A 72,089-nucleotide genomic window follows, 5' to 3' on the forward strand; every position below is an offset into this window, starting at 1 on the left:
TTGTAAGTAAGCATTTCACTGTAACGTCTAAACGTGTTGTATTCGGCACATGTGACCAGTGGCGATTTCAGCATGTAAATATTGGTGGGGCAAACAACCATTTTTTTTAGATGCATGGCAGAAAAGCCACAACACAACACTAAACAATACATTAATTGCACTATAACGGTGACAAACAGTGCCCACAAGCTGTTAGGGCCTACATAAAGCTGTTGACAGCGGAGCTGAACTGTTAGGGCCTACATACTGTAAAGCTGTCCAGACAGCAGAGCTTTCCTTTCAGCACCATGGAGTGAATCCTTACCACCGCTACACCTGGCTATCAGCAGAGCCTCATCTGGCGGTGAAACAGTTCATTCAGCCTCATTTACTGCCTTTTAAAAACCCATAGCTGGTATGGCTGACTTGTTTAAATAAATATGGTTTCTACTGACAAGAACTCGATAAGAACTGACTTCACCTTCAATAATTAGCTGTACACACTATGAGCTGTACACACTATGTACATTTGAGCTTTACACACTATGGCATAAGGGAACGATAAGAGGAAAGCCATAACTTCGATAAAGATGTTAATTAGCGAGCTAAAGCAGATGTAGTCAATATGCCTATTTGTTCAGGACTTTTTAAATGGCCAGCGACAGAATTCACAACATGAGCCATTTTTACAGTATTCTCCCTGTATACCAAGTCAGAACCGTATGATAGATAATGGGGGCATATAAGCAGACAATGAAAGCTCTTACAATATTCAATGATGACATTTCTCTAAAACAGGCTATAGGCTACATGTGCACCACCAAGTCAGAACAGTAGGCTAAGTTCTAAGGGAGAGAGGGACAAAATTCTTAGGGTGAGACACATACTAACAGCTACACAACATAGACTTAGTATTACATTCCGATACATTTTATCTATCATTTCTCTTCATATGACAAGAATTGAAAAGGATTTTCCAGTAGATTGTTGACATGATTCATGATGATGACTGCTTGTCTAGCTAGCTAGCTTGCTTGCTAAGATTTAGAAAGTATGTCCAATTTAAAACTACGGTAGATTTAACGTGATTTGACGTAACTTTATCTGTGGCCAATGACCTTGAGCCTACTTGGATGGGCACTTTAATATTAATCTATGGCAGTACCCAAAGGGGCTTTAACTGCGTAGCTCTCCCTGTAGACTCTGTGGTGACGTAATGACCCCATGAGTGACAGAACACTTAGCCAATCATGGCGCAACTAGAGAAGATTACCAATGTCTACACTCTGTGCTTTCGCTGGCTGTACCTCCACCACAGAAAGCACTGAGCTAGGCTAAAACACCTGCATTTTGGAGCTGGCTTACTCAAGAAAGAAACCATGTTTGTATGCGGCTTTATTAACTCAAGGATTATTATTTTTTACATTGTTTGCAAACTGATATGTAACATGAAATAATGCCAAAATAACATGCAAAACAGGCCAATTTTTTAAAATTATTATATAATTTGGTTTGTATTATTTTTTAGCTAAACAGGTGGGTCTCAAAACATGAATGAAAGGTCGCCACTGCCTGTGACAAATACAATTACATTTGATTTGTATGTGTGTTTATATGTGTCCTCAGAGCATAGTGTTATTGTATGAGACACACTATTGTGACCCTATGGAGATCATTCCACTTTTCTATCTTCTCTTCCTCTAGTCAGCCTTGACTACCACCCATGGACCACTTCAAACCTCCATATCTCCAACTACAGAAAATATATGCATAACTGGGCCCAAAATCCACCTTTCCAGAAACAAGTCTCACCGTTGCCGCTTGTTATATAGACCCCCTTCAGCCCCCAGCTGTGCCCTGGACACCATATGTGAATTGATTGCCCCCCATCTATCTTCAGAGTTCGTACTGTTAGGTGACCTAAACTGGGACATGCTTAACACCCTGGACGTCCTACAATCTAAGCTAGATGCCCTCAATCTCACACAAAATTATCAAGGAACCTACCAGGTACAACCCCAAATCCGTAACCATGGGCACCCTTATAGATTTCATCCTGACCAACTTGCCCTCTAAATACACCTCTGCTGTCTTCAACCAGAATCTCAGCGATCACTGCTTCATTGCCTGCGTGCATAATGGGTCCGTGGTCAAACGACCGCCCCTCATCACTGTCAAACGCTCCCTAAAACACTTCAGTGAGCAGGCCTTTCTAATCGACCTGGCCCGGGTATCCTGAAAGGATATTGACCTCATCCCGTCAGTAGAGGATGCCTGGTTGCTCTTTAAAAGTGCCTTCCTCATAAGCATGCCCCATTCGAAAAATGTATAACTAAGAACAGATATAGCCCTTGGTCTGCCCTTGACCAGCATAAAAACATCTAGTGGCGTTCTGCATTAGCATCGAATAGCCTCCGCGATATGCAACTTTTCAGGGAAGTCAGGAACCAATATACTCAGTCAGTTAGGAAAGCTAGAAATTTCAAACAGAAATGTGCATCCTGTAGCACTAATTCCAAATAGTTTTGGGACACTGTAAAGTCCATGGAGAATAAGAGCACCTCGTCCCAGCTGCCCACTGCACTGAGGCTAGGTAACACTGTCACCACTGATAAATCTACGATAATCGATAATTTCAATAAGCATTTTTCTACGGCTGGCCATGCTTTCCACCTGGCTATCACTACCCCGGCGGCAACTTGCCCAAGCCCCCCCCCCCCCCTTCTCCTTCACCCAAATCCAGACAGCTGATGTTCTTAAAGAGCGGCAAAATCTGGATCCCTACAAATCAGCTGGGCTAGACAATCTGGACCCTCTCTTTCTAAAATTATCCACCGAAATTGTTGCAACCCCTATTACTAGCCTTTACAACCTCTCTTTCGTATCGTCTGAGATCCCCAAAGATTGGAAATCTGCCACAGTCATCCCCCTCTTCAAAGGGGGAGACACTCTAGACCCAAACTGTTATAGACCTATATCCATCCTGCTCTGCCTTTCTACAATCTTCAAAAGCCAAGTTAACAGATCACCGACCATTTCAAATTCCACCGTACTTTCTCCACTATGCAATCTGGTTTCCGAGCTGGTCATGGGTGCACCTCAGGCACGCTCAAGGTCCTAAATGATATCATAACCACCATCGATAAAAGACAGAACTGCGCAGCCGTCTTCATCGACCTGGCCAAGGCTTTTGACTCTGTCAATCACCGCATTCTTATTGGTAGACTCAATGGCCTTGGTGAACCAGGTGAGGCAGTAATTTGAGAAGTTAACTACTTCTCAGATAGAGTTCAGTGTGTCAAATCGGAGGGCCTGTTGTCCGGACCTCTGGCAGTCTCAATGGGGGTGCCACAGGGTTCAATTTTTGGGCCGACTCTTTTCTCTGTATATATCAATGATGTTGCTCTTGCTGCTGGTGATTCTCTGATCCACCTCTACGCAGATGACACCATTCTGTATACATCTGGCCCTTCTTTGGGCACTGTGTTAAAACCTCCAACCTCAAAACCTCCATACAACACTCCTTCCGTGGCCTACAACTGCTTTTAAATGCTAGTAAAACTAAATGCATGCTCTTCAACCGATCGCTGCCCGCACCCGCCCGCCCAATTAGCATCACTACTCTGGACGGTTCTGACTTAGAATTATGTGGACAATTACAAATACCCAGGTGTCTGGTTAGACTGTAAACTCTCCTTCCAGACTCACATTAAGCATCTCCAATCCAAAATTAAATCTGGAATCGGCTTCCTATTTCGCAACAAAGCCTCCTTCAGTCAAACTTACCCTCGTAAAACTGACTATCCTACCGATCCTTGACTTCGGCGATGTCCTTTACAAAATAGCCTCCAACACTCTACTCAGAAAACTGGATGTAGTCTATCAGAGTGCCATCTGTTTTGTCACCAAAGCCCCATATACTACCCACCACTGCGACCTGTATGCTCTCCTTGGCTGGCCCTCACTACATATTCGTTGCCAAACCCACTGGCTCCAGGTCATCTATAAGTCTTTGCTAGGTAAAGCTCCACCTTATCTCAGCTCACTGGTCACCACAGCAGCATCCACCCGTAGCACGCGCTCCAGCAGGTATATTTTACTGGTCTTCCCCAAAGCCAACACTTCCTTTGGCCATCTTTCCTTCCAGTTCTCTGCTGCCAATGACTGGAAATAATTGCAAAAATCACTGAAGCTGGAGTCTTATATCTCCCTCTCTAACTTTAAGCTTCAGCGTTCAGAGCAGCGTCCCGATCACTGTACCTGTACACATCCAATCTGTAAATAGCACACCCTACTACCTCATCCCCATATTATTTATCCTCATGCTCTTTTGCACCCCAGTATCTCTACTTGCACATCATCATCTGCACATCTATCACTCCAGTGTTAATGCTAAATTGTAATTATTTTGCCCGTATGGCCTATTTATTGCCTTACCTCCCTACTCTTCTACATTTGCACACACTGTACATAGATTTTTCTATTCTGTTATTGACTGTAAGTTTGTTTATGTGTAACTCTGTTTTGTTGTTTTTGTCGCACTACTTTGCTTTATCTTGGCCAGGTCGCCATTCTTTCGCTCACCAAGCGAAAGGTTTTTTGTATGGAGGTCAATGAGAGTGTCGAATTTGGTTAACAAAATATATAATGACTCATTTGCTACGTGTAGCTTATTTTCTCGAATATACATGTGTACTGATATTAGTAGGACACGTGTCATGCCGGCAACTTTTATTAAAAACACTATAGCGGAGTTGTGCCTGGTCGTCTATAGTTACCACAGCCACAAAGTTATAAACCCCATATTAGGAAAACTATTTATTTTCCTAACATGTTATTTTAAATCTAACCTTAACCACACTGCTAACTTTATGCCTACCCCTAACCTTAAGTTCAAAAAGCTCATTTTAATTTTCGTAAGCAATTTCGAATTTATGGCTGCGGTAACTAGTGAAAACTGTTGTGCCTGTTTACACACGTATCTGCCCGCATTGGCTAGAATGATCCCGCCTGATGTTGCCTCCTCCAGACTGCCTTCCATTTTTTAAGACATGTATTTTCATTGTTAGAGCCGCTATTAATGGCTAATCTGTGTTGACACTCCTCGACCACTTATCCGTTTCCGGGTCACGCGTGAGGTGGATTGCAGTGAGAGCTCGTGTTTTTGTGACTTTCAGCGCCAGCAACTTCGTGTTTGAAATGGCCCTGTTCTGTAGAACCGCAGCACTGCTATTGAAGCCAGGAGCTCTCTCCTCCACTCTCTCTGTCGCTCGTCAGTACAGTGCAGGTAAGAGGTTGGTGCTAATTTCATTTTAGAAAAGCAGTGCCTTTTTTTGTAATGGATGTCATAGACAATGTCATGGAGCTAGTTAACGTTACGTCATTACATGTGCGACGCTTGATGTTTTGCAGATGGATCCTAGAGACGTCCCTGGTTGAGGTTAAAGGGATATTTCAGGATATACTTCCCCGAGTCATATGAACTCGTGGATACCTGGTTTATGCCTCTGCGTGCAATTTGAAGGATGTTGCTATTTAGTGCAAGCACTATTGCTAAATAGCGTTAGCGCAATGACTACGCAAATGGTAGTTAGCATTGGCTCGCAAAACGACCTTAAACTTCCTTCATACTGGACACAGAGAAATACAAATGGCATCCATGGGTTCTTCTGCCTTTGGGGAAGTAGATAAAGGGCATCCTTGCCAAAATCCCGATGTATACCTTTTTAAGGTTACGGTTAGGGTAGGGACTCCCTTTGCATATTGACAGACGAAGAAGCAAAACCAGAGGATTTTACCCCGCCCTAAAATCTGTCCGCGTGAGATAAAAGGATGTATAGGCGTCTATGAGAGAGTGTCGAATTAGGTGATGTTCATTTGATCAATAGAAGTTTCGTGATGTACTGATATAAGTGGATGCACTTGGCTTTCCTGTGTCAGATCTGACTGCCTACCAAATCTGACTGACAGACAGTCTTGCTGATAGATGCACACGGCAAGGCGTGGTTTCATGTAACCACACCCCCAAGTAGGGTACTCCAGTTAGTCCCATGTTTTTTTAAAGTAGTTTTTTTTTACCATTATTTAACTAGGCAAGTCAGTTAAGAACAAATTCTTATTTTCAATGACGGCCTAGGAACAGTAGGTTAACTGCCTTGTTCAGGGGCAGAACGCCAGATTTGTACCTTGTCAGCTCGGGGATTTGAACTTGCAACCTTTCAGTTACAGTAAATGGTAAACCGAATCGTTTATAGTCATCTCTCCTCCTTCTAGGCTTTTTCTTCTCTTGACTTTATATTGCGATTGGCAACTTTCATAAATTAGGTGCATTACCGCCACTGACCTCGTTCGTCTTTCAGTCACCCACGTGGGTATAACCAATGAGGAGATTGCATATGGGTACCTGCTTCTATAAACCAATGAGGAGATGGGAGGGGTAGAACTTGCAGCATGATCTTCTATTTTAGCCCTTGGCAACGCACACGCTCGTTGGCGTGCGCAATTAATGTGGGTGCAATAATTGAATAATATAGATTTCGAAATGTGTTTTGCAACTCTCACACACAGTACGCGAGTGGTGTAGTCAGCCTTTTAGTGTGCACAACACTAAGTTGGCAAGTCAAAAAACTACAGGAAAGATGGTCGTTTAATGTGAGAGGCTCAGCAATGTTAGGATTTTGAAAGTTGTGTAGTGTACACCAGGCATTACCGGTGATGAAGTGCTTCGGGGACACAAATGTATCGAGTAACCGGAGCACACATCTTTCCATCATCATCGTGGTGTAATAGCCTGAAACCATGAGGTTCATCTAACCTAGTCCTCTCCCATAACTCTGCCCCATAGTTAATGTTGCTACGATGAATCTGTGCATGCGAGAAGGTCGGACAGAATAGGGTATTTTCTCATTTGGGCAAGTACTCTCTCATTCGTGACCCGGAAACCGATAAGTGGTTGAGGAGTGTGCCAAATCGATAGTAGGCAAATGGAAGTGTTCTCCCCTCCTCGATAGCCACCTTTCATCGAGGATACTCATGTGTATCTTAGCGCGGAAGAGTTTTGAATTCTGCCACACCCACTTTGAATCATTTTTTGTTTTGAAAATCATACTACTTATTGTTTTATGTATAAAATGTCTTACACAACTAACAATTTTGGGGGGGATCACTTTACACATTTATTTTGGGATCCACCCCTGTAAATGTAATTTGCCTAATGGCACACATGTGGAGAAGGACCGTCTCATTTCAAGCAAACGCAGTTCCATCCACCTTCACTCTCCTCGACAACTCTCATTGTTTAACTTCGACCTTTTAAAAAAAGTAGACGAGAGAGGACGGCGGAAAGTGGAGGTTAGCAAATCTAACTGATAACAGGCAGGGAGTCAGATCGGGCGAGGTGCTGCAAGTTAGCTAGCAGCTAATATGATGGCTTGTACCTGTAGCTAGCTAGGTTAGATAGCTAGCTTGCTATGGTGAGAGGCAACAGTGAGCTCTGTTAACTGGCTAGCAACCCGTTTTTACTGTATACATTTGCTTGATTTGGTTTGTATTTTACTTTTCCATTTTGAATAAAGTCTCAGTGGCTACTGGCTAGCTAGCCCACTGGCACTAGCTACATTAAAAACAAGAAAGACATCCAACGAACACTCCTAGGTAAGTGTCTTTTTTTTATTTTGTAATTTCACATTTGGAAAGTGCATTGAAACAATTAGCTAACTAACTAGATAGCATGGTAAAATATTTTCTATCACACCCAGCTAGTAAGTTATGATGCACTGAAGTTACTTGAGGGGATTACTATGGTATGTTGGCCCACCATCTAACAGGTGAGGATGCTCTCCCATAGGAAGCAAGGGCTGGAGAGGCACCAAAATATCTTGAAAATGCTAACCTTTGCATAATTTGTGGTCATTTTTCACGTTCTGTCTCCATAGCTGAGAGAAACCGAGGAGAAATATCTCTTTGTCCCCAATACTACTACTAATGTTTCTAACTACTGATGAGGAAGAAGAGGGTGGATTTATCCATTGTTGCTAAACTGTGTTCAGTGAAATTTACAGTGCTACTTTGTTACCAGAAACTAGTCACATGTTCAGTAAGGTATTCTGCAAATAGAATTACAATACAAAAATGTTCTTGCTCCTCAGTGAAGTTCTGCCAATCATATGTTGGAAACCATTATCAAGGAAACCTAGTTGAACCGCTTGTGTAAATGTAACATATTTCTTGAACACCAGTGATTTTAAGGACAAGAATAATTGTTACCTGTAGGACAATATCTCGATCACAGGTCACTAATAAAATACTGTAATTGTGCCGAGTGATTTCTATGGCATGGGCATAACAAATCAATGAATTAATTAAACACTGTTATCGGCTATTATGCCTCTCAATTTCCAGTTGTCATTGGCAAGGAAAAAGTCGATATGCAGTTTTTACACAGATGGCTTGCTGCTTTGACAGTATGGAGTCAAGCAACAGCATTACTGTTTCAAAATGTTTTGTGTCACAGTGCTTGAGGGGCAGAGCAGGAAGGTGGGCTTCCTATCTCCTGATACCGTGATGATGCACACTGGCAGAGATGACAACTAGTGTTTGTAAAGACTGTCTCACCAAGGACGATCTGAGACTGTAAAGATGGTCCAAAGGGGTCCTTCACACACACACTGTGCCAAAAAAAAGTATTTTAATGTGTTTGATCAGAATGATTGCAGTAGGTTATGTCCATCTACTCATCCCTTAAAATGTTGACAAATACATACAACTTGATAATTGCCTTACATGTATATCCATTGAGGAGAAGGTTGTAAATAGCTGCAGTGCAACAACCAAGGACATCTAGCTAAATGACCACACAACTTGCTAGCTATATTATATTGACAGGTCGTGGCAAGAGTAACTATGGGGCGGAGTTATGGGAGAGAAGCAGCAAATCGGCTTCCAAAATCTTTGTGACGCAGATCACTCGGCTATCTTGTCAATATAATAAATAATCTTTAAAGATGGGTAAATGGTTAGCTCACTGTCAAGAAAACTGACCACACAACTGTTATTATGGATCAAAATGCAACAGCAAAAGTAACACATTGGTGTTTAGTTATACCACTGTAGTTAGATCCTTTGATCACTGTCTGTATAATGTTAGCTACTAGATAAACGATAACCATAGACCAATATCTAACATTAGCTAGCTAGCTAGTAGCCGGTTTAAAACTCAACTCCACGATTTACGATGTAGTTGAGCAGCGACTAGTGTGGGTGGACTGGAGCTCAGGCATCACATAAAATTAAGTTGTTATAAGAAACTACTGATTTTCAGCACCCAAAGAATAGCCTGCATTTACACACATTATGCCTGGATACAGTCTTTAGCTGTGGTATATTGATCGTATACCACAAACCCCGAAGTGCGTTATTGCTACTATAAACTGGTTACCAACGTAATTAGAACAGTAAAAATAAATGCTTTGTCATACCCATGGTATGCTGTCTGATATACCACTGGTTTCAGCCAATCAGCATTCGAGGCTAAAACCAGTCAGTTTATAATATGCAAACATAACACACCCACATCAAACCACCCCTCCAAGACGACTCTCGTTTTGGCTTCAGTCATGGCCATTAGCATTTCTTAATGAGCAATCGTCAAAACAAGGCCAAATTAGGAAGTGCAGTCGCCCTTTAAAATATGTAACTATTTTGTCATATTTTAATAATTTTATATTACACCAATTTCCCCAATGTGGACTTTTTTTTATAGATCTGTATATACACTACCGTTCAAAAGTTTTGGGTCACTTAGAAATGTCCTTGTTTTTGAAAGAAAAGCACATTTATTGTTCATTAAAATCATCAAATCTAAATCAAAATTGATCAGAAATACAGTGTAGACATTGTTAATGTTGTAAATTACTATAGTAGCTGGAAACGGCAGATTTAATAAAAAAAAAAAAAAATGTTTAATGGAATATCTACATAAGCGTACAGAGGCCCATTATCAGCAACCATCACTCCTGTGTTCCAATGGCACGTTGTTAGCTAATCCAAGTTTATAATTTAAAAAGGCTAATTGATCATTAGAAAACCCTTCTTTTGCAATTATGGTAGCACAGCGAGAAAACTGTTGATTTAAAGAAGTAATCTTTAGACTAGTTGAGTATCTGGAGCATCAGCATTTGTGGGTTCGATTACAGACTCAAAATGGCCAGAAACAACTTTCTTCTGAAACTCATCAGTCTATTCTTGTTCTAAGAAATGAAGGCTATTCCATGCAAGAAATTGCCAAGAAACTGAAGATCTCGTACAACGCTGTGTACCACTCCCTTCACAGAACAGTGCAAACTGGCTCTAACCAGAATAAAAAGAGGAGTGGGGAGGCCCGGTGCACAACTGAGCAAGAGGACACAATAGTCATTTACAACATTAACAATGTCTACACTGTATTTCTGATCAACTTGATGTTATTTTAATGGACAAAAAAAAAAGCTTTTCTTTCAAATACAAGGACATTTCTAAGTGACCCCAAACTTTTGAACAGGTGTGTGTGTGTATGTATGTATGTATGTATGTATGTTCTATTGTTTCCAGTATGTGTCTTTTATATTATCTCTAATGTATCGTTCATGTAAAAAACCTGACTGATTTGGATGAATAAAATCGGACAATACCTTTTTAATTGTATGCTCTATACATTTTGCAAGGATTTTGGCTTCACAACACTGAAGTGTAAGGGGTCTCCAATTTTTTTTAGGTGGACTTGATCTTTATATTTAACATCTGAGTCCTGTTTCAGTAATAGTGAAATCAGACCTTGCTTAGTATCTGAGTATCTGATCATTTTTATAGGAGTGGTTAAAACATGTTAATAACTGACCTTTGAGTACATCGAAAACAATATGATATACCTCAACTGGCATGCCATCCAGCCCTGGAGTTTTCCCAGTCCTTGAAGGTTTTAATTAATTGCATATAGATGTTCCTCCTCTGTAATTAGGCCTTCACATGAGTCTTTCTGTATAGCTGTTAATTTTACACTAGTAATAGAAAAAAATCCTTACAATTAACTTCAGTTAATGGAAATGGAGGAGACTGAAATGAAAACATATGCTTAAAGTGCTTTCTCTTTCAAAATATTGTTTGGTGAATCATGGATGAATCTGTCATTTGTAACAAGTTAATGTAAAAAAAAATTGGTAGCATTTTTGTTGAAGACAAAAAAAATATATAATTTGGTGCAATTTCCCCATATTCCATCCAGTTCGCTTTATTTTTATAATATATTACACTTTATCTTTCTTGAATGAGTTCCTCCATTTATTTTAGTTTTTCCTCTAACTTATTCTGTGCCTGTTAGTAATATAAACTCTGTACTGTTAGTTCCTCTATTTTATTTTTAAGATTAACTCAATTTTTTTATTTAAAAAAATGTTTGCCCCCTTTTTCTCCCCAATTTCGTGGTATCCAATTGGTAGTTACAGTCTTGTCTTATTGCTGCAACTCCCATACGGACTCGGGAGAGGCGGTCGAGAGCCATGCGTCCTCCGAAACACAATCCAGCCAAGCCGCACTACTTCTTGACACAATGCCCACTTAACCCGGAAGCCAGCCGCACCAATGTGTCAGAGGAAACACCGTACACCTGGCGACAGTGTCAGCGTGCAATGCGCCCAGCCCGCCACAGGAGTCGCTAGTGCACGATGGGACAAGGACATCCCTGCCGGCCAAACCCTCCCCTAACCCGGACGACGCTAGGCCAATTGTGTCTCTCGGTCGCGGCCGGCTGCGACAGTGCCTAGATTCGAAGCCAGACTCTAGTGGTACAGCTAGCACTGCGATGCAGTGCCTTAGACCACTACGCCACTTGGGAGGCCAAGATAAACTCTTTTGACCTAAATTGTTTTTGTTTTAAAGATTAATATTGATTTGCATGGCCTCTAAAGGCACATTTAAACATGTCCCATACAATAAGGGGATTGGCTGTACTTATGTAGAGAGAAGTCAGTTATAAATTCTTCTGTCTTGGTTAAAAACAATTTGTTATCCAGTAGGTTAAATTTCCAATATCCTTGCCCTCGTGGAAATTCTGTAAAAGTGATGTGTATACCAATTATTTGATGGTACGACCGCATTCTGTCCCCTATCAACACTCTTAACTTTTGGTGCCAGCAAAAATGACATAAGAAAGTAGTAAAGACGACTAGCTTGATTGAGGCTCACTAGGTCAGGATATTTTAAGCCTCCATATATCCACTTGTTCCAATATATCCATAATAATCGTAATTTCCTTAAGTGCATGAGGGTGATTTCCTTTACGGTCCATTGAGGTACTTAAAACCGTATTTTAGTCTCCCACCATAATAATTGAGTCATGTATTGCCTGTAAGCTCAATAAATTATTATACAGTACTATTCAAAAGTTTGGACACACCTACTCATTCCAGGGTTTTTCTTCATTTTTACTATTTTCCACATTGTAGAATAATAGTGAAGACATCAAAACTATGAAATAACACATGGAATCATGTAGTAACCAAAAACGTGTTAAACAAATCAATCTATTTTATATTTGTGATTCTTCAAAGTAGCCACCCTTTGCCTTGATGACAGCTTTGCACACTTTTGACTGGTGTTTGGCGATTTAGGCCTGGCTCGCAATCGCCGTTCCAATTCATCCCAAAGGTGTTCGATGGGGTTGAGGTCAGGGCTCTCTGTGCAGGCCAGTGTGGCTGAAATCGCAGAATCCAATAACTTGAAGAGGTGTCCACATACTTTTGTAGATATAGTGTATGTTTGTGAACTTACCAATTTAAGAAGTACCATGATAATTGAGTGTCCATAAAGCTGTACCATGATATTTGCACTGGTAAGCTTACTGTAGCTGGACTAAGTAAACCTCTAATTGTCCTCCAATTTTCCACTCGCTAAAACCTCCCCCCCATCTCCAGTTGGGTTATCGTTCCAGTGACTGGCTGACCATTCCAGAACACATGGATCCTAGGGTCTTTTAAGAGATAGGGGCCCGTCCTTTAAAAATAGTACATGGTGCCACCTACAGTACAGAACCAGATCTGCAGCCAACATCATTTTGAATGCCTTCGCCTCGGTTGTATTGAATCTAGTTGTTTAAAAATATGTTTTGTGGCAGCCCCTGGGAGTCAGAGGTGAAACTCACAAATTAAGACAGCGGGAGACCGTTTTGCGGGGCTCAAACAAAAGTTGTTCTATATTAAAGGTAGGGGGTAACAGGGAGGGTAGAAATACAACTGAAAGGCCTTTGAGGTAACGGGTGGGTCATTCGGTGTCCGGCGTGGCGGCTCACTTGCGCCAGGTGGTGTGCTGCCCAGGAATGGGTCCTCTTCCTTTGTGGGCAAAGAAAGGGAAGAGAAAGAGAGAGGTGAGTCAAACATTGCCTGGTATCATTTTTGGCATCTGATCAAAGTGCTTATTTATCATACTCACTCCAGTTTTTCTAAGGTCTACAGTCGCTGCCAAAAGTTTTAAGAATGACACAAATATTAATTTCCACAAAGTTTGCTGCTTCAGTGTCTTTAGATATTTTTGTCAGATGTTACTATGGAATACTGAAGTATAATTACAAGCATTTCAGAAGTGTCAAAGGCTTTTATTGACAATTACATGAAGTTGATGCAAAGAGTCAATATTTGCAGTGTTGACCCTTTTTTTTCAAGACCTCTGCAATCTGCCCTGGCGTGCTGTCAATTAACTTCTGGGCCACATCCTGACTGATGGCAGCCCATTCTTGCATAATCAATGCTTGGAGTTTGTCAGAATTTGTGGGTTTTTGTTTGTCCACCCACCTCTTGAGGATTGACCACAAGTTCTCAATGGGATTACGGTCTGGGGAGTTTCCTGGCCATGGACCCAAAATATCGATGTTTTGTTCCCCTAGCCACTTAGTTATCACTTTTGCCTTATGGCAAGGTGCTCCATCATGCTGGAAAAGGCATTGTTCGTCACCAAACTGTTTCTGGATGGTTGGGAGAAGTTGCTCTCGGAGGATGTGTTCTTAGGCAAAATTGTGAGTGAGCCCACTCCCTTGGCTGAGAAGCAACCCCACACATGAATGGTCTCAAGATGCTTTACTGTTGGCATGACACAAGACTGATGGTAGCACTCACCTTGTCTTCTTTTCCGGAGAAGCTTTTTTTCCGGATGCCCCAAACAATCGGGAAGGGGATTCATCAGAGAAAATGACTTTACCCCAGTCATCAGCAGTCCAATCCCTGTACCTTTTGCAGAATATCAGTCTGTCCCTGATGTTTTACCTGGCGAGAAGTGGCTTCTTTGCTGCCCTTCTTGACACCAGGCCATCCTACAAACGTCTTCGTCTCACTGTGCATGCAGATGCACTCACACCATCCTGCTGCCATTCCTGAGCAAGCTCTGTACTGGTGGTGCCCCGTCCCGCAGCTGAATCAACTTTAGGAGATGGTCCTGGCACTTGCTGGACTTTCTTGGGCGCCCTGAAGCCTTCTTCACAACAATTGAACCGCTCTCTTTGAGGTTCTTGATGATCCGATAAATGGTTGATTTAGGTGCAATCTTACTGGCAGCAATATCCTTGCCTGTGAAGCCCATTTTGTGCAAAGCAATGATGACGGCACGTGTTTCCTTGCAGGTAAACATGGTTGACAGAGGAAGAACAATGATTCCAAGCACCACCCTCCTTTTGAAGCTTCCAGTCTGTTATTCAAACTCAATCAGCATGACAGAGTGATCTCCAGCCTTGTCAACACTCACACCTGTGTTAACGAGAGAATCACTGACATGATGTCAGCTGGTCCTTTTGTAGCAGGGCTGAAATGCAGTGGAAATGTTTTTTGGGGATTCAGTTCATTTGCATGGCAAAGAGGGACTTTGCAATTAATTGCAATTCATCTGATCACTCTTCATAACATGCTGGAGTATATGCAAATTGCCATCATACGAACTAAGGCAGCAGACTTTGTGAAAATGAATATTTGTGTCATTCTCAAAACTTTTGGCCACGACTGTAGGCATACCTTCGGCCTGTCTGCCCAAGTGCCCGAGTGACTGCACCTCTACTTATACTAATTTGGGGTAACGAGGGACAGGTGGGACCAATTCCAGGTGCCATTTGGTTGCAGCACCTGGACTGGGTACTATTAGTGTTGGATCACCAGCCCTAGTTGGTGCCTGTAGAGGTGTCCATGGTGCTGACTCACCTTGGCCTATCTAGCCCTCTGGAGCTAACCATGGTCCTGCTCCTTTCTTTGTAGCTCCCAGCTGTCCCCTGGGTTGCCACAGTTTATATGCAATATTTTTTTTAATCTTAATTTATTCCCACAATTGACGAGTAATATGCGTAATAATATAAGCACTTCTACGCAGGATTGTTACCCATAACGGCCGGTAGTAGGAATTTTACGTTTTTGTCAACCGACGTGAGATGCATACACTCACTTAACCCACCACTCCCAAACAAACACTTCTGCAACTCTCTCCCCTTCTTCCCATAGATTGACACACACACACACACACACACAAGCTCTAATGTTCAACAGTTGTTCCATCCCTGAGCTCAACTCAAGAGAAGACTTGATGTGTGAATGCATATAGTTTGGCTGTTTAAGAAGGCATGTCCGATTGCCAAATTGAGCAGAAATGGGAACATTTTCACCACATAAAATTTTGTGTAATTACACATCCTTTTTGTTTCAGATTGGTGATGTTAAAACAAAAGTTTAGTCATCAAATAAATTTATGCTTTAAACAGGTTAATATATTTGGTTGGGTCCCGTTGATGTTGTTTTACTTGCCTGTCCGTTGCAGGACCTAGAACGCCATTATACTTTTTAAGCTCAAATGGCACATCATTTGTGGCACTTTCTGTATAAAAGTCGAAGGCCAAAAACAAAAACTCGGATTTGACAGTCAAGCTATCACTAAAATAAAAGTCAACCCCTTTCCCTATGTAGAACTACCTGAGAGGTGATGATTCGTTGAAGTTAAATAACAAAGCAACTGATTTGTTTATGCCCTGTTTCGGCAGTCTCCCAGAATCCCTGTCTGACATTCTCGAATTTAGATAACTGTCTTCAACAAATTCTCTTCTATAACCAGTGATGTAAAAAATGATCCGATTATGTGTAGCCTTTGAATGGGGTTAGTTTAAACAGAGCATACATCCCAAACATTTGTCTCCCGTTCTATTGATTTCAACGTGATATCGATGGAAGTGATAAAAAAATTTTTACGCTTACCATGTTGGCGACCTATTTGAATCAAAATTCAACACTTCAAAATGTAGCTCGGTGTCTTCTGCAAATTGTCCTGTAACCAGTGGTGTACAGATTATTCTCAGATTCCTGTGGTTTTTGAGCTGTGTTAGTTTTAACAGGAAGCTTTTAACCTAATCTCCCCCATCTCGCTCTATTGATTTCAACGTGATAATCGATAGGAGTGATTGACAAGTGTTGTGTTTCTCTTTCTGTTCTGGTGACCTCCGTATCAAAATGCAACATTCCAGACTGCAGCGGACTGTTTTTCTGCAGGTTGTCCTCTAACCAGTGATGTTAAAATCTCTAGTTTCAATGTGGTTTTTGAGTTGTGGTAGTTTCAACAGCGCATATAACCTGATTTCAGCCTAATCGATATGAGCGATTTATTGCCACTTGTCTAAACGACAGGGTTTTCAGTGCATGTGCAGTTTATAAGGTGCTTGTTTAAAAAAAAAAAAAAAAAAGTAATATGATTACTATTGTTGCACATGTATATGGTACATGTCAACTTTAGGTTTTCAATATATACTTTCTGCATATTGGTTATTGATTTGGGCTATTTATGAAAATGTCTATTAATAGCAACCTGTGTTGGTCAGTCCGCTCACTCTCAAAAATATCAGGATATCAGCTTGCTGAGCCATCCCACCTGCATTAGTTGGAGCGAAAACTTATGCTGCGTAACAGGCCAACTACATTGCAGTAGCCTGTCGGTTCTCACAATGGCTGCGTAGTTGTTTAACATATCAGCTTATCACATCATATGATGGGAATCATAACCTATTCAATCTGGTGCCCGACTGCACCATCGATGCCATGCAACAATTGCTCGTTGCTGCACACAGCATGGCTGCAATGTAGTCAGCCTGGAACGCCACCTTGGTCACATTGAATTAATAATCCTCTAATTTATTGTGCAACTCTGTGTGTCTGTGTGTGTGTGTGTGTGTGTGTGTGTGTGTGTGTGTGTGTGTGTTTAGGTGGTCAGTATGAGTACATCCTGGTGGAGAAGCGTGGAGAGAATCAGGATGTGGGCTACATCCAGTTGAACCGCCCCAAGGCTCTGAACGCTCTGTGTGACGGGCTGATGCTGGAGTTGGGAAAAGCGCTGGATGCATTCGAGGCTGACGGAACAGTGGGCGCCATCGTCCTTACTGGCAGCGACAGGGCTTTCGCAGGTGAGGTGTGTGTGAACGAGAGGGAGAGAGATGAGTGTGTGCACACGCATCTTGTGTCTTACACCTGAAAACTGTGTGTCTCAGCTGGGGCTGACATTAAGGAGATGCAGAATCGTACCTTCCAGGAGTGTTATGCCGGGAACTTCCTAGCCCACTGGAACAGAGTCTCTACCATTAGGAAACCAGTCATCGCTGCTGTCAACGGGTTCGCTGTGAGTACACACACCTCAGTCAACAGGTAGTCTGTTATAACAGTATACACTAGAGGACTTCACGGGTCCAGAAATCTGGAATGGACCGGTTGACTTTGCCACCCGGATCCGATATGCATTAATTTGAAGTGGAGTCCCGTTCAGAATGGACTAGAGGGCATTCATACCCATTGCAAAAAGTCCAGTGGAAAAACGGACCCAACGGACCCACGTTCGGATCCAAGAGACCCGTTCAGATCCGAGAGATGAAAGTGAGAAAGAAACCTCTGACCTGGCACCATCAACAAATGAGTGATATTGACCAAATTAGCCACAGTAAGGCCTACGTGTCCTTAAAAACAGCCTATAACAAATAAAAACACATATATTCCTTGTTTCGATGTGTGGCATATTCAAAACGTTATAGACTATTGTTTTATTGGTTTTTACAATCCTTAACAGTGATTGTCCACTTCCAGGTTCAGCTGTCAGAGATTTGAGAGCTGAATGAATAAGGGTGTGCATGCATAGGCCTATATGCGTCCACTGTATAATTGGCCTATTTAAAAAAAAAATATATATATATATATATATATATATATATATATATATATATATATATATATATATGGAAGAGAAGCGAGAGAGGGATTCCGGCGGCATGTTCCCCAATACCGTCATGCATTTCTTTATCCTTGCCAGATAGGCTACTACTGCTGTATAGATATACTGTAGGCTTACAGGAGGCTAATTTGTACATTTTCGATCAGAATATTTTTTTTATAAAGATAAACATATTGTTAGATTATAGAAGTACTGGTAGGCCTAAAACATGCTTCCTCACCTCATGTTCAACTGTCGGGAGTCCGAGGGAGACGCACTGCCTTTTCCACACCACACCAAACCTTCATAAAAGTTTCTAAACTAACCTAGCGGTTAGATCATTGGGCTTTTAACCGAATGGTCACTAATTCGAATACCTGAGCCGACAAGGCGAAAAATCTGTCTGTGCTCTTACTGCTATGGCTGACCCTGTAAAACTAAACATTTCACTGCACCTATTCGGTGAATGTGACAAAACATATTCTTCTAATATCAAAAGTAAGTAAAGCCATTGTTTTAAGGAAAATATTAAAAGACTATATATTATATTGTGGCAAACACATTACAGTTGGAACTTAAAGGGGAATTTCACCTTGGGGGAATCTGGGCTTGTTTTCATCATGTCCAAAGCATTTCTAAGACTGAGATGTTACACACATAATTGCCCAGGAGGAAGGCAGGTCTGGGCTTCGTGCGCTGAATGATACAGCCTATGACTGCTTCCAGTGTATTGATGGGGGTGAGATCTAAAATATACATGTAGTCCTGCTTTGTGGCATTTCTCGAAGGCTCCATGTTATACTGATCACACTATACGTGTTTGTGCATGTAGATATGGTTCTCCTTGTTCGATAGAGCGTCTTTCTGCAATGTTCCTATTGGTGGATTCATTGTTAAATAAATAAAAATTCCAGTGCAATGTGCAACGCCACGCATCGGCTGGAGTGGTGTAAAGCTCGCCGCCATTGGACTGGAGCTGTGGAAACGCGTTCTCTGGAGTGATGAATCACGTTTCACCAACTGGCAGTCCGACGGACGAAGCTGGGTTTGGCGGATGCCGGGAGAATGCTACCTGCCCAATTCATAGTGCCAACTGTAAAGTTTGGTGGAGGAGGAATAATGGTCTGGGGCTATTTTTCATAGTTCAAGCTAGGCCCCTTAGATCCAGTGAAGGGAAATCTTAACGCTACGGCATACAATGACATTATTGACAATTCTGTGCTTCCAACTTTGTGGCAACTGTTTGGGGAAGGCCCTTTCCTGTTTCAGCATGACAATGCCCCCTTGCACAAAGCGAGAACCATACAGAAATTGTTTGTCGAGATCAGTTTGGAAGAACTTGACTGGCCTGCACAGAGCCCTGACCTTAACCCCATCGAACACTTTTGGGATGAATTGGAAAGCCTACTGCGAACCAGGCCTAATCGCTCAACATCAGTTCCCGTCCTCACTAATGCTATTGTGGCTGAATGGAAGCAAGTCTCTGCAGCAATGTTCCAACTTTCTAGTTGAAAGCCTTCCCAAAAGAGTGGAGGCTGTTATACCAGCAAAGGGGGGAGAAACTCCATATTAATGCCCATGATTTTGGAATGAGATATTCGACAAGCAGGTGTCCACATACTTTTTGTCATGTAGTGTAATTGATGAGGATTGACATTGGTTATGATTAGCAATGACCATGGATGCATTTCAATCTCACATAATTATAGGCATGACAAGATAGGATTCCAAACAGATGTTATTAACAAGCATTTTATATCCAGCAAGCTATCTCAGATTACAAGCAAACAGTGAGGAGAAACAATAATACAACAATTTACTGTTGTAAATCTCTAAAACTGAAGTTGGTTTTACAATTTTTAAAAAATGATTTCCCCAAGCATGCCTGATAGACATGGCTGTAGGTAGATACATTACTACGGTCTGGTCACTGTGCAAAGGTTGAGAGTTGTGCCACATTTCTTTCTATTATGCTAGAAATTGTTGTAAATGTAATCTATGTGCCTGTGCACATGTATGCATGTTCAACTACACTGCGTGCACAATTATTAGGCAAATTGTATTCCTCTGGATTAATTTTAGTGTTGAACAAACACAATGCTCTCAGTCAATCCAAAATGTTATTCACTATTAGTGTGCACAATTATTAGGCAACTAAATTACAAAAATAATTTCTCAACTTATTCTCAATTTTTAGAGTAAGTGTAACAGATAAGTAACACAAAATGACAATTATATAACATTTTTGGCCTTTCAAAAATATTCAGTGACCAATATAGCCACCCTTATTTTCAATAACTGCCATGAGCCTTCCATCCATGGAGTCTGTCAGTTTCTTGATCTGTTCACAATCAATTTTCGCTGAAGCAGCAACCACAGCCTCCCAAATGCTGTTCAAAAAGGTGTATTGTCTTCCATCACTGTAAATCTCACGTTTGAGAAGGGCCCACAAGTTCTCAATAGGATTTAAGTCAGGTGATGAAGGGGGCCAGGTCATTATTCAGGCATCTTTGAGGCCCTTGCTGGCTAGCCAAGCAGTGGAGTACTTGGATGCATGTGATGGAGCATTGTCCTGCATAAAGATCATAGCCTTCTAGAATGCTGAGGACTTCTTCCTGTACCTGGAATCTTCCAGAAACTGGCAGTAGGTTTGGGAGTTGAGTTTCAGTCCATCTTCAACTCGAAAAGGTCCAACTACCTCATCCTCAATGATAGCAGCCCATACCAGTACCCCTCCTTCACCTTGCTGGCACCTGACTCAAAGTGGTGCCCTGTGTCCATTACTGATCCAGCCACGGGCCCATCCATTTGGTCCATCAAGAGTCACTTTCATTTCATCTGTCCATAAAACCTTTGAAAAATCTGTCTTCAGGTATTTCTTTGCCCAATCTTGACGCTTCAACTTGTGAATCTTATTCAGTGGTGGTCTTGTTTCAGTCTTCTTGACCTTGGCCATGTCTCTGAGCACTTGACACCTTGTACTTCTGAACACTCCAGGTATCAAATCAAATTTATTTATATAGCCCTTCGTATATCAGCTGAAATCTCAAAGTGCTGTACAGAAACCCAGCCTAAAACCCCAAACAGCAAGCAATGCATGTGAAAGAAGCACGGTGGCTAGGAAAAACTCCCTAGGAAAAACTCCCTAGAAAGGCCAAAAACCTAGGAAGAAACCTAGAGAGGAACCAGGCTATGAGGGGTGGCCAGTCCTTTTCTGGCTGTGCCGGGTGGATATTATAACAGAACATGGTCAAGATGTTAAAATGTTCATAAATGACCAGCATGGTCAAATAATAATAATAATCATAGTAGTTGTCGAGGGTGCAGCAAGCACGTCCGGTGAACAGGTCAGGGTTCCGTAGCCGCAGGCAGAACAGTTGAAACTGGAGCAGCAGCATGGCCAGGTGGACTGGGGACAGCAAGGAGTCATCATGCCAGGTAGTCCCGAGGCATGGTCCTTGGGCTCAGGTCCTCCGAGAGAAAGAAAGAAAGAGAGAATTAGAGAGAGCATATTTAAATTCACACAGGACACCGGATAAGACAAGAGAATACTCCAGATGTAACAGACTGACCCTAGCCCCCCGACACAAACTACTGCAGCATAAATACTGGAGGCTGAGACAGGAGGGATCAGAAGACACTGTGGCCCCATCAGAAGACACTGTGGCCCCATCCGATGATACCCCCGGACAGGGCCAAACAGGCAGGATATAACCCCACCCACTTTGCCAAAGCACAGCCCCCACACCACTGTGTGGGGGCTGTGTGCAGTGTGTGCAGTTCTGAAATACGGTGGCACTGGAGGATAATGGGTTCCTGGTAGTTTGACGTTTAATTCTTCTCAAGTCTTTTGCAGTTAATTTGCACCTTTTCTTCCCCATGCGGTTTTTGCGCCCCAGTTGACTATTCGCAACAAAACGTTTGAATGTCCGGTGGTCACACCTCAATAGTTTAGCTTTTTAAAGAGTGTCGCATCTGTCTGAAAGGCATTTTACATTTTTGGCTTTTCAGTGTCAGTTAAACATTTTTTTGGGCCCATTTTACCTGAGGTAATGAGGCTGCCTAATAATTATGCACAGCTTGATATATGGGGTTATTCACTTTCGCCACACCCTCCCTTATTACACAAATACATATCACCTGAAAATGATTAAATCCAATAAGCATTCAAGTTTATATGTTTTGGAGTTCGAAAATGTGAATAGAAACAATGATAAGATCAGAACACTCAATTGCCTAATAATTGTGCACGCAGTGTAGTCTACCCTAATGTTGATGTTATGCTGGCACAGTTCAACTGTCATTCAAACTGTACAATAGATTATTATGTATTTATTTTAGTCTTACAGACAATACCGTGTGGTGCCTGGCCTTCTTCCTGGAGTGGATTCTAGATACTGAAACAGAATCCCTTTGCCTGCCTGTGTCATTATAGCAGAACTGTATGCCGTGAACTGTATCCCTCGAGGGATTAGACATTACGCTGGATTTCAAGCAGTATTCCCTGAACTTTAGTACGCTTATCATACTGTATGTTTCTTTGTGAATGGCAATTTCATCTTGACTAGTATAGATTTTTACACCAGATAATGTGGTTTATCCATTACTGGGAGTTATGGAGCACAGCGAATTTTCGACCAACCATAGCGATGCCGTCTTGGTCCTCGATTCAGGGAAACAAGAGTCTCATAAAATGTCTGTGTCCAGTTGCAAGGAGTCAGTTTGAATTTAGAAAAAGCTCTGTTATTAAAATACATGTTTTGCTCCATGAAGCAATCCAACAATGTGTACGCTGCCATCTTGTCTATTTCAAGTCTTCTCAATGATCGAGACAGCCCTTACCGCAAAAATAGGCTCATTTTTTCATATGCAAATTCGTTTTTCTGGCAAACTGTTGTGGTAAATTTGAAGCAGTTTATGAACTTCTGACAAACAATTTTGGGAATCTTGTGGCGAACATTCTGTTTGCTGCAAACTCAGTATGAATATGCACATTAGATCAGGTTTTTGATTACTGTGTGTTAAACAACTTTGAAATGTATCTACAGCAACCAAATCGCATAACTTTTTAAATGAAGTCACTTCACAGAGAAAAAAAATGTATACTAAACAACATGTATTCAATGTCTTTAACAGACAAAAATAAATCCAATACAACTTGAAATCATCACCATGGTAATGAAGAAAAATAGCAAAGACTGGATATTTATCAAATCATTTTTTTTTGTGGCTACAACATTTAATTGTGAGAAATGTGAACACTGTGTGGATGTTGACCTTAGGATGTTTAAAGGGACAACTACAGAATTATTTACATGAGCCAAGTGATAACTGAGCAATATATTAACCAAGGGAAGTTTATAAGATAATGAACACAATTTTAAAAATTAAAACAAAAAAAATCAAACCCAGTTCAGAACTATTGACTTTTTGAGTGAACTTTGGCAATGGTTGGCCCTGTGAATTTTCTTCGTCCAATGCTTGTTGAATGCATGGACTGAAACAATCATAAAACAAAACAAAATTAGGATACTAAAAACAATTACTGAAAACAATTTATTTTGGCATCTTAAAATGTAGAAATTGAGTTATGCATAGTATGGCAATTCATTTTATTTTTCCCAAATGAATTAATGTTACAAAAAAAATGCTGTGTTTAAAACTAACCCAATTTTGTAATTCCAACAACAGGGAAAGCATGCGGTTTATTAGGCTACAGATTAAATAAATTATGAACTTCATAGGACGGTGAATGTGCAAGGTGATGAGCTTATTCTGGTGACATGGTGATCAATGCTTGGCTGCCGTTTGACACATAGAAATAATATTGCTCTTATCCATAATAATCTCAATGTTGGCTAGAGCATGTGCCAAGACCAGAGTGGGCACATTTACTTTCTGAATACACTGTATATAGGTTTCAGACCCGTTGATTTTTTTTTTTTACACACAGTAATGACAAGGTGACGACAGGTAATTTTTTGGGGCCAATTTATTACGAATATATATATATGTGTGTGTGTATATATATGTATGTGTGTGTGTGTGTGTGTGTGTGTGTGTATATATATATATATATGTATATGTATATTTATTTATTTATTTTTACAGACATTTTTAGACCCTTTACTATGAGACTCGAAATTAAGCTCAGGTGCATTACATTTCCATTGCTCATCCTTGAGATGTTTCTACAACTTGATTGGAGTCCACCTGTGGTCAATTAAATTGATTGTACATGATTGGGAAAGTCACACACCTGTTTATATAAGGTCCTACAGTTGACAGACAGTGCATGTCAGAGCAAAAACCAAGCCATGAGGTCAAAGGAATTGTTTGTAGAGCTCTGAGACAGGATTGGGTCGAGGATCTGGGGAAGGGTACCAAAACATTTCTACAGAACTGAAGGTCCCCAAGAACACAGTGGCCTCCATCATTCTTAAATGGAAGTTTGGAACCGCCAAGACTCTTCCTAGAGCTGGCTGCCCAGCCAAACTGAGCAATCGGGGGAGAAGGGCCTTGGTCCGGGAGGTGACCAAGAACCAAATGTTCACTCTGACAGAGCTGCAGAGTTCCTCTATGGATATGTGAGAACCTTCCAGAAGGACAACCATCTCTGTAGCACTCCACCAATCAGGCCTTTATGGTAGTGGCCAGACGGAAGCAATTACTCAGTAAAAGGCACATGGCAGCTCACTTGGAGTTTGCCAAAAGGCACTTAAAGGACTCTCAGACCACGAGAAACAAGATTCTCTGGTCTGATCAAGCCAAAATTGAAGTCTTTGACCTGAATGCCAAGCATCACGTCTGGAGGAAACCTGACAGCGTCCCTACGATGAAGCATGGTGGTGGCAGCATCATGCTGTGGGATTGTTTTTCAGCGGCGGGGACTGGGAAACTAGTCAGGATCGAGGCAAAGATGAACGGAGCAAAGTACAGTGAGATCCTTGATGAAAACCTGCTCCGGAGCGCTCAGGACACTATGCACACAGCCAAGACAATGCAGGAGTGTCTCAGGGACAACTCTCTGAATGTCCTTGAGTGGCCCAGCCAGAGCCCCGGCTTGAACCCGATCAAACATCTCTGGAGAGACCTGAAAATAGCTGTGCAGCGACACTCCCAATCCAACCTGACAGAGCTTGAGAGGATCTGCAGAGAAGAATGGGAAGAACTCCCCAAATACAGGTGTGCCAAGCTTGTAGCATCATACCCAAGAAGACTCAAGGCTGTAATTGCTGTCAAAAGTGCTTCAACAAAGTACTGAGTAAAGGCTCTGAATACTTATGTAAATAACAATCTGTAGAGTTAAATGCGATGGAAACCCATTTAACGTGTATTTTGTTTTTATTTGTACATGGGAATATAACGTCAAGTATTCACATGAATATTCACATGAAAATCTGTCGCAAATTGGATGGAAACCTACCTAATGTCTTGGAGTGTGCAGTTATGCGTAACAGATTTTGGAAGGCTGTTCCTTTCATTCAAGGTTTACAAGATGTCATCTAATTTCGCCATCAATCTGCCTATGCCTATCCACTATTTAAACTTACAGGCTGCAAGTAAATTAAGGACTTTCTGGTCTCATTGAAGCTGGGTCGAAATGTCTTCCTACCTATCTTGTAGACTGGTGTTGGGAGGACCACTGGCAGAAGTTTTAAAGCGATGTCATCTTGTGTATCTGGAGAGAATGTTTAGTGAATAACTTTGTTTCATCTGAGGCACCACCAGCAGGGTCATTTCAAACTATACCTGCACTTCAAAGAGAAGACCTTGGACCTGCTTCTCTCTGGACTGGTGAAGCAAAGTTTTTTGTCCTTGTAGACTGCGATCCAGTTATCAGTGTGTCAGTGAGCAGTCCGGGTTTAAAATGTAGAATTCCTGATTAATCTAGTAAAACAGACAATTACTTTTTACACATTTTTACAAACAAAAACTTAAATTGACAAAAACAATAGACAACTTAACATTTACATAGTGTACAAAATTTGTCATCACACTTTCTCAGATCCACATGTTCTCACCGTATTTACACCCAATGCTGTTTCTAATGCTTGTGAGACCCCCCTTATGACTTCAAATTGTGTTATGTTGTAGCCAAACAATTACTTTTCCATTGAAATGAATCACTAGTCTGGGTAACCCCTAACTCTTGAAGTCCTCCTGACTTCAGAGTCTGGAATGACTCTGATGTTGTCGGCACAATGCGTCAACAATACAATTATGTGCTTTTACTGGTTGGCTCTCCTGTGTCTTTCTCACTCAAACACCCACATCCACACACAGTCCCTGAGCACTGCCCCCTTCTATTACAATGGTATGATTTTCAAATCCAAACAATGAGAGGTCTCAACCCCGAGAGGAAAAAAACGAACATTTGAGAAAACCAATCAAACCCTATCGCACATTTTTATTGGCGAATATTGCATTAATAGACCAGTGGGGTCACAGCTCTCCCTGCGCTGTGAGTCACATGGGTCGCGTCAGCCAGGCTACTTAATCGCAACAGAATAAAATTAAAGTCTTACGTTTAATGCCTGGAGGATCCAGCAGACGCGGATTCTCTCAGACCATCTCAACTGTCTTGACCCCATTCTGTCTGGTCCACTGAGTCCTCTGGATCGCGGTCTCCTTCATGTTCTCCGCAACCTGGTTTGATGGCCAGATGTTGTTCGGCCACTTGGTCATCTAGGCTGACCTCTCACATTTGACTCTGTTGTGAGCACAAAGTATTCAATGTATTATAAATGTATTTTAACAATCAGTTTTCAAAATACACAACAAATCTTTCAACATGTACCTGGTCACAGTCCTATGTATTTGTGTGTGTGTTCCGAGGACCTCCCCTCGTGTATAAAAAAAAATAGGTGGCGTTTACAGAATACTGTAAACTTTGCTGGCTCAGGGATTCGAACCAGCAGCCTATTGTTTACTGGCCCAACGCTCTTAACCGTTAGGCTTAACCACTAGGGGGGGGATTTTAAGGGATAGTTTCTAAATTAAATATTTTGAGGGAAGGGTTGGTAAGCCAGGTCAAATGGTTGAACAAAGGCAAGGAGTGAGGAAAGAAAAAAATGTATAGGGGCAGCAGTACCTTCGGGGTTAGAAAGGCAGGCTGATATTCAAACCCCCGAGCTGCCTGCGAGGAAATCTGCATGGAGTGATCCGCAGCCAGAGGCTTACCAGCTACAATGTCTTTGTATACTACCTACTGCTGTTGTGCTCTTGAGCAAGGCACTTTACCCCTAAAGTGCCCATGAGCGGCTCTCAGCCTGTGATGTGTGTGTTGTGTGTCAGGTCGGTCACTGTGACAGAATATCTGTGCAAATGACCAGTAAAGCAAGTATGGATAAATGAAGACTATCTATGGTACAATAGCTGTGCATTTAATGTATCTAGTCCCAAAATGGCTGCATGGTTCTAAGAGGCTCTGGTGAAGTTAAGTCTTTCAAGTTGCCACTGGTATCTTATTTAGCCCACTAACTTAGCTAACGAGTGAAACCGTGTCCAAGACAGTCTAGAAGAAGTGTCAGACTTAGCTAGCTACCGTTACACTGACATAGCTAGATAGACAAATGTCGACCAAAACCGTACATTTAGTTACACTACCGTTCAAAAGTTTCGGGTCACTCTAGAAATGTCCTTCTTTTTGAAAGAAAAGCTTCTTTTTTTAATTTTTTTTAAATAATGTCAAGTTGATCAGAAATACAGTGTAGACATTGTTAATGTTGTAAATGACTATTGTAGCTGGAAACGGCTGATTAAAAAAAAATTATAATAATAATTAAAATGAGTATCTACATAGGCGTATAGAGGCCCATTATCAGCAAACATCACTCCTGTGTTCCAATGGCATGTTGTGTTAGCTAATCCAAGTTGTTCATTTTAAAAGGCTAATTGATCATTTAGGAAACCCTTTTGCAATTATGTTAGCACAGCTGAAAACTGTTGTCCTGATTTTAAAGAAGCAATAAAACTGGCCCTTTTAGATTAGTTGAGCATCAGCATTTGGGTTCGATTACAGGCTCTGAAACTCGTCAGTCTATTCTTTTTCTGAGAAATGAAGGCTATTACATGTGAGAAATTGCCAAGAAACTGAAGATCTGGTACAACGCTGTGTACTACTCCCTTCACAGAACAGTGCAAACTGGCTCTAACCAGAATAGAAAGAGGAGTGGGAGGCCCCGGTGCACAACTGAGCAAGAGGAAGTACATTAGTGTCTAGTTAGAGAAACAGACGCCGAACAAGTCCTCAACTGGCAGCTTCATTAAATAGTACCCGCAAAACACGAGTCTCAATGGCAACAGTGAAGAGGTGACTCCGGGATGCTGGCCTTCTTGTAAACTGTTTGCCACTAATGGCAAATGTTGCTGCCGCAGGTTTGCCACAGATTCAAATAGAAGAATCTTGAGAGAATTGTCTGCCAGAAAAAAACCTCTGGCGAACTGTTATTTTTGCCAATGATACACCACTAGTGGCAAACATTTAAAAACATATGGAAACATTTTGTGGCACACTATTTAGTTTGCAGCAAATTTGCCACAAACAGCAACAAATTCATTTTTGTAAGGGAGGTCTCTGTCATCATGAAGCACTTTGGGGTGGACAACCACCTGTCTCGATCAATGAGAAGACTTGAAATAGACAAGATGTCGGCAAAAATATTTGGGTAAATCACATTATATGGTGTAATAATCTGTAACTACAGTTCTGTGCACTTGTGTGTCTCTACACCAGAGACACACTCGGAAACACTGAACTTGTACTACATTGTTCATACAATTTTTTTTGTTTGTTGGTATGTTACTTTTACCATATAAAATTCTTGTTGAATACCCAGTTCTCTTGAGTTAACATTAAATAATGTACACTCCCCTGCATTTTTTTGGATATCTGAATGTCTAGCATCTATTTGACGCAGAGCCCTGTACAGCTTATAGAAATATTATGTGAACCCATAAAGGCAGACATATTTCGAAGACTGATAGAAAATCCATATTATCCATCTTTACAGTTGAAGTCGGAAGTTTACATACACTTAGGTTGGAGTCATTAAAACTCGTTTTTCAACCACTCCACAAATTTCTTGTTAACAAACTATAGTTTTGGCAAGTCGGTTAGGACATCTACTTTGTGCATGACACAAGTAATTTTTCCAACAATTGTTTAGACAGATTATTTGACTTATAATTCACCGTATCACAATTCCAGTGAGTCAGAAGTTTACATACACTAAGTTGACTGTGCCTTTAAAGAGCTTGGAAAATTATGTAATGGCTTTAGACACTTCTGTTAGGCTAATTGACATCATTTGAGTCAATTGGAGGTGACCTGTGGATGTATTTCAAGGCCTACCTTCAAACTCAGTGCCTCTTTGTTTGACATCATGGGAAAATTAAAAGAAATCAGCCAGGACCTCAGAAAAAGGTACCACGTTGATCTGTACAAACAGTAGTTCAAACACCATGGAACCACGCAACCATCATACCGCTCAGGAAGGAGACGCGTTCTGTCTCCTAGAGATGAATGTACTTTGGTGTGAAATGTGCAAATCAATCCCAGAACAACAGCAAAGGACCTTGTGAAGTTGCTGGAGGAAACAGGTACAAAAGTATCTATATCCACAGTAAAACGAGACCTATATCGACATAACCTGAAAGGCTACTCAGCAAGGAAGAAGCCACTACTCCAAAACCACCATTAAAAAAAGCCAGACTACAGTTTGCTACTGCACATGGGTACAAAGATCGTACTTTTTGTAGAAATGTCCTCTGGTCTGATGAAACAAAAATAGAACTGTTTGGACATAATGACCATCATTATGTTTGGAGGAAAAAGGGGGACGCTTGCAAGCTGAAGAACACCATCCCAACCGTGAAGCACGGGGGTGGCAGCATCATGTTGTGGGGTGCTTTGCTGCATTGGGGACTGGTGCTCTTCACAAAATAGATGGCATCATGAGGAATGAAAATCGTGGATATATTGAAGCAACATCTCAAGACATCAGTCAGGAAGTTAAAGCTTGGTCGCAAATGGGTCTTCCAAATGGATAATGACCCCAAGCATACTTCCAAAGTTGTGGCAAAATGGCTCAAGGACAACAAAGTCAAGGTATTGGAGTGGCCACAAAGCCCTGACTTAAATCCTATAGAATATTTGTGGGCAGAACTGAAAAAGCATGTTTGAGCAAGGAGGCCTACATACCTGACTCAGTTACACCAGATCTGTCAGGAGGAATGGGCCAAAATTCACCCAACTTATTGTGGGAAGCTTGTGGAATGCTACCCAAAACGTTTGACCCAAGTTAAACAATGTAAAGGCAATGCTACCAAATACTAATTGAGTGTATGTAAACTTCTGACCCACTGGGAATGTGATGAAAGAAATAAAAGCTGAAATAATTATCTCTACTATTATTCTGGCATTTCACATTCTTAAAATAAAGTGGTGATCCGAACTGACCTAAGACAGGGAAGTTTTACTAAGATTAATTGTCGGAATTGTGAAAAACTGAGTTTAAATGTATTTGGCTAGGGTGTATGTAAACTTCTGACTTCAACTGTATATTATGATGCTTTTACATCAAGGTTCTCCTCTCCAACCCTCTTCCTTGAGAGCTACTGTCCTGTATCTCAGTGTTTCTCAAACTCTATCCTGGGGCCCCCCCTGGGTAAACATTTTGGGTTATGCCCTAGTACTACACAGCTGATTTAAATAATCCATGCTTATGATGAGTTGGTTATTTGAATCAGCTGTGTAGTGCCAGGGCAAAAACAAAAATGGGTGTGCAGGACTAAGTTCGGGAAACCCTGCTGTAGGTTTTCACTCCAACCCTAATTTAGCACACCGGATTCTAATAATTAGCTGGTTGACAAACTGAAACAGGTTAGTTACAACCTACAGGAGGGTAGCTATCCAGGAACAGGGTTGGAGACCCCTGTTCTACATGCTTATGCTGAGCCACACTGGCTGCTTTAACACAGACAGCCCAATTCTGATCTTTTTTACACTAATTGGTCTTAATCTGGGGTTGGCGCCGACAGATAGGGCAGCCGTGCTTATAGCTCCTAAGCAACTTTGCACTATTTTGTTTTTTATGTGTTATTTCTTACATTATCAGCCCAGAATCTTTTGTGTGTTATTACATACAGCAGGGAAGAACATTTGGGTATCAGAGCAGCGGTAACTCACCAGCATTACGACCAGAAATTAGACTTTCCGGAATCGATCCTTTGTTCGTACCCCCCAGGGCAATTGAACGGCTTCCCTGTAGCTCAGTTGGTAGAGCATGGTGTTTGCAACGCCAGGGTTGTGGGTTCGATTCCCATGGAGGGCCAGTACAAAAAAATTACAAATAAATGTATGAAATGTATGCACTCACTACTGTAAGTCGCTCTGGATAAGAGCGTCTGCTAAATGACTAAAATGTAAATGTAATTCCACAGGCTGATCCAAAACACGGCCGGCAGAGAGGAGGTATTCGGAGTATACTTCTTGTCTGAATCAGGAAGCGGGCACACCACCCACCGCTTCTAAGTATATTGCTCGCCTATGTTCAGTCTCTGGATAATGAAGTTGACGAGCTTAGAGCAAGGATCTCCTTCCAGAGACACATCAGGGATTGTAACATACTCTGTTTCCCGGAAACATAGCTCTCTCGGGATATACTATCTTCGTCCATATAGCCAGCTTGGTTCTCAGTTCATCGCGCAGACAGGAATAAATATCTTCCTGGGAAGAAGGGTGGGGGTGTATGTTTCATGATTAACTACTCATGGTGTGATTGTGTTAACATACTGAAACTCAAGTCCTTTTGTTCAGCCCACCTAGAATACCTCACAATCAAATGCCGACCGTATTACCTCCCAATATAATTCGCTTTGGTTATAGTCACAGCCGTGTATATTCCCCCTCAAGCCGATACCACGACAGCCCTCAAAGAACTTCACTGGACATTATGCAAACTGGAAACCACATATCCTGAGGCTGCATTTATTGTAGCTGGGGATTTTAACAGAGCACGTTTGTGGAAAACGCTACCGAATTTCTATCAACACATTGACTGTAATACTCACGCTGCTAAAACACTCGACCACTGCTACTGTCCGATTTCAAAAATGCTTTACGGCGAAAGCATAACATTAAGATTATGTTAGGACAGCGCCTAGACAAGAAAAACCACACAGCCATTTTCCAAGCAAGGAGAGGCGTCACAAAAAACAGAAATATAGCTCAAATTAATCACTAACCTTTGATGATCTTCATCAGATGGCACTCATAGGACTTCATGTTACACAATACATGTATGTTTTGCTCGATAAAGTTCATATTTATATCCATAAACCCCATTTTACATTGGCGTGTAATGTTCAGAAATGTTTTGCCTCCCAAAACTTCTGGTGAATGAGCACATCAATTTACAGAAATACTCATCATAAACGTTGATAAAATATACAACTGTTATTCAAAGATTTATAGATAGACTTCTCCTTAATGCAACCGCTGTGTCAGATTTCAAAAAAGCTTTACGGCGAAAGCAAACTTTGCAATAATCTGAGTACGCTCTGACACCAAAAGAAGCCATACAGATACCCGCCATTTTGGAGTCAACAGAAGTCACAAATAACATTATAAATATTCACTTACCTTTGATGATCTTCATCGGAATGCACTCCCAGGAATCCCAGTTCTATAATAAATGTTCGTTTTGTTCGATAAAGTTCATCTTTATGTCCAAATACCTCCATTTTGTTTGTGTGTTCAGTAGAGTGATCCAAATGCACTGTGCTCGCGCAGTTAGTTCAGACGAAAAGTCAAAGTTATATTACAATTCGTAGAAACATGTCAAACGATGTATAGAATCAATCTTTAGGATGTTTATATCATAAATCTTCCATAATATTCCAACCGGACGATTCCTTTGTCTTCATAAATGAAAATTAACACACCCAACTCTCACGGGAGCGCGCGAGATTGAGCTCATGTCATTTTCTCAGTCATCTGACTCCATATGCTCTTATTCTCTACCAATTCACAGTAGAAGCATGAAACAACGTTCTAAAGACTGTTGACATCTAGTGGAAGCCGTAGGAAGTGCAAAATGACCCCATTGACACTGTGTATTAGATAGGCAATCACTTGAAAAACTACAAACCTCAGATTTCCACACTTCCTGGTTGGATTTCTTCTCAGATTGTTGCCTGCCGTATGAGTTCTGTTATACTCACAGACATCATTCAAACGGTTTTAGAAACTTCAGAGTGTTTTCTATCCAAATCTACTAATAATATGCATATCCTACCTTCTGGGCCTGAGTAGCAGGCAGTTTACTACAGGCACGCGTTTCATCCGGACGTCAAAATACTGCCCCCTACCCCAATGAAGTTAAGAGATCTTAAAACACACCTTTTTAGGTTTGCTTAACATTAGGGTGATTTTTAGTTGTTCAGTTTGTATCATTCTTTAGTTTATTTTATGTTTGTGTAGTAAATATTTAACATTTTATTTTCATTTTTTTTTTTTTGTTCCTGCATTGCATTGCATTGCATGTCTGAAATGTGCTATAAATACAGCTTGATTTGATCCAGTGTGTTTTGTGTGGGAAACAGCAGCGGCAGCAGAGATCACAACCAACTCAGAGGCGCATCCTCGCAAGACTTCCGGGAACACTAGCAAAACAGACCCATCAGACCACGCTGGGGTTAGTGAAGTCAATGCGAGAAGGGAAAAACTCTTCCTTAATTGTACATTTTCTCTAAATTGAAAGGCACAACCTTACACTACATGGCCAAAAGTATGTGGACACCTGCTCGTCGAACATTTCATTCCAAAGTCATCGGCATTAATATGGAGTTGGTCCCCCTTTGCTGTTATAACAGCCTCCACTCTTCTGGGAAGGATTTTCACGAGATCTTGGAACATTGCTGCAGGGACTTAGCCACGAGCATTAGTGAAGTCGGGCACTGATGTTGGGCGATTAGGCTTGGCTCGCAGTCGGCGTTCCAATTCATCCCATAAGTGTTTGATGGGGTGGAGGTCAGAGCTCTGTGCAGGCCAGTCAAGTTCTTCCACACCAATCTCAACAAACTATTTCTGTATAGACTGCGTTGTGCACGGGGGGCATTGTCATGCTGAAACAGCAAAGGGTCTTCTCCGAACTTTGAAGCACAAAATCATCTAAAATGTCATTGTATGCTGTAGCGTTAAGATTTCTCTTCACTGGAACTAAGGGGCCTAGCCCGAACCATGGAAAACAGCCCCAGACCATTATTCCTCCTCCACCAAACTTTACAGTTGGTACTATGCATTGGGGCAGGTAGCGTTCTACTAACATCTGCCAAATCCAGATTTGTCCGTCGAACTGCCAGATGGTGAAGCATAATTCATCACTCCAGAGAACGCATTCCACTGCTCGAGTCGAAGGGCAAGCTTTAAACCACTCCAGCTGACGCTTGGCATTGCGCATGGTGATCTTAGGCTTGTGTGTGCGGCTGCTCACCCATGAAAACCCATTTCATGAAGCTCCCGACTAACAGTTATTGTGCTGATGTTGCTTCCAGAGGCAGTTTGGAACTCGTTAGTGAGTGTTGCAAATTAGGACATACATTTTTATGCGCTTCAGCACTCGACGATCCCGTTCTGTGTGCTAGTGTGGCCTACCACTTCGCGGCTGAGACGTTGTTGAAATTTGACAAACTGATGTGTTGGAAAGGTGGCATCCTATGACGGTGCCATGTTGAAAGTCATTGAGCTCTTCAGTATGGCCATTCTACTGCCAATGTTTGTCTATGGATATTGCCTGGCTGTGTGCTGGATTTGATACACCTGTCAACAAAGGTGTGAGACAAGCATGAGCTTTGCTAGCTAATGTTGCGATGACATCACCTACAAGTGTAAATAAGGGATTTCTATTGGAGAAGCAGTTTTAGCCTGTTTATTTTTATTATATATATATTTTTAGGGAGCATATCAGCTTTAATATTGCAGATACATTGTGGCTTCTATCAATGTAATTGTCTGCATCATTTCCCCAAAAAATGTGTAAAAGTGTTTTTAAAAAAGTATAATTCTAACATATTTTCCTTCTTTATAATTTTCTCCTAACCCTACCACCCCTTCCCTAATTGGAGTAAACTAATTGACAACAAACAATACTTCCATTTCCAGCTTTAACATACTACATACATTTCACGAACAGTATATTTTACATGAATTATCTTCTGTTTGTTTTTAGTCCCAGCCTTCAGCTACCCTGTCTTTTGCTTTTACTGTCAGTAGCACAACAGTCTCAGAAATCCCAGACCGAGGGCAACACCACTTCTAATGTCGATATTTTTTGGGGGGGGTGGTTGCTCTTCAGACAGAGAACTCCGAAACAATCACGATTTTAGGTAGGAGGGGGTTAAAAATAATCCCCTCGGAAACATTACGGAGGTAGACACAAGCTTGATACGCAAACGTCAATGGTGCAAACAAACGACTTACTTTGCGAAATACACTAATTGAAAATATCCTCTGCGAGCTCCATCTAGCTACAGTAGCTACCGGAAATATTTACGGCAGGACGTCAATGGATAGAGCTCTGGACGAGTTTTCGGCGCACGTCCCAACTCTGCCCTTTCCTCTTTGCCAAACTTACTTTGTACAGACAGACGTGTATGCTGAAACATTGGCACATTGTGGGAGGTAGTCTGTATAGCGAGACTAGTACCACAGCTTGGTTTTGTGTGTGTGTGTGTGTGTGTGTGTGTGTTAACGGTGTGTGGGTTAACATTATTTCTGTGTGTGCCTCTCTCTCGCTCTATGTATTTTTCTCTAGTTGGGGGGAGGCTGTGAGCTTGCTATGATGTGTGACATCATCTTTGCTGGAGAGAAGGCTCAGTTTGGACAGCCTGAGATCCTTTTGGGAACAATCCCAGGTACCACTAATCCCTGATCTATGTGGATTGAAAATAGTTCAGTCTGTCTGTAGATTAACTGTACTGTGCGTAGGTGCTGGTGGTACTCAGAGACTGACAAGGGCAGTGGGGAAATCTCTCGCCATGGAGATGGTACTGACTGGAGACAGGATCACAGCACAGGAGGCTAAGCAGTCAGGTATCACACACACAAACCTCACATTATACATGCAAAGGAGGGTAAACAGTCAGGTAACTCACAGACACATACACAGAAGGTTAAACAGTCAGGTAACTTGCACGTAAGCACACACACACAGGAGGCTAAGTAGTCAGATAACACGCACAAACCTCACATTATACACACACTTACCATGCTCTCTCTCTTAGGTCTGGTGAGTAAGATCTGTCCAGTTGACCAATTGGTGTCAGAAGCTATTAAATGTGGGGAGAAGATTGCTGCCAACTCCAAGATCGTGTCTGCCATGGCTAAAGAGGCCGTCAACGCAGGTTAGAGAGCTGATCTGATTTTTACATATTTAATAAACCCTTGCTCTGACCCTACAATGATATGTGAGATGTTTAGCTATTTCATGTTTTGTGAACTTGATTAAAAAAATATATATATATAAATGTATGAATTATCTCAGTATTTTATTGCTTTAGTTGTATTGATTAATGCAAGATTTAACATGTGTGTTGGTGTGTAGCCTACGAGCTAACGCTGGCTGAAGGGAATCGTCTGGAAAAGAGGTTATTTCACTCTACCTTCGCCACGGTCAGTCAATCTACTGATGTTCTCTTATTCAGATCAACTGTTTTCTTAGGAAGCTCCTTTTGGCATAACCTGGTCGTACATGCCACCGTTTCTCAGGTGTGTTCTGTGTGTACTCACTGACATTGTGTTTCCTACAACAGGAGGATCGTAAGGAGGGCATGACCGCGTTTGTGGAAAAGAGAAAGGCCAATTTCAAGGACCAGTAGAGGAGCGAACACAAAACCCAACAGACCAGGATGTGAATCTCCAATCCAAGGGTTCCTGAAGGCTGTATCCTTACTTGATATCTTGACTCATGACTCTGATGTTGGCTTAGATGAGATTTAAGTAATCTGAATTGGAGATTATTGTGAAGATCAGACTTTTACATGTAGACCTTAAGTTAGGAATTAGCCCTGAATGACACCCGGACAGACAATTTAACAGACGCTCTTATCCAGAGCGATTTACTTGCCTTATCACGGTTTTATACCCTGTATGCAGACTGTGTTGTATGCTGTATGTGTGCAGTACAGTATAGTGTGTTTGTATGAAATATGTTTTAGGTCATCGTCCATCATAGAAAAACAAATATCTTGTTGGGAGTAAATGGTAGAGGCCAAGCGATATCAGTCACAACCGCCAACACACACTAACACAGCCTTTTCACTGTCCAACTGAATCTCACATTTTCTAGAAAATAAATTTTTCCTGTGTACATTGTGCAAATAAAGCCGTAACAATGTATGTATCTGTCCATTTGAGTTATTCAATCAGTCATATTGTAGGCATTAAGAAGAATAAAGCTAAAATTCCTGTGTAAGATGCATTTTCAGTGGAGATCCATTTAGCATGCTTTTTAGTCCAGCAGTAGGTCTAATCTAGGTCCAGGAAACCAGCTCACAATGATCAGGTTTAATGTAACAATACCTTAATCTGTGTTTGGTGATAGACAGCTGTTAGTTTGATGAAATGTATATTGGGAAATTACCACTAAATTTAATAGATGGAAGCGATGATATGATCTGTTTTGTTTCGTTGAGTTGTTTCTTTCTCATGCAGTAACTGGAGGCAGCACATCCTATGCCCATCATATAAAATCATTAACATGTACTATTGATTCTTACACAATAATTCAACACTAGATGGTGTTATTACACTACTATTCATCTGGGCAGTATTGATGCTTCACATATTGTTTTATATAGGCTCCTGTTGATTGCAATACAAGGGGGGTAATCTCTACCATGTTCTCATCTAATTTAAACAGCTACAGAAAGTCTGAGGTGGAACTGGCATAGCTTGTAGGCCCATAGCGTAGCATGTCCCTCCCTCAGACATTTTAAGAGAGCATTGTCTAGCCAAGGACACGACAACATTGTGTCTTAAACAAAGGATTTGATAGGCCTATGAATTCTACCATGTATTCTGATCCCATCGCAGTAAGTTGATTGGTCAAGGTGAAAGGCAATAGGGAAGCATATGTTTTAGACCTAGTGCTTATTTGACTCATTATGTACCTGGCCTTGTTTGACAGCATTATTTGAAAGGATTTATGGTTAGTTTAAGAGTTGGGGAAAACAGGGCAGCAGGCATCACTCATGAGATATGCAGTTGAAGATTTTACACAGGGCCCATCGGGTATAAGTGCAGCAGTGCAGTTGACAGGATAACTTGGATACAATGTTGCATAAATTAATATTACTATTGTGATCCATAATTGCCATGGAAATTTGGAATGTCCAGTCGATTCGCATTATAGGTAATGTAGTCATTTTACAGATTCAAAATCGGCCTACTAACACTTACATAATTTGCATTATGACAGGTGAATCTTCCGTAGTAACCATGCCATTCCAAAACACAAAAACCAGGGGGAAAAATAAATACAAAACACAGCGGAATATAAATGCCAGTGGCATTTACCGAACAGGGAGCTGATGGCTAGTAAGGGACCTAATGTCTCCTCCTGCCAACTCTCTTCCTGCGTCTCACGGTCCGAGTGGCTCTAAGCATCCTGCGGACTGGGCGAGAAGTGGATAGTCTGTGTCTGGGCATGATTATAGTTATACCCACTCAGCGTCTGGGACCATGCTTTTATAGGCTTTGACTTGGGAGCAAAATTACATCATAATGGCATTGACATGACACAATAGCGTGAACCATGGTAGAAATAATCACGCAGGGCTTTATGTAATGGTAATTTGGAATGTCAAATCAATGAGCATTATGGGTAAAAAGTACAAAACACAGCAGACTATAAAGTTGACAGAATGTAAGAGGACGACGGGCTTCTTTTGAGCCTAAAATGAAGAAAATTGGCACAAGATTGTAGTAGACCCTCCCGCAGCTTAGAGAAGGCTTAGCATATATTATTGATATTAAGGTATGAACATACATTAGCTTTTTTACAGAATACATTTTCACATTTAGAGATGTGAAAATCTCCTTTCTCCTGAAATGTGCAATCGTACACCATTTCCCACAAAACTAAAAGCATTGGACTGGTGGATGCATGGGTTTCCGCCACACTTGTTTTATCAGCAATTTCCTTTCAAAATATTGAAGGGAAGTGAACAAGTGCACACTTTGGGAGGAATGAGAGAATTGGGACATAACCAGGGTCATCCATGGGCCAAGGAAGTTGGCATTAGCTGAGGATAACATGTACATTTGCACATTGATTAATGCAATACATTGCAAATGCAAATTAGCAAAACAGTAGGCTAGACCTTAATGTGGACAAGTTTAAAAATTCACAAAGACACGGCGGTTGGAAGCAAAAATCTCAAATTTGGACTCATCAGACCAAAGGACAGATTTCCACCGGCCTAATGTCCATTGCTCGTGTTTCTTGGCCCATGCAAGTCTCTTCTTATTGGTGTCCTTTAGTAGTGGTTTCTTTGCAGCAATTCGATCATGAATCAGGTACCTCCACCACACTCACCCCTCTCTCCAGAGCTTTTGCTCGCCTCCAGCACACACGCACTGCTGGGGTGAGTGACTCTGAACTTACAATGGCTAGCCCCAAGTCATTATGTATATATATTTTTTTTTCTTGTGCATTTTGCTATTTGCCTCATGAGTCATGCATACTTTGTTGACTACAAACTTTCTTTACCCAACTGTGGGACAGACTATGTTTGTTCCCACACTCGGGACTCTGACTCTCTATTGGTTACACAGACTTTTGGCCTCCCATCCTATTCTAACCACCTCTCGCTGGCTTTGTATTCATGTTACCTGATGAAATTGCTGTACAATAGGATTGTGTTGCCATCTAATGCACATTCAGATGTCATAAATCAACACCGCAGAGCTCTCCCTGTACTATGCCGTGCCTTGATTGTATTACTGTTGATGATATCTGGAAATGTGCATGTACACCCTGGCCCACCTACTGTTGCTAGGCCCAATTCTGACTTGTGCTCTGATATCTGCTTCACTGATTTCTGCTCTCGTAAAAGCCTGGGTTTTCTGCATGTTAACACTAGAAGCTTATTACCTAAAATGGATCAATTGAAAGTGTGGGTTCACAGCTCCAATCCAGATGTGTTGGTTATTACTGAGACGTGGTTAAGGAAGAGTGTTTTGAATAATGATTGATGTTAACCTTCCCGGTTATAACCTTTTTCGGCAAGACAGATTTTCCAAAGGTAGGGGAGTGGCAATCTTTACCAAGGATCACGTTCAGTGCTCGATTGTCTCTACCAAGTCTGTACCCAAACAATTTGATTTGCTAGTTTTAAGCATTAAACTTTCAAATAGCTCTTTGTTGACTGTTTCTGGGTGCTATCGTCCTCCATCAGCACCGGCCAGTACCCTATCTGCCCTAAGCTCTCTCCTGGCCCCTTACACTAGCTCTGAATTTGTCCTGCTAGGTGACCTAAACTGGGACATGCTTAAACCACCTGACCAAGTCCTAAAAAAACGGGATTCCTAAATCTTTCTCAGATTATCACCAATCCCACAAGATATGACTCCAAACACCCAGAAAAGGCTATTCTCCTCGATGTTATCCTCACAAATAATCCTGATAGGTATCAGTCTGGTGTTTTCTGTAATGACCTTAGTGATCACTGTTTTACAGCCTGTGTTCTTAATGGCTGCTCAGTGAAACGACCTGTCCTGATTTGTCATAGACGCTTGCTAAAAACTTTAATGAGCAAGCCTTCCTTCATGAACTGGCCTCTGTAAATTGGTATAGAATCAGCTTGACCTGTCCTGCTTTTTTCTACTATATTATTGACTGTATGTTTGTTTTACTCCATGTGTAACTCTGTGTTGTTGTATGTGTCAAACTGCTTTGCTTTATCTTGGCCAGGTCGCAATTGTAAATGAGATCTTGTTCTCAACTTGCCTACCTGGTTAAATAAAGATTAAATAAAAAATAAATATAAAATGAAAGCCTGATTCACTCAGTCTCCTCTGAACAGTTCATGTTGAGATGTGTCTGTTACTTGAACTCTGTGAAGCATTTATTTGGGCTGCAATTTCTGGGGCTGGTAACTCTTATGAATTCATCCTCTGCAAATCAAATAAAATTTGATTTGTGACATGCACTGAATAGAACAGGTGTGGACCTTTCCGTGAAATGCTTACTTTCAAGCCCTTAATCAACAATGCAGTTTTAAGAAAAATAAGTGTTAAGTAAAAAATAGATAAAAAATGGAATAACAAATTATTAAAGAGCAGCAGTAAAATAACTGTAGAAAGGCTATATACAGGGGGTACCAGTACAGAGTCAATGTGCGGGGGCACCGGTTAGTCGAGGTAATAGAGGTAATATGTACATTTAGGTAGAGTTATTAAAGTGACTATGCATTGATAATAAACAGAGAGTAGCAGCAGCATAAAAGAGGGGGGCGACAATGCAAATAGTCTGGGTAGCCATTTGATTAGCTGATCAGGAGTCTTATGGCTTGGGGGTAGAAGCTGTTAAGAAGCCTTTTGGACCTAGACTTGGTGCTCTGGTACTGCTTGCTGTGTGGTAGCAGAGAGAACACTCTATGACTAGAGTGGCTGGAGTCTTTGACAACTTTTAGGGCGTTCCTCTGACACCGCCTGGTGTAGAGGTACTGGAAGGCAGAAACTTGGCCCCAATGATGTACTGGGCCGTACGCACTACCCTCTGTAGTGCCTTGCGGTCCGAGGCCGAGCATTTGCCATACCAGGTAGTGATGCACCCAGTCAGGATGCTCTCGATGATGCAGCTGTAGAACTTTTTGAGGATCTGAGGACCCATGCCAAATCTTTTCAGTCTCCTGAGGGAGAATAGGTTTTGTCGTGCCCTCTGTCTTGGTGTGTTTGGACCATGATAGTTTGTTGGTGATGTGGACACCAAGGAACTTAAAGCTCTTAACCTGCTCCACTACAGCCTCGTCGATTAGAATGGGGCGTGCTCGGTCCTCCTTTTCCTGTAGTCCACAATCGTCTCCTTTGTCTTGATCACGTTGAGGGAGCGGTTGGTATCCTGGCACCACACGTCCAGGTGTCTGACCTCCTCCCTATAGGCTGTCTCATCAATGTCGGTGATCAGGCATATCACTGTTGAGTCATTGGCAAACTTAATGATGGTGTTGGAGTCGCGCCTGGCCATGTAGTCATGAGTGAACAGGGAGTAGTACAGGAGGGGACTGAGCACGCACCACTGAGGGGTCCCTGTGTTGAGGATCAGTGTATTGTTACCTACCCTTACCACCTGGGGGCAGCCCGTCAGGAAGTCCAGGATCAAGTTGCAGAGGAAGGTGTTTAGTCCCAGGGTCCTTAGCTTAGTGATGAGCTCTCTGTGTGTGGAGTAAATGTGGTCTAGAGTTTTTTTTACCTCTGGTTGCACATTTAACATGCTGGTAGAAATTAGGTAAAACAGATTTAACCTCTCTAGGGTAGGGGGCAGTATTTTCACATCCGGATAAAAACGTACCCGATTTAATCTGGTTATTACTACTGCCCAGAAACTAGAATATGCATATACTTATTGGCTTTGGATAGAAAAGACCCTAAAGTTTCTAAAACTGTTTGAATGGTGTCTGTGAGTATAACAGAACTCATATGGCAGGCAAAAACCTGAGAAGATTCTGTACAGGAAGTTCCCTCTCTGACCATTTCTTGGCCTTCTACACTCTCTTTATTGAAAACTGAGGATCTCTGCTGTAACGTGACACTTCCTACGGCTCCCATAGGCTCTCAGAAGGCGGCAGAACGTTGAATGATGACTTTGCAGGCCATGGCTGAAAAACAGTAGCGCATTTGGTAAGTGGTCAATCTGAGAACAATGAGACTGGTGCGCGTGTGCACAAGACGAGGCCATTTTCAACTTTGAGTCTTTGAACGAAAACGGGGTTTCCCGGTCGGAATATTATCGCTTTTTTACGAGAAAAATTGCATAAAATTTGATTTTAAACAGCGTTTGACATGCTTCGAAGTACGGTAATGGAATATTTAGACATTTTTTGTCACAATATGCGCCGGCGCGTCACCGTTCGGATAGTGTCTTGAACGCAAGAACAAAACAGAGGATATTTGAACATAACTATGGATTATTTTGAACCAAAACAACATTTGTGGATTAAGTAGAAGTCCTGGGAGTGCATTCTGACGAAGAACAGCAAAGGTAATCCAATTTTTCTTATAGTAAATCTGAGTTTGGTGAGTGCCAAACTTGGTGGGTGTCAAAATAGCTAGCCCGTGATGGCGAGCTATCTACTCAGAATATTGCAAAATGTGCTTTTGCCGAAAAGCTATTTTAAAATCGGACATAGCGATTGCATAAAGGAGTTCTGTATCTATAATTCTTAAAATAATTTTTTGTGAACGTTTATCGTGAGTTATTTAGTAAATTCACCGGAAGTTTGCGGTGGGTATGCTAGTTCTGAACGTCACATGCTAATGTAAAAAGCTGTTTTTTGATATAAATATGAACTTGATTGAACAAAACATGCATGTATTGTATAACATAATGTCCTAGAAGTGTCATCTGATGAAGGTCATCAAAGGTTAGTGCTGCATTTAGCTGTGGTTTTGGTTTTTGTGACATTATATGCTAGCTTGAAAAATGGGTGTCTGATTATTTCTGGCTGGGTACTCTGCTGACATAATCTAATGTTTTGCTTTCGCTGTAAAGCCTTTTTGAAATCGGACAGTGTGGTTAGATTAACGAGAGTCTTGTCTTTAAAATGCTGTAAAATAGTCATATGTTTGAAAAATGGAAGTTTTCGGATTTTAGAGGAATTTGTATTTCGCGCCACGCCCATCATTGGATATTGGAGCAGGTGTTCCGCTAGCGGAACATCTAGATGTAAGAGGTTAATAATGGTTTATTATGGGACTTTAAAATAAAGTGCTACCCTAGGCTGTTGCTGGGCACAGCACAGGCAGTGTGGTCCCCTGGTCCCAGTGATGCTAGGCTTCGCGGCACATATATCTCAGCTGCTGCTGTAGCAGGTCAAGTGTAATGGACGTAAGGAGTAAACTGAGAGAGACAAATACTGACACATGTTCTGCCAGTTTATTGATATTTTGGCGATATATTATATACTGCTCAAAAAAATAAAGGGAACACTTAAACAACACAATGTAACTCCAAGTCAATCACACTTCTGTGAAATCAAACTGTCCACTTAGGAAGCAACACTGATTGACAATAAATGTCACATGCTGTTGTGCAAATGGAATAGACAACAGGTGTAAATTATAGGCAATAAGCAAGACACCCCCAATAAAGGAGTGGTTCTGCAGGTAGAGACCACAGACCACTTCTCAGTTCCTATGCTTCCTGGCTGATGTTTTGGTCACTTTTGAATGCTGGCGGTGCTTTCACTCTAGTGGTAGCATGAGACGGAGTCTACAACCCACACAAGTGGCTCAGGTAGTGCAGCTCATCCAGGATGGCACATCAATGCGAGCTGTGGCAAGAAGGTTTGCTGTGTCTGTCAGCGTAGTGTCCAGAGCATGGAGGCGGTACCAGGAGACAGGCCAGTACATCAGGAGACATGGAGGAGGCCGTAGGAGGGCAACAACCCAGCAGCAGGACCGCTACCTCCGCCTTTGTGCAAGGAGGAGCAGGAGGAGCACTGCCAGAGCCCTGCAAAATGACCTTCAGCAGGCCACAAATGTGCATGTGTCTGCTCAAACGGTCAGAAACAGACTCCATGAAGGTGGTATGAGGGCCCGACGTCCACAGGTGGGGGTTGTGCTTACAGCCCAACACCGTGCAGGACGTTTGGCATTTGCCAGAGAACACCAAGATTAGCAAATTTGCCACTGGCGCCCTGTGCTCTTCACAGATGAAAGCAGGTTCACACTGAGCACGTGACAGACATGACAGAGTCTGGAGACGCCGTGGAGAACGTTCTGCTGCCTGCAACATCCTCCAGCATGACCGGTTTGGCGGTGGGTCAGTCATGGTGTGGGGTGGCATTTCTTTGGGGGGCCGCACAGCCCTCCATGTGCTCGCCAGAGGTAGCCTGACTGCCATTAGGTACTGAGATGAGATCCTCAGACCCCTTGTGAGACCATATGCTGGTGCGGTTGGCCCTAGGTTCCTCCTAATGCAAGATAATGCTAGACCTCATGTGGCTGGAGTGTGTCAGCAGTTCCTGCAAGAGGAAGGCATTGATGCTATGGACTGGCCCGCCCGTTCCCCAGACCTGAATCCAATTGAGCACATCTGGGACATCATGTCTCGCTCCATCCACCAACGCCAAAATGCACCACAGACTGTCCAGGAGTTGGCGGATGCTTTAGTCCAGGTCTGGGAGGAGATCCCTCAGGAGACCATCCACCACCTCATCAGGAGCATGCCCAGGCGTTGTAGGGAGGTCATACAGGCACGTGGAGGCCACACACACTACTGAGCCTCATTTTGACTTGTTTTAAGGACATTACATCAAAGTTGGATCAGCCTGTAGTGTGGTTTTCCACTTTAATTTTGAGTGTGACTCCAAATCCAGACCTCCATGGGTTGATAAATTGGATTTCCATTGATTATTTTTGTGTGGTTTTGTTGTCAGCACATTCAACTATGTAAAGAAAAAAGTATTTAATAAGATTATTTCATTCATTCAGATCTAGGATGTGTTGTTTAAGTGTTCCCTTAATTTTTTTGAGCAGTGTATAATTAACACTTAGGATGGGGACACATGTATGACATACTGTAAGTATTTAGGCATTTATTCAGTGATCTTTCTTCTTTATCTAATAAATGTGTTTATTCATTCACAACTAGGATGTTGCTGGGCCCAGCACGGGCAGTATGATCCCCTGGTCTTCTGGTACCAGTGCTGTGGGAAAATATGCTAGGCTTAGCATAGACAGCTCAGAGGTGAGTGCAGTGGAGATTGGAAGAAAACAGAGAGACACAGATGTACTGCCAGTTCCTTAATATGTAGGGTCTATATGTCATTTTAACTATTAACACTTAGGTGTGACAGACAGAGACAGACAGACAGACAGACAGACAGACAGACAGACAGACAGACAGACAGACAGACAGACAGACAGACAGACAGACACAACAGAGGAGAACAAGGAGAATCAACGACAGACAGAGTGTCACGACTTCTGCCGAAGCCGATGCCCCTCCTTGTTCGGGTAGTGCTCGGCGGTCGATGTCACCGGTCTTCTAGCCATCATTGATCCATTTTTCATTTTCCATTGGTTTTGTCTTGTCTTCCTACACACCTGGTTCCAATCCCATTCATTACATGTTGTGTATTTAACCCTGTTTCCCCTCATGTCCTTGTCAGAGATTGTTTATGTGCTCGTGTTGTTGTATTGGTGCGCGACGGGTTATTATACCCATGTTTATTTTATTATGTACGTTGGTTTTGGAGTTTGTTTTTTTTACTTTATTAAACTGCTCCAGTTACACCAAGTTTGTTTCTCCTGCGCCTGACTTCCCTGCCACCTACACACACGTCGTGACACAGTGACAGACAGATGGACAGACAGACAGTTGTATCTTCAGTGGTGCTTTTACATGTTGTATTTGTCTTAAACATGAGCTGGTTAAAAAGAGCTGGTAAAAAAGGAGGGCTATGTTTCACCGGTCACTGGTACAGTAAAAGTTGAGAAACGCTTAGCATCTACGAATCTGAGAGTGGAAGACTCCTCTCTCGTCTCTAACATCTTTGTGAACAGTCCCATCACAAGTCAGACTGTTGAATAGACTTCATTTGAAAGTACTTTACCTGTTGTCTGCAGATGTTTTCCTTATGCAGGAGGTAATCTGTGACAAAATAGCCACAGAGTAGTGTTATTAACCCGACTTTCAATATGCTGGTCTGTATGTCAGTTTGTATTTTCAATGCTGATGCAATTCGCACAGGACTTGCACAATACAGTATGTCAACAATGAGCGAGTTTAACGGAAGAACAGACCAAAGTTGTCCCATGCAATCAGCTGGCAAACTTCCTACAGCCAAAAGGACCAACAGCACAGACAACCGGTAAATATCATTGTATTCAACATTCTGGCCTGTAGAGACAATTGCATCTTTTTTACAGCGACTTCTTTCAGACTGATATCTGTGGAGTAACCATGGTAACAGTCTGATATTTAGACAAAGACATGCTGTCCTATAGTTGCCTAGGTTATGTTTCAGTAGCATTACTGCCTGTATGTGTAAGTAGTAGGGGGTGCACGCTCGCGGTTATGTGGGTTGTTGTGGCTGAAATGCCAGGGCTGAACTTCTGCCCCAGTCCGCCCCTGAAGAGGGGTGTGCCCTCACTGACTGTAGTTCGGCAACCTGTGTTAGACTAATCAAATAGCCTACAAGCACTCTGATCTCATGACTTACTTCCTGGTCGTCTTTTTCCTTCTGTGAAGTGCCTGTGTTATCGAACCTGCTACTATGGTTATTCTAAAAGGAATACCGTCCATTCTGTCGCCAGAGCTGCTGTATGCCCTGGCCAAGATGGGCCACGGAGACGAATTGGGTAAATAAATCAGCTAGCTACGCTCGTAAGAGCGAACATTAACTTGCTGGTTCAGTGAAGGTCTGTGAACGTCATCTGTTTGATGGATCTTGTTGTCAGTAGTGATGTTCATGTTTAATCCTGGAGCTCCGAGGCATGCGTCGAAATCGCAAAGCACTGTAATTCAAACAAAGCAGTGTGCCGATCAGGGTTGCCAGGTACCGCTACAAGTTGTAAGACAATGACCACTCAACCCGCGCAAAAGGTCTGAAAACTAACCCAACTAGTTTTTTCGACAGCAAGAGATGAGCGGACACGTGTATACAATAAACCCTTTTTCCCATAACGTTATCGAGACAATTAAGAAGTAATCTCGACCTAATTTGTAACGACGTTAGAAGCAAAATTCTGTTTTCATCAAAATATTAATTAATGTGAACTATGACATGTCATAATAAAGACATTTGAATATGTCGCAAGAGAAAAGATTATTGGCCGGGTTAAACTCGCCAGATCATTTCCCGTCAATGGATGTCGATTTAAGTCGTTGGCCATATGCCTTACCCCTTGTGCCTTATTGCTTAATCATTGTAGTCAAACGAGTTAAATCGACATCCATAAGGGCTGTTCTTAAGCGTGACGCAATGCAGAGTGCCTCTATACAGCCGTTAGCCCGGGTGTAATGGCCAGATACCACAAACCCCAGGGTGCCTTATTGCTTAAACTGGTTACCAACGTAATTAGAACAGTAACTTTTGTTTTGTTATACCCATGGTATACGGTCTGATATACCACAGCTTTTAGCCAAGCAGCATTCAGGGCTCGAACCCGGTTTTATAATTGTAAATGCATCTCTTTTGCGCACTATAGATAAATCCGACAGGAGTTTGAGTGATGAAAGTTGGACAGAGGATTTCCAAATCTCTGAGCAAGAAACACTTGGATTAATAAAAAAAAAAAATCGAATGTTAGGCTATTTTCTGGCAATTCTGCCATTATTATGTGCCAGATGTTAAGACTGCAAACATTTATAAATGGCCCATTTGCGAGATTGACCTGTCATTTCAATAGGCATAGGCTACAGACTAAAATCTGGGTTTATTATTGTAATTCAAATTTGCCATGGTTTTCTTAGATACATGCAGGTAGCCTTTAGCTCCTGATAGGCCTACATCTTATTTTGGATAGTCTACAATAGCCTAGGCAAAATGTAGGCAAGCTGTGAACTGAACGATTTAGCTGCTTGCTTAGTTCAAAATAACACACAAATTTATTCAACATGAATAGCTTGGCGATTTAGAGGTAAGAAGTGCTTGTGTTTCCCAATAGTCAGTGTTATATATATATATATATATATATATATGTTTTACCTGTAGCCTAATCTGACTGACTGTTATCTTCAATCTAATGCATTCTAACAACTGATCGGCGGCAATTGCGATAGAGCTTTGATAACTTCCAATTTAATTAACTAAACATGGCCATTAATAGTTGCATAATAGCACAATGCTACAACAACAATACACTAAAGTTATAGGCTATTTATTGAATCTGTTTGCCAGCTCCAGGTAGGTTACGTATGCTACGCTGTCATCAAGGCAAAGGGTGGCTACTTTGAAGAATTTCACATATAAAATATATTTTGATTTGTTTTAACACTTTTTGGGGGGTTCCTACATGATTCCATATGTGTTATTTGATAGTTGTAATGTCTTCACTATTATTCTACAATGTAGAAAATAGTAAAAATAATGAAAAACCCTTGAATGAATAGGTGTCCAAACTTTTGACTGATACTATGTATATATATAAAGTGCCTTCGGAAAGTATTCAGACCCCTTGACTTTTTCCACATTTTGTTACATTACAGCCTTATTCTAAAATGGATTAATCAAAATCCTCAGCAAACTACACACATACCCCATAATGACGGAGCAAAAACAGGTTTTTAGAAATGTTTGCTAATTTATAAAAAATAAACAGAAATATTATGTGGCATATTATAACCACATTATCCTATGTTTATTTACTGTAGATACAAACAATCTTAGGCTACTTTCCTTTTTTCGATTATTAAAACTCCAGAATTCTTCTACAAATAATGACTTAAAGGCATCTAAAATGCAATGAAGTGATATTATTGTGTCACATAAATGGCCTATATCATTAGGCTAAAATATAAGAACTGAATGCAACTGAAATTGGTCAAAAGTCACTCATTTTAACTGTGTATATAAAGTGCATTGGAAAGTATTCAGACCCCTTGCCCTTTTCCACATTTTGTTACAGGCGTATTCTGAAATGGATGGAATTTTTTTTCCCCCTCATCAATCTACACACAATATACCATAATGACAAAGCGAAAACAGGTTTTTTGAATTTTTTGGAAATGTATAAAAAAATGAAAAAAACATACCTTATTTACATAAGTATTCAGACCCTTTGCTATGAGACTTAAAATTGAGTTCAGGTGCATCCTGTTTCCATTGATCATCCTTGAGATGTTTCTACAACTTGATTGGAGTCCGCCTGTGGTAAATTAAATTGATTAGATATGATTTGGAAAGGCCTGTCTATATAAGGTCCCACAGTTGACAGTGCATGTCAGAGCAAAAACCAAGCCATGAGGTCGACGGAATTGTCCATAGAACTCCGAGACAGAATTGTGTCAAGGCACAGATCTGGGGAATGGTACCAAAAAATGTCTGCAGCATTGTAGGTCCCCAGGAACACACATCATTCTTAAATAGAATAAGTTTGGAACCACCAAGACTCTTCCAAGAGGTGGGAGCCTGGCCAAACTCAGCAATCGGGGGAGAAGGGCCTTGGTCAGGGAGGTGACCAAGAGCCTGATGGTCACTCAGCCCAGAGCTCCAGGGTTCCTCTGTGGAGATGGGAGAACCTTCCAGAATGACAATCATCTCTGAGGCACTCCACCAATCAGGCCTTTATGGTCGAGTGGCTAGACGGAAGCTGCTCTTCAGTAAAAGGCACATGACAGCCCGTTTGGAGTTTGCCAAAAGGCACCAAAAGACTCTCAGAAAAAAGATTCTCTGGTCTGATGAAACCAAGATTTAACGCTGTGTCCTTAATGCAAAGCGTCACCTCTGGAGAAAACCTAGCACCATTCCTACAGTGAAGCATGGTGGTGACAGCATCATGCTGTGGGGATGTTTTTCAGCGGCAGGGACTGGGAGATTAGTCAGGATCAAGGCAAAAATGAATGGAGCAAAGTACAGAGAGATCCTTGATGAAAACCTGCTCCAGAGTGCTCAGGAACTCAGACTGGGGCGAAGGTTCACCTTCCAGCAGGACAACAACCATAGCCCAGACAACGCATGAGTGGTTTTGTGACAACTCTCTGAAAGTCCTTGAGTGGCCCAGCCAGAGCCCGGACTTGAACCCGATCGAACATCTCTGAAGAGACCGGAAAATAGCTGTGCAGCAGCGCTCCCCATCCAACCTGACAGAGCTTGAGAGGATCTGCAGAGAAGAATGTGAGAAACTCCCCCAATACAGGTGTGCCAAGCTTGTGGCGTCATACCCAAGAAGACTCAAGGCTGTAATCGTTGCCAAAGGTGCTTCAACTAAGCACTGAGTAAATGGTTTGAATACTTGTGTAAATGTGATATTTCACATTTTTTTTGTTAATAAATTTGCAAAAAATTATAACCTGTTTTTGCTTTGTCATTATGGGGTATTGTGTGCAGATTGATGAGGGGGGGGAAACCATTTAATCCATTTTATAATAAGGCTGTAACCTAACAATGTGGAAAAAGTCAAGGTATGTATATATATATATATATATAATTATTTTATTTTTTTATTTTTTTTATAAAGAGATTCCATGGCAGCTGGTGCAACTTAGCAGTATCCCAAAAACCAGCAAACCGCAACCAATATATTTTTCTTCCCGACATAATTTTTTATATAGGCCAAATATTAGGTAAAAATACTGACGTGGCAACCCTGGTGCCGATGAACGTATTCGCGTTATCAGAGGCTCATGATCAGTGACGTCCGAAGTTTAGTTTAATCGAACAAACACTTGATTGGTTTGGTATTTGTTTCTCGGCAAAGATACTTTTGATGAGATGGGAAATTCCATTGGACTCGTGCTATCGCTAATAGTGTATGTTGCCCATGCGTCGGGCCGTGCGGTGCATTCTGGATGCTTTTGGGACAAGGTGAGCGCTCCTTCAAGGAGTGAGTGGTAGTCAATTGGGCGCAGGGTGGGGCGTTATACATTTCTCCAACGTTATCCAATGGATTCCTATCTCTTATTTCTCAAATATCTCTGGTTTTGGTAGACGTCAAAAAGGCTACGCTGCGCGCTAAACGACGGCGTTTAGTGCTGCACTCAATTCTTTTGACCAGCAGGTGCCACTTTAATGTAATATTTTATGTCGATCTCGTCTATTACTGTTCTGTACTTTGTCATATTGTGAACCCCAGGAATGTGCAATAGCTAGTGTGAATCTTCATAAACTAAACCCTGTGTTGATTAAAGCATCGAGTAATTAACCTATTTTCGACACAATTGGCAATAATGCCTAAATGCTTCAGGAAGCTTCATTTCCCCATAACTAGTGTCTGTGCAGATCTAGGAATCCAAATTTACCACATGTAACCTATTGTAATGGTGAATGTGCATAAAGATGGCAAAATTCAAATATGACATCATTGTTTTAGCACTATCCACACTGAGTTTTTAAAATACAGCACGTGATATCTGCTGATGTCCATACAAAAAAGGGTAACGAGAGCAAACTTATAAAAACTAGGAATTTGTGGTAAGTGCATGAGGCCTGCCATCTTTATGCACCTCCACTATTGGCTTTTGTTTCTAAACTCCTCAAACCTAGGCTGTAGGTTTATACCACTTAAGCGAGGTGAAATGCAATAGTCAATAGAAGACATTACAGTTTTAGTTTATCCCCCATCCAATCAATCTGGCAACTTCTGTTTTAAAAAAAAATGTGTCAACTCATCTCTCAACTCAAACTCCTGGTTACAGATTGAAGTCTCAAGCAAGGACAATAAAAAGATTACATTGATATATTTGAATTCATTGTCTTGTTACAGTTCTGGCTGATACAAACTTCCCTACCTCCTCCACCTGCACCTGCGGTCCCATTGAGATCCGAGCTGATGGTAGGTGTATAGTTAACCTTTACTTAACCAGGGGAACAGAAAAAACACTCTGGATACTTATGTTGTGTAGTACCGGTATGTAGTATACTTATATTCTTTTCCCTGGTAAAAATGAAAACACAATGTATGTAAAATATTGTTTGCTATAGCATGGAAAATAAATCAAATCAAATTTATTTATATAGCCCTTCTTACATCTCAAAGTGCTGTACAGAAACCCAGCCTAAAACCCCAAACAGTAAGCAATGCAGGTGTAGAAGCACGGTGGCTAGGAAAAACTCCCTAGAAAGGCCAAAACCTAGGAAGAAACCTAGAGAGGAACCAGGCTATGAGGGGTGGCCAGTCCTCTTCTGGCTGTGCCGGGTGGAGATTATAACAGCACATGGCCTAGATGTTCAAATGTTCATAAATGACCAGCATTGTCAAATAATAATAATCATAGTAGTTGTCGAGGGTGCAACAAGTCAGCAACACAAGAGTAAGTGTCAGTTGGCTTTTTCATAGCCGATCTTTGAGAGTATCTCTACCGCTCCTGCTGTCTCTAGAGAGTTGAAAACAGCAGGTCTGGGACAGGTAGCACGTCCGGTGAACAGGTCAGGGTTCCATAGCTGCAGGCAGAACAGTTGGAACTGGAGCAGCAGCACGGCCAGGTGAACTGGGGACAGCAAGGAGTCATCAAGCCAGGTAGTCCTGAGGCATGGTCCTAGGGCTCAGGTCCTCTGAGAGAGAGAAAGAAAGAAAGAGAAAGAGAGAGAGAATTAGAGAGAGCATATTTAAATTCACACAGGACACCGGAAAAGACAAGAGAAATACTCCAGATGTGACAGACTGACCCTAGCCCCCCGACACATAAACTACTGCAGCATAAATACTGGTGGCTGAGACAGGAGGGGTCAGGAGACACTGTGGCCCCATCCGATGAAACCCCCGGACAGGGCCAAACAGGTAGGATATAACCCCACCCACTTTGTGTCTGGATGACAACAAATAATTGTTTGTTTCCAACATTAGGGCTGTTTTCCTTCGTGTTTTGTTTCCTTGCCAGTGTTGCCACGATACTAACGAGTGTCCCGATACTGGCCCTAATTAAAGAGTGTGTTGTATTGTATTATATGGTCAGTCTCTGTGATTTTCCTGCAGGTCTAGGGGCTGCTGAGCTTTTGGAGGCCATTTTGAAGTTATTGCCCCTGGATACCTACGTCCCCAGCCCGGTAGGTCCCCAGCAACTGGAAATGTCAATATGTCACATCTGGAGAGCTAGCTGGACAGTGACCAATTGTTTTGTGTGCATGTACGTGTGTAGGCTGCCGTGATGGAGTTGGTGGACAGTGACAAAAAAAGGGGACTAGCCACTCCTGTGTGGGACATCTTCAGACAGAAGCTGGCACACGCTGGGGTACAGGTGAGTGGATAGGGGTGAACGCATGCGCACACACACATGCTTATATGTTGAGTAAAGTTATTGTTTGTTCTGTGTCCAGGCTCCTCTAGAGAAGGTGGAGAGATTTGCATTCTATGAACGAGCCAAGAAAGCCTTTGCTGTTGTAGCAACTGGGTGAGATACAGGTTTTTCTCTCTTTGTGTGTGTGTGTGTGTGCGCGCGTGTGGGCACGTCATGCATCAGTGTAGATAAGTGGGGCGGCAGGTAACCTAGCGGTTAACAGCGTTGGGCCAGTGGCCAAAAGGTCGCTGGTTCGAATCCCGAGCTGGCAAGGTGGAGAAATTGGCCGTTCTGCCCTTGAGCAAGGCAGTTAACCCCCAACAACAACTGCTCCCAGGCTGCCGATGACGACGATTAAGGCAGCCCCCTGCACCGCTCTGATTCGGAGGGGTTGGGTTAAATGGTGGAAGACACATTTCGGTTGAATTCATTCAGATGAGCAACTAACTGACTAGGTATCTCTCTAGTTTTGTGTGTGTGTTTACTGTGTCTCTCTCTCTCTCTATAAACAGGGAGACAGCGCTCTATGGGTGCCTGATACTGAAGAAGGGAGTCATCCCGGGTGAACTACTAGATTGACACACACAATGAATGTTATCGACGGGGCACAACCAAATTTCGCATTGCCTAACAAATTACCTAAGAATTTGAGTTTGCATGTTTCTGAGAAACATCTAGATTTTCTTTAAAAATATATATTATGTTGATGTCACGATCCGTCTGAAATCTAATATGCAATGTATCAATTGTAAATAAACAATAGTGATTTTTCTATTCGTATTCCATGTGAATGATTGTTAAGTAGATGTAAGACAGACACATTACAGTAGAGGTTACAAGTGTCTTTAATGTTTTAGAAGATCTACTTATACAGTACTGATTATTAAACATAATAAACGGTTAGATCCATACAGTGTTAGTTTATAGACTTCTATAGAGTCACTCCGATGTGCATTTAACCCATTGCTGTATGTACAGCTTTTAACTGTATTTGATTGGATGCAGTAGAGCTGTATCTGACTGTAGAGTTGACAGTCAGTTAGGGGGCAGATATCATGGGTCTTAGGTGTTTAATTAATGATGATAGAGGTCATCCAGGTCCTCTTCTGGTTCTCTGTACATCCTCTGAGAGGGCCGATCGGCAGACTGCTGCCTGTCCTGGCCACTCCCATTCACCTGAACAGGTACAGGCAGGTCACCATGGTAGAGGTCATCCCTGTCTTCCTCTGGCTCACTATGACCCTTGACCTCTGCCCCTACAGCAGCTAGCTTCCCCTGGTGAGGCACGTCCACTTGGTACTGCCCGTCTCCCCTTTTCATCTCTGGATGGTAGAGTTCGTCCCAGTCCTCTTCAGGGTGTCGTGGATCCACCTGGCCTGAGAAGAGATGAGAGATGTTATCTAGATCTATCCCAGCCTCCTGGTAGTACTTGGTGTTATCCTCCTCTAGGGGCTCTGTCTGGATGGCCATCCCAACGAAGGTGTCCTCTGGCTGAGATCGGGCTCTGGCCAGGTCAGCCTCGTGGGTCTGCTCCATGGATGGGTGGTATAGATGGTCCATGTCCTCCTCGGTTGTGGAGTATCTGCCTTGGACTACCTCTTTTTCTACCTTCTGTCTATTCCCACCTCCCCCTCTCATGTTCTTCCAGATGGCCATGACAGGGTGGATGTCATTGTTAGTGATGTCCATGTCTTCAGGAGCCTCCACCTGCTTCAGCCCCAGATCAAACATCACCCTCTCCTTTTCAGACCTAAAGAGGGAGTGAACAGTGAAGCATTATTACTGGGTGGAGGGAGGGAAACACAGACCGGGATTCAATCTGTATAATGCTGTGGACAATGTTACCGCGTTTGTGGAAATCACATTCAAGGTAAACGGCGCGTTGTCGACAAAGTGCGATTGGATTGCATCCCGGCTTTAGGCTGATACACATTTTCTGCACAGGTCTGCATATTTTATTATATATGAACCGAAAGATAACAGAACAGAGAGGACTCACATCAGAGTCTCCTGGACTGCATACTCAGCCACTTTATCCTGCAAGAGAGAGAACAGAAGACTGGTGCATAGGAGAATAATAGTACATAGTACACTTAAGGGAGGCGAGTACATACATTGAAGTAATGTTATATTTATGCAGTCTACGGTACGTACCCAGGACTTGTATGGCTTGGCTGAGTTGCCATAAACCAGTAGAGAGATGCAGATCAACACAGAAATTCTGAGAGGAAGAGAGACATGATGATCAACTGACTATTGATGATGATTATTAACCTGATTAACTGACAACTGATTCACTGTGTTCTGATGTAACGTGTACTATATGACAGTGGTTTTCCCCTGAAAGTACTGGAAGAGGTTCTTACCTGAACATGATGTCTCTGTGAAGTGTTCTTCGTGTGTGTTTCTCAGCTGAGATCATAGTCTGGGTGATACACACACCTGTCCTGACACACAATAGATCAAAGGTTGTATAATAAACTCTGATTTTGACCTTTGAACTCACCCAGTTATTCAGAATTATTAGTCATGTTGGCTGTCATGTTTGGGTTGTGTGGCTATGTAATTTGTATAGGCTGTTTAGTTTTGTGTATACACTATGAGAAGTTGTTGTCATGTGGAAAATGAAGTCATAAGTGACATTTTAACCTCGCCATCACCACTGCTACACATTAAAGATTGGCTCTAACTGTTCTTAATCTGTGATGGATTTAAATAACACAGGGACAAAATAGTTACACATTTATGTGTGGAATGGATTGTATTTTGGAAATATGAAGTAATTTATACAAGTCTGAAGTTGAATTTGATATTATTGTTTCTGTCTGACACACTGGGGCCAGCAAGCCTAGCCCAGATTCTGCATGTCAGCATAACAACACAGTGAGATGAATCATTAACCAACTACTATGTTATCTGATGTTACCATGGTCTTAGCCAAAAACATTCAAACTCAGTTTTTCACAATTCCTGACATTTAATCAATTTAATCTAACGCACAGCAAGCGGTACCGGAGCGCCAAGTCTAGGTCCAAGATGCCTCTAAACAGCTTCTACCCTCAAGCTGTAAGACTCCTGAACATCTAATCAAATGGCTACCCGGACTATTTGCAGTTCCCCCCCCCCCCCCCCCCCTTTTTACGCCACTGCTACTCTCTGTTGTTGTCATCTATGCATAGCCACTTTAATAACTCTACCTACATGTAAACTACCGGTCAAAAGTTTTAGAACTCCAACTCATTCAAGGGTTTTTCTTTATTTTTACTATTTTCTACATTGTAGCATAATAATGAAGACATCAAAACTATGAAATAACACATATGGAATCATGTAGTAACCAAAAAAGGGTGAAACAAATCAAGATATATTGTATATTTGAGTTTCTTCAAATAGCCACCCTTTGCCTTGATGGAAGCTTTATGCGCTCTAGACATTCTCTCAACCAGCTTCATGAGGTAGTCACTTGGAATGCATTTCAATTAACAGGTGTGCCTTGTTAAAAGTTAATTTGTGAAATTTCTTTCCTTCTTAATGCATTTGAGCCAATCAGTTGTGTTGTGACAAGGTAGGGGGGTATACAGAAGATAGCCCTATTCGGTAAAATACCAAGTCCATATTATGGCAAGAAAAGCTCAGATAAGCAAAGTGAAATGACAGTCCGTCATTACTTTAAGAGATGAAGGTCAGTCAACACGGAAATTTTCAAGAACTTTGAAAGTTACTTTAAGTGCAGTCGCAAAAATGGCTCACATCAACACCATTATCCCAGAAACCCTAGACACACTCCAATTTGCATACCGCCCAAACAGATCCACAGAGGATGCAATCTCTATTGCACTCCACACTGCCCTTTCCCACCTGGACAAAAGGAACACTTGTGAGAATGCTATTCATTGACTACAGCTCAGCGTTCAACACCATAGTACACTCAAAGCTCATCACTAAGCTAAGGATCCTGGGACTAAACACCTCCCTCTGCAACTGGATCCTGGACTTTGACAGGCCGCCCCCAGGTGGTGAGGGTAGGTAGCAACACATCTGCCACGCTGATCCTCAACGCTGGAGCTCCCCAGGGGTGCGTCCTAAGCCCCCTCCTGTACTCCCTGTTCAACCACGACTGCATGGCCAGGCACGACTCCAACACCATCATTAAGTTTGCAGACAACACAACAGTGGTAGGCCTGATCACCGACAACAACGAGACAGCAAATAGGGAGGAGGTCAGTGACCTGGCCGGGTGGTGCCAGAATAACAACCTATCCCTCAACGTAACCAAGACTAAGGAGATGATTGTGGACTACAGGAAAAGGAGGACCGAGCATGCCCCCATTCTCATCGACGGGGCAGTACTGGAGCAGGTTGAGAGCTTCATGTTCCTTGGTGTCCACATCAACAACAAACTAGAATGGTCCAAACACACCAAGACAGTCATGAACAGGGCACGACAAAGCCTATTCCCCCTCAGGAAACTAAAAAGATTTGGCATGGGTCCTGAGATCCTCAAAAGGTTCTACAGCTGCAACATCGAGAGCATCCTGACTGGTTGCATCACTGCCTGGTACGGCAATTGCTCGGCCTCTGACCACAAGCCACTACAGAGGGTAGTGCATACAACCCAGTACATCACTGGGGCTAAGCTGCCTGACATCCAGGACCTCTACGCCAGGCGGTGTCAGAGGAAGGCCCTAAAAATTGTCAAAGACCCCAGCCACCCCAGTCAAAAACGGTTCTCTCTACTACCGCATGGCAAGCAGTACCGGAGTGCCAAGTCTAAGACAAAAGGTTTCTCAACAGTTTTTACCCCAAAACCATAAGACTCAGGTACAGGTAATCAAATGGCTACCTGGACTATTTGCATTGTGTGCCCCCCCCCCCAAAGCCTATTTTTACGCTGCTGCTACTCTCTGTTTATCATATGTGCATAGTCACTTTAACTATACATTCATGTACATACTACCTCAATTGGCTAACCGGGCTATCTGCATTGTGTCCCGCCAACCACTACCCGCCAACCCCCTCTTTTACGCTACTGCTACTCTCTGTTCATCATATATGCATAGTCACTTTAACCATATCTACATGTACATACTACCTCAATCAGCCTGACTAACCGTTGTCTGTATGTAGCCTTGCTACTTTTGTAGCCTCGCTACTGTATATAGCCTGTCTTTTTACTGTTGTTTTATTTCTTTACTTACCTATTGTTCACCTAATACCTTTTTTGCACTATTGGTTAGAGCCTGTAAGTAAGCATTTCACTATAAGGTCTACACCTGTTGTATTTGGTGCACGTGACAATTAAACTTTGATTTGTTTTGATCTGGAAAATCATCAAGCGCTATGATGAAGCTGGCTCTCATGAGGAACGCCACAGGAATGGAAGACCCAGAGTTACCTCTGTTGCAGAGGATAAGTTCATTCGAGTTACCAGGCCTTCATGGTTGAATTGCTGCATAGAAACCACTACTAAAGGACACCAATAAGAAGAAGAGACTTGCTTGGGCCAAGAAATACAAGCAATGGACATTAGACCGGTGGAAATTTGTCCTTTGGTCTGAAGTCCAAATTGGAGATTTTTGGTTGAAACTGCTGTGTCTTTGTGAGACGCGCTGTAGGTGGATGGATGATCTCCACATGTGTATTTCCCACCATAAAGCATGGAGGAGGAGGTGTTATGGTGTAGGGGCGCTTTGCTGGTGACACTGTCTGTGATTTATTTCGAATTCAAGGCATACTTAACCAGCAAGGCTACCACAGCATTCTGCAGCGATACACCATCCCATCTGGTTTGGGCTTAGTGGGACTATCATTTGTTTTTCAACAGGACAATGACCCAACACACCTCCAGGCTGTGTAAGGGCTATTCTACCAAGAAGGAGAGTGATGGAGTGCTGCATCAGATGACCTTGCCTCCACAATCACCCGACCTCAACCAAATTGAGATGGTTTGGGATGTGTCGGACCGCAGAGTGAAGGAAAAGCAGCCAACAAGTGCTCAGCATATGTGGGAACTCCTTCAAGAATGTTGGAAAAGCATTCCAGGTGAAGCTGGTTGAGAGAATGCCAAGAGTGTACAAAGCTGTCATCAAGGCAAAGGGTAGCAATTTGAAGAATCTGAAATATAACATATATTTTGATTTATTTAACAGTTTTTGGATTACTACATGATTCCATATGTGTTATTTCATAGTTGTGTTGCCTTTAGTATTATTCCACAATTTAGAAAATTAAAAAAATAAAGAAAAACCCTTGAATGAGTAGGTGTTCTAAAAGTTTTGACTGGTAGTGTACATATTACCTCAATTACCTCGACTAACCAGTGCCCCCGCACATTGACTCTGTACCGGTTCCCCCCGTATATAGTCTCGCTATTCTTATTTTACTTCTACTCTTTAATTATTACTTATATTTCTTAATCTTGTTTTTTTTTAACTGCATTGTTAGCAAGGGTCCCGTAGGTAAGCATTCACTGTAAGGTCTACACCTATTGTATTCAATGCATGTGACTGATGACATTTGATTTGATTTGAAACTGACTGTTAGAACTGTTAAGGCTCCATGGATTGATGAGGAATTGAAAAACTGTATGGTTGAAAGAGATGGGGAAAAAGGAGTGGCTAATAAGTCTGGCTGCACATCTGACTGGCTGACTTACTGCAAATTGAAAAATTATGTGACTAAACAAAAAGAAGAATAAACTTTATTATGAAGCCAATATCAATGATAAAAGAATGATGGGAAAAAAACTTTGGAGTACTTTAAATGAAATTATGGGCAGAAAGACAAATTCAACTCCATCTTTCATCGAATCAGATGGCTTACTCATCACAAAACCATTTTATGTTGCCAATTATTTTATTAATGATTATTTCATTGGCAAGATGGGAAAACTTATGCAGGAAATGCCAACAACGAACAGTGAGCAATTGTATTCATGCATAAAAAAACAAAAAAATGAAAGAAAAGCATTGCAAGTTTGAATTTTGTAAAGTTAGTGTGGGAGAGGTGGAAAAGTACTGTTATCGATCAATAATGACAAACCTCCTGGCATTGACTTAGAAGGAAAGCTACTGAGGATGGTAGCTGACTCTATAGTCCTATAGTCACTCCTATCTGTCATATTTTTAATCTGAGCCTAGAGGAAAGTCTTTGTCCTCAGGCCTAGAGGGAAGCCAAAGTAATTCCGCTACCCAAGAGTGGTAAAGCGGCCTTTACTGGTTCTAACAGCAGACCTATAAGCTCTCTGCCAGCTCTTCGCAAACTGTTGGAAAAAATGGTGTTTGACCAAATACAATGGTATTTCTCTGTAAACAAATTAACAACAGACTTTCAGCATGCTTATAGAGATGTACTGCACTGACACAAATGACTGATGATTGGTTGAAAGAAATCGATAATAAGAAGATTGTGGGAGCTGTACTGTTAGATTTCAGTGCAGCCTTTGATATTATTGACCATAACCTGTTGTTGAAAAAATGTATGTGCTATGGCTTTTCAACCTCAGCTCTGAATCCACGATATGGCAATCTATCTAATAGAACTCAAAGGGTTTTCTTTAATGGAAGCTTCTATAATGTCAAACATGTAAAGTGTGGTGTACCGCAGGGCATCTCTCTAGGCCCTCTACTCTTTTCTATTTATACCAATGACCTGCCACTGGCATTAAACAAAGCATATGTGTCCATGTATGCTGATGATTCAACCATATACGCATCAGCAACCACAGCTAATGAAGTCACTGAAACCCTTAAAGAGTTGCAGTCTGTTTTGGAATGGATGGCCAGTAATAAACTGGTCCTGAACATCTCTAAAACTAAGAGCATTGTATTTGATACAAATCATTCCTCAAGTTCTAGACCTCAGCTGAATCTGGTAATGAATGGTGTGGCTGTTGAACAAATTGAGGAGACTAAATTACTTGGCGTTACTTTAGATTGTAAACTGTCATGGTCAAAACATATAGATTCAATGGTTGTAAAGATGGGGAGAGGTCTAGCCATAATAAAGAGATGCTCTGCTTTTTTGACACGACACTCCAAAAAGCAAGTCCTGCAGGCTCTAGTTTTGTCAAATCTTGATTATTGTCCAGTCGTGTGGTCGAGTGCTGCAATGAAAGACCTAGTTAAGCTGCAGCTGGTCCAGAACAGAGCGGCACGTCTTGCTCTTAATTGTAATCAGAGGGCTGATATAATACAATGCATACCAGTCTCTCTTAGCTAAGAGTTGAGGAGAGACTGACTACATCACTTCTTTTTATAAGAAACATTCATGTGTAGAAAATCCCAAATTGTTTACATAGTCAACTTACACATAGCTCTGACACACACACTTATCCCACCAGACATGCCACCAGGGGTCTTTTCACAGTCCCCAAATCCAGAACATATTCAAGAAAGCGTACAGTATTATATAGAGCCCTAATTGCATGGAACTTCCTTCAGTCTCATATTGCTCAAATTAACAGCAAACCTGATTTGCAGATAAAGCAACACCTCGCGGCACAACGCCTCTCCCCTATTTTATCTAGATAGTTTGTGTGTATGCATCTCTTGTCCCTGGATGAGAGAGAGAGATGTAAAGTCACTCAGTAGGCTACATGTGCCTTTTAAAAAATTGTATGTAGTTCTGTCTTTGAGCTGTTCTTGTCTATTGATGTTCTGTATTGTCATTCTGTATTATGTTTCATGTTTTGTGTGGACCCCAGGAAGAGTAGCTGTTGCTTTTGCAACAGCGAATGAGGATCATAATAAAATACCAAATGCCAGATCTTTAATAAGCAGTGAATGGGCATTACCCTTTTTTCTACAGAACTACAATATGACCCAGATAGCTGTGGATGTCACAGGGATGAATAGTTCCTACTGAGTGACTCTACATCTTAGTGGCCTCTCTCTCTCATCCAGGGACAAGAGAATGTACACACACAGACACACACACACCACAGGAGGCTGCTGAGGGGAGGCCGGCTCATAGTAATGGCTGGAATGGAGTAAATGGAATGGTATCACACAAATGGAAACCATATGTTTGATGTGTTCGATACCATTCCATTCCAGCCATTACTATGAGCCTGTCCTCCCCAATTAAGGTGCCACCGGCGACCTGTGACACACACGTCCTGTCCCAGGGATGGCTATCTGGGCTTATGATCACATCCATGTGTCGCTACAGCAGAAGGTACTCTCCCCTACCCTGCACATCTACAGACTATAGAGCACAAGAGTGGAGGTGTCATAATACCAATAATACCTAGCGGTCAAACTGGGAAATGGTTCCAATCGTTTTTCCACCATTCATTTTTCCCATAGGGAATTTTAGAAACACTTCAAATAAGGGCTGTGTTTTGTGTAGGCTTACCTTGGCATGATGTTTTTATAACCATGTAAATCTTTCTCGGACAAGGAGACTTATCAATATATTCGTCTCTATTTACACTCAGATTCGAAAATGCAAATTAGCATCAAAGTAGACATGCAAGCTCCTGCACGTCATCTTGTCACGTTCGTCATAATAATGATCGGACCAAGGCACAGCGTGAGTAGCGTTCCACATCATTTATTAGAAAGTGAAACTTTAGAAAAATACAAAACAAATAAAGAATAAACAAACCGTGACTACAAAGCAACTACACATAAACAATATCCCATAACCCCCAAGTGAAAAACAAGCTACTTAAGTATGATCCCCAATTAGAGACAACGATTACCAGCTGCCTCTAATTGGGAATCATACCAAATTAACCAAACATAGAAAAACCAAACTAGAACCCCACAGAAAATAATAACTAGAAAACCCCCCCAGTCACGCCCTGACCTACTCTAACATAGAAAATCAGAGCTTTCTATGGTCAGGACGTGACACATCTCTAGCTGACACCTTTGCTGACAGGTATTGTGTCAATTTAAAACTTCATAGAATTGTAATTTTAAAGAAATGTAGCTAATTTATTAATGACTAAATTTAGCTAACATTAGATTGTTAATCATGGCATTTGTAGTTCTTTATGATAGCCACATTAGCAGCTAATTAGCGTTTCATTTTTGGTAAATACAGGCAAATATATTGATAAGTCACCTTGTCCTAGAGAGATCTACATGGTTATCAGGGTAAGGGTAAGCCTACACAAAACACAGCTCTTATTTTAAATGTTTCTAATATCCCCTATTGGAAAAATGAATGGGGGAAAAAATATTGTAACCATTTCCTTGTTTGACTGCTGGGCTTTATGGGTATTATGAGTCAAACTGTGGTACTCTATTTTTGCTCCAACGGCCATGCCCTGTTCCCATGAATATGGTTCCAGGAACTGACATGGCCACTGATTTTTATCATATACATTTCAACAACATGCTGGTTATCGATGTTCCAAACATTGAATAAAAATCTACGAGGTGAACCATCAATTAAAAAGATTATAAATCGCTTTTAAGAAACTGTGATAGATTTTAAAAAGTCAAGAATACAACACTGTGTACACACCGCGTTAGGGGGGAAACAAATTACTCATCCCATTCAGCATTGCGGTCTGTATCGTCCAATCACAGAGCAGATACAAGTCACGTGGTCTGTTAGCGAAAACATGATGGCACGGTCAGTGCTATCCAGGCTCCTTGGGACGTCCCAACACTGATGCTACCCCATTGATATTGAAATTTTAAATGGTTAAGGTTAGGATTATGGTTAAGGTTACAGTAAGGGTAGGGGTTAGGGTTTAGGGTAGGGACGGCCCAAGATCCTCAGTTATCACTAACCATGATTGCACTCGATAGCTGCTGTTTCGTTCAATAACAGAACAGATACAAGTCACATTAACAGTTAGCGAACTCGTGATGGCACCTTGTACCTGCTCTGTGATTGGACGATACAGACCGCGAGGCTCGTGGATACTGATGGCTTAGGAGATCTTATACGTTTTATTCTATGAAATAATCTTCAGCTAATGTCACTTTGTGTTCATTTTTAAGGATTTATGTAATAAAGAGAGCACATAAAGCACATAAAAGGCTTCATAATTCATAAAGGCCATGTTAACTGGCTGATATTATCTCATAGAACAAAAAGTATAAAATCTCTTAAACCTCTCAGGCCTTATTTTCGGCGTTGATCCCAAAACCCTATTCTTTCCTCATGAATTTTCCCCTTAGGAATAACTGAATGAACCAGAGGTAACTCATTTCCAATTTCTTAGGACTACAAAATGCCGTTATAAACTTAGTGTATGTAAACTTCTCACCCAATGGAATTGTGAAACAGTGAATTATAAGTGAAATAATCTGTCTATGAACAATTGTTGGAAAAATTACTTGTGTCATGCACAAAGTAGATGTCTTAACAGACTTGCCAAAACTTTAGTTTGTTAACAAGACATTTGTGGAGTGGTTGAAAAACAAGTTTTAATGACTCCAACCTAAGTGTATGTAAACTTCCGACTTCAACTGTGCATGTGAGCCGGGACCCAAAGAATGTTGACCATTATGGCTTGGTGTTGGATACTGACAAGTGCCTGTAAGATGTTGAATACTAGGTCTGGCCTGTTGCGGATGTTACCTCCGTCCAGTGTTTGTAGGACTGAGGTCGAGTCTGTACAGATGAGTGTCTTTGGTGGTCTATTCTCTTCTATCCAGGCTATTGCTAAGATACAGACCATAAGTTCGGAGGTGAATAATGAAAGGTTATTTGTTAGTCTTTTTTTCTGGGTGAACTGCATGTCTGGTATAGAGAAGGCTTCTGAGATGTGTCCTGTCACCGGGTCTTTGGAGCCATCTGTGTAAATGTGTGTTGCGAAGTGGTATTGTGACCTTATATACCCATCATTCCTACCACCCCTTTATCATCTCCTTCCCGAATCATCTCCAGTAGGTTAAAGTACTTTTGGGGGTGTCAAGAGCCAGGGTGGCACCAAAGATAGGGATACCGTTGGTCCCACATAGGTCTCCTCCACCCTAGGTCCTGAGCCCATTTTTTTTATCTTCCATCCAAAGATTTCGTTCTTTATGGGGGTTGAATATTCCCAGCAATCCTCCAGGATTGATTTCCCTGTGAGTGGAGGTGTGTCCTTTTAGTACTTTTAATGATGCCTAGTAAACAGGGTTGGGTAGGTTACTTTCTAAATGTAATCTGTTACAGTTATAAATTACCTAGCCAAAATTGTAATCAGTAGCGTAACTTTTGGATTAACCAAACTCAGTAACGTAATCTGATTACATTCCGTTACTTTTAGAAGACTTTCCCCTTAACCTCTACGGGATCGGTGTCCCCCCAACCGGACGGTTGAGCTAACATAGGCTAATGTGATTAGCATGAGGTTGTTAGTAACAAAAACATTTCCCAGGACATAGACATATCTGATATGGGCAGAAAGCTTAAATTCTTGTTAATCTAACTGCACTGTCCAATTTACAGTAGCTATTACAGTGAAAAAATACCATGCTATTGTTTGAGGAGAGTGCACAATTTGAAAATGTATTAATAAATCAATTAGGCACATTTGGGCAGTCTTGATACAACATTTTGAACAGATATGCAATGGTTCAATGGATCAGTCTAACACTTTGTACATACACTGCTGCCATCTAGTGGCCAAAATCTAAATTGCGCCTGGGCTGGAGTAATACATTGTGGCCTTTTTCCTGCATTTCAAAGATGAGGGTAAAAAATATATTTAAAAAACAAATTATCTTTTACCAGATCTAATGTGTTATATTCTCCTACATTAATTTCACATTTCCACAGACTTCAAAGTGTTTTCTTTCAAATGGTATCAAGAATATGCATATCGTTGCTTCAGATCCTGAGCTACAGGCAGTTAGATTTGGGTATGCCATTTTAGGCGAAAATTTAAAAAAAGGGTCGGATCCTTAATTAAGAGGCATTAGAAGAAGACAAAAATGTATCTTACCAATTGAACGACATCTATTGCAGGATAAATCAATGTGAAACTTTACATAGCTGGCCATATATGGATGTTAGATTTTACTTTATGGGTTGGTTACTGTATGTAGGCTTCTTCTACCCCATCGCTCTCTACTACATATAATAATACGATTACATTATATCTTTACATTAAAAACCAAAGTCTATCAGAATTCCAGTCATTCCAATAAATGTTATACAACTTGATCTTCAAGAATAGGACTTGGAAATATGAAAGTATAGATAAGCCAAGTTGTTTTACCTGAGCATAACCCCAAAATTAAGGACTTATTAGCCAACCCTACACTGTTGTTTATGATTTTGTTGTCATGGAGGACTGATCTGGCTCATTGATTCGAGTTGAAAAATAAATGCTGCACTCATGAAATGCTTTGAGCACTACTGAAAAGTGCCATTTACATGTGAGAAATGAATGCCAGATGCTGCATTTGCTATAGGCCTATAGTTTACCTTTTTGTTGGCGACACTTTGATATCTTGATAATATGCAGCTGTTTAAAGGGCAGATCCACAGATGAAACTATAACAAAACAGTTTCCCCGCCTCTGTTTTGGTAAAAATCTGAGGATGGGCTAAGAGAAATGTAATCACTCTCAGATTAATAGACAGAGCTATGGATGCAAGGACTGACCAGCCATGATATAAAAATTATTGTTTTAACCATGTTATGAGGCTATACAGTGTTTGTTTACATTTAAACAACGACCTTAGGGGCCTCCCGAGTGGCGCAGTGGTCTAAGGCACTGCATCGCAGTGCTAGCTGTACCACTAGAGATCCTGGTCTGAGTCCAGGCTCTGTCGCAGCCGGCCACGACTGGGAGACCCATGGGGAGACGCACAATTGGCCCAGCGTCATCTGGGTTAGGGGAGGTTTTGGCCGGCAGGGATAGGCAAGCAGTGCTGTAGATACCTGCAAAGACCTGCACTAACATTTCTGCTTTCTCCTCATCTGTGCATGCAGTCTTCTTGTATGATTTTAGTGCTGGGATAGCCCGTCTTTCATGTATTCTGTTCATTTTCCTAATCAATCCCCACATGTCCCTTATTTTTGTCTCCAGGCCAATGATGTCACAGTACTTTCTCCAATAATTCAGTTTTGCCACCCATATGATTCTTCTTGTTATTGCTCTTTTTCTTTGATAATCTATTAGTTCTGTGAACCTATGTAAATTCTTTAAGGCTTTAAGTGCTTGGTTTCTGTCCTTGACAGCTGTATGGCACTCACTTGACCACCAGGGGACAGCTTTGCCCTTTCTGAATAATTTAGAGTTTGGGATGTATTCTTCAGCCGCTCTCATTAAACTCTCAACGAGAGTTCCCTTATCTTGCCTTGTTAAGGGAAATATTTAATTTATTTGTTGGCCCTGTTTCGGAACTCTTCCCATTTGCCTCTATGGAAGCACCACCGTGTTGTTACCAACCACTTGTTTCTCACCACCTCTACCCCAATAGTGAATGATATAGGAAAATGGTCACTACCCATCGTGGATTTATCTAGGACATCCCATCTACATATTCCCTCTAACCTACTTGATACCAGTGTAAGATCTATACAAGAGATTGTTGAGGAGGCTACATTAATTTGGGTCCCTGAGACGTCAATTAAACAGACAATGTCACAGAATTCCATGACATCCTCCACTACCCAACCATTACCATCTGTTGACAAACTTCCCCACAGTGTCATGTGCATTAAACTCACCACACCACAATATTCTATTGTGATTGATGCCCACCACCACCACCCTCTCTTGTTCTTTCTGTGAAAGATTCATACATGGGTTGTAAAAGTTTGCCACCACCAAAGCACCTACACCACACCTCCACCACTATACATTCCAGGAGGGTGTCGGTGGGGATTTCGCTGTATGCCAAGCCATCAGGCTCTCTTCTCTATCTTGCAGGTCTGCATTCCTCATCTCCCTCTCTCAGCCCCAATTCTGTCTGAGAGCTATACTGCCCCTTACATGACACTCTGGAAACCGATGGGGAGAAGGTTGTCCAGTAGCAGAGATTTATTCAGTCTGAGAGAGAGACTCATTGTTGGAATGTTCCCCCATCCTCCTTGATACATCAAACCAGGAAACAAGATTATCTGGAATTTCTGACCTGGAAAGACAAGTTTGACGGATTAAGTGTTTTGAAATCCATCCAGAGCCCTACCATAAACATTTACGCTAGCTAGCTAGACGGAGCTTGTGGAAAATATTTTCGATGAGTGTATTTCGCAAGTGAGTCGGTGAATCCCAAACCAGCTCCTGTGTTGCTGACGAAACTCCAAAGGTGACTTACAGAGAGTGGTAAGGGGATCAATATACCCATCAACTTCGGGAGACACTGTTGACTTGAATGGTGCAATTCATGTTCCACATTTAAACAATAAAACAAGCATGAAATTCAAATGAACAAATCGCCCATGTCATTTTACAAGATATAAACCCCAGTATCAGTTAAACATTTAATTTGGGAGCTATCTCATTTGTTTTATGTAATAAGTTTCGAAATCAGACTAAAACAAATGCAAGTGTCATATAATTACACACGCCTCTCAATTATTTTGTATGAAATTGCACAAACTCCAAACATATCGCAGTGTGTGTTGGGATAGCACTACGCTTTGGAGCCTGTGCATGTCTGCAGCCTTGGTCAAAGTGGCTATGGCTCGATAATTTTCACTCCCTCAGCTTTGGGACACTTGTGCATATGGCAAAAGCACACGTGAATGTGCAAATGGACGGGAAGGGACTGGTTTAGGTTCAGCAAGTAGTTTGAATGCACCATGACCTTAGTGTTACAAGCTTATTGGTGCTTGCAAGGCAACTTGGAACTCTGAAAAAGGTCAAATCATGACATCAGTGATCTTCAGGTCAGAAACTTGCAGCTCTAGAAAGATGTCTCACCTTAAGCAGACCGGAACTGTGACCATTTACTTCAATGGTAAATGACCTGAGTACGACATCTTCACTTATCTACCATCTTTGCTATAATGACACTGACTGTGGTCAAAGATGTTTTATTATATTGACAAGCTAGTCGAGTGACCACTCTGACAATGGAAATACATGTCCTCAAAGATGGAAGGCAGGTGGGAGGAGGTGAGATTCTAGCCAATAAGAGGGCAGATACGGGTGGAAATTTGTTGACCAAATTTAACACTCTCTAGTTGGCCTCCATACAAAAATTCCTCACTTCGTGGTTTTATTTTCGTGGACAGATTTTGGCCGGAGTAAACCCTCTCACTTCGCTTCTTCCTCTCTGCTGTAGCTAAAATAAGTCTAGCTATCTGCATCTGTATTGTGTGTCCACCTTTGTCATGTTTCCAAGGGGATTCTTTTTAAGTCCTGCCTACCCCAAACTCAAAGAAAATCCAACATGACATAACTTCAAAACTTTTAATTGAGGGACCACTGTAGTCTTGGGAATTCCAGACCTAGGGCAACAGCACTAGGTCTGGGATTTCCGAGACTACAAAGGTTCCTAAATGAAAAGTTAAGGAGTTATGCCGCGGTGCATTGAGGTACATTTTGGTATAGTACGGTATATTGCCAAGGCAAGTGACACCTCTTTGAAGCAATAGGGGAAGTCAGCAAGATCCCCAAGTATTCTTTCACAATAGCTGGCCTTGTGTTTTCTGCAGTTTTGTGCTGGAAACTGTCCTACTCCATGGTGGATAGAACCCTCTCCACAAGCTCCGTCTAGCTAGCTAGCGTAAATGTTTATGGTAGGGCTCTTTGTTTATGTCATGGACTGTAAGGCACAAGTATCCTATTTTTTTTAAATTGTCAAGTGTAATTGTGCCATTACCCAAGTTCTCTCTCAACTCCGGGACCATCAACCAGCTGATTTTTTTGGGGCAGATGCAGGACTATATCTCGAGAGGAGAGACTCTTGGACAGAAATATTCACACCTCCATTAATTTGCAAAAGGATAGTCTAATAGCTTGGCTATGTATGAAAATGATGGGGGTAAATCATGACAATGATTTGAGCGTGAAGAATAGATTTGTAGTTTTAAACACAATTTTGCTTTAGAAAGCAGCACAAGACAGGGATGTCCCCTCTTCCCCCTCCTGTTTGCACAGATAATTGAACCGCATGCAGAAAGAATTAGACAGGACCCACGAATGTAACAAGTATCAGTATTGGTAAACATGAATATAAACTAAACTTATTTGCAGATGATCTTCTGATATACCTGACTAATATGAAAACTAAATGCCCCCTTTGCTAAAAACATTTTCAGAATACCCTAAAATCTCAGGATATAAAATTGCTGGAAGGGAAAAGTGGGGAAAATTGTTGGAAAGTTGCTTGCTCGTTACTAGTAAGGGGAGACGGGAAAATTGTAACAGTCTTTATATCTATTATAGACATGCTTGCGCAGTGGCGAACCTATTGGACCTAGGCCTTCAGTGTGTGACAGGCTCATGATGCTGAAAGGACAGTAACCATAATACCAGCGCAGTCATGTAGGAGAGTGAACTTTTTGTAAAACACAAAGGGCCAGTGGTGTAGTGGAGGCTATATGCAGGTATACACCCTATACACGCTTATTTTTCAGTTGGCATTGCCTATACTCACATCTTAATCCCTACTGTGTTGTATCAAAGTAGTGTAGTGGAGGTATGCGATTTACTAATTATTTAGTACAATAGAGAAATCATGCACAAAGTAGCTGGCTGGAGTGTTAACAGACATATTCAATCTCTCCCTATCCCAGTCTGCTGTCCCCATCTGCTTCAAGATGTCCTCCATTGATCCTGTACCCAAGAAAGCG

The 72,089-nt window shown here is 41.7% G+C and overlaps 3 protein-coding genes across 4 annotated transcripts; 2 read left to right on the forward strand and 1 right to left on the reverse strand.

Moving 5' to 3' along the window:
• The first annotated feature begins 4,997 nt into the window (after positions 1–4,997).
• Positions 4,998–37,615, forward strand: echs1 (enoyl CoA hydratase, short chain, 1, mitochondrial). Its single transcript, XM_029753357.1, has 8 exons — positions 4,998–5,266; positions 17,222–17,419; positions 17,504–17,631; positions 36,033–36,132; positions 36,206–36,310; positions 36,502–36,621; positions 36,822–36,889; positions 37,030–37,615. Exons 1-8 carry the CDS (start codon positions 5,179–5,181, stop codon positions 37,093–37,095), a joined length of 873 nt encoding a protein of 290 aa, XP_029609217.1. The 5' UTR covers positions 4,998–5,178; the 3' UTR covers positions 37,096–37,615.
• A 9,996-nt stretch (positions 37,616–47,611) lies between these two features.
• fuom (fucose mutarotase) lies at positions 47,612–55,158 on the forward strand. Of its 2 annotated transcripts, XM_029753359.1 has the most exons (6): positions 47,615–47,806; positions 52,871–52,939; positions 54,080–54,150; positions 54,243–54,341; positions 54,421–54,494; positions 54,893–55,158. In XM_029753359.1, the coding sequence occupies exons 1-6, from the start codon at positions 47,722–47,724 to the stop codon at positions 54,957–54,959; spliced, it is 465 nt and encodes a 154-aa protein (XP_029609219.1). In that variant the 5' UTR covers positions 47,615–47,721; the 3' UTR covers positions 54,960–55,158. The 2 variants fall into 2 exon arrangements, with proteins under 2 accessions (XP_029609220.1, XP_029609219.1); XM_029753360.1 differs by lacking the exon at positions 54,893–55,158 and having other exon boundaries at positions 47,612–47,806; positions 54,399–54,494.
• A 49-nt stretch (positions 55,159–55,207) lies between these two features.
• Positions 55,208–56,822, reverse strand: si:ch211-217g15.3 (uncharacterized). Its single transcript, XM_029753358.1, has 4 exons — positions 56,747–56,822; positions 56,535–56,601; positions 56,380–56,417; positions 55,208–56,130 (listed from the first exon to the last, which is right to left on the reverse strand). Exons 1-4 carry the CDS (start codon positions 56,800–56,802, stop codon positions 55,455–55,457), a joined length of 837 nt encoding a protein of 278 aa, XP_029609218.1. The 5' UTR covers positions 56,803–56,822; the 3' UTR covers positions 55,208–55,454.
• Between the last annotated feature and the right edge of the window lie 15,267 nt (positions 56,823–72,089).

This window comes from Salmo trutta, chromosome 5 (assembly GCF_901001165.1).
Source record: "Salmo trutta chromosome 5, fSalTru1.1, whole genome shotgun sequence".
Lineage (NCBI taxonomy): Eukaryota > Metazoa > Chordata > Actinopteri > Salmoniformes > Salmonidae > Salmo > Salmo trutta.

Coding starts and splice junctions, on each gene's coding strand:
- echs1 (XM_029753357.1), top strand. CDS start 5,179: ATGGCCCTGTTCTGTAGAACCGCAGCACTGCTATTGAAGCCAGGAGCT. Junction 17,632..36,032: donor CTGCTGTCAACGGGTTCGCT/GTGAGTACACAC, acceptor ATTTTTCTCTAG/TTGGGGGGAGGCTGTGAGCT. Junction 36,890..37,029: donor TTCACTCTACCTTCGCCACG/GTCAGTCAATCT, acceptor TTCCTACAACAG/GAGGATCGTAAGGAGGGCAT.
- fuom (XM_029753359.1), top strand. CDS start 47,722: ATGGTTATTCTAAAAGGAATACCGTCCATTCTGTCGCCAGAGCTGCTG. Junction 54,151..54,242: donor ATACCTACGTCCCCAGCCCG/GTAGGTCCCCAG, acceptor GTACGTGTGTAG/GCTGCCGTGATGGAGTTGGT. Junction 54,495..54,892: donor TTTGCTGTTGTAGCAACTGG/GTGAGATACAGG, acceptor CTCTATAAACAG/GGAGACAGCGCTCTATGGGT.
- si:ch211-217g15.3 (XM_029753358.1), bottom strand. CDS start 56,802: ATGATCTCAGCTGAGAAACACACACGAAGAACACTTCACAGAGACATC. Junction 56,602..56,746: donor CACAGAGACATCATGTTCAG/GTAAGAACCTCT, acceptor TCTTCCTCTCAG/AATTTCTGTGTTGATCTGCA. Junction 56,418..56,534: donor CCAAGCCATACAAGTCCTGG/GTACGTACCGTA, acceptor TCTCTCTTGCAG/GATAAAGTGGCTGAGTATGC.